The 67,314-nt window shown below is 38.4% G+C and overlaps 5 protein-coding genes across 7 annotated transcripts; 2 read left to right on the top strand and 3 right to left on the bottom strand.

Annotated features, from left to right (window-relative positions):
• The first annotated feature begins 12,241 nt into the window (after positions 1 to 12,241).
• Positions 12,242 to 19,441, top strand: LOC145496645 (uncharacterized). Its single transcript, XM_081476355.1, has 7 exons — positions 12,242 to 12,317; positions 14,787 to 15,067; positions 15,423 to 15,586; positions 16,563 to 16,660; positions 17,281 to 17,339; positions 18,495 to 18,587; positions 19,160 to 19,441. Exons 2-7 carry the CDS (start codon positions 14,812 to 14,814, stop codon positions 19,231 to 19,233), a joined length of 744 nt encoding a protein of 247 aa, XP_081332481.1. The 5' UTR covers positions 12,242 to 12,317; positions 14,787 to 14,811; the 3' UTR covers positions 19,234 to 19,441.
• Positions 19,442 to 19,997: 556 nt separating this feature from the next.
• LOC145496644 (uncharacterized) lies at positions 19,998 to 31,389 on the bottom strand. Of its 3 annotated transcripts, XM_081476354.1 has the most exons (10): positions 31,077 to 31,389; positions 29,325 to 30,615; positions 28,731 to 28,949; positions 28,144 to 28,301; positions 26,597 to 26,694; positions 24,428 to 24,492; positions 23,649 to 23,735; positions 23,042 to 23,185; positions 22,265 to 22,408; positions 19,998 to 20,899 (listed from the first exon to the last, which is right to left on the bottom strand). In XM_081476354.1, the coding sequence occupies exons 3-10, from the start codon at positions 28,945 to 28,947 to the stop codon at positions 20,823 to 20,825; spliced, it is 990 nt and encodes a 329-aa protein (XP_081332480.1). In that variant the 5' UTR covers positions 28,948 to 28,949; positions 29,325 to 30,615; positions 31,077 to 31,389; the 3' UTR covers positions 19,998 to 20,822. The 3 variants fall into 3 exon arrangements, with proteins under 3 accessions (XP_081332480.1, XP_081332479.1, XP_081332478.1); XM_081476353.1 differs by having other exon boundaries at positions 29,325 to 31,389; XM_081476352.1 differs by lacking the exon at positions 29,325 to 30,615 and having other exon boundaries at positions 31,205 to 31,389.
• A 5,642-nt stretch (positions 31,390 to 37,031) lies between these two features.
• LOC145497586 (uncharacterized) lies at positions 37,032 to 41,214 on the bottom strand. The gene is made up of 5 exons (XM_081477404.1): positions 40,862 to 41,214; positions 40,466 to 40,538; positions 40,235 to 40,296; positions 39,279 to 39,351; positions 37,032 to 37,793 (listed from the first exon to the last, which is right to left on the bottom strand). The coding sequence occupies exons 1-5, from the start codon at positions 40,916 to 40,918 to the stop codon at positions 37,411 to 37,413; spliced, it is 648 nt and encodes a 215-aa protein (XP_081333530.1). The 5' UTR covers positions 40,919 to 41,214; the 3' UTR covers positions 37,032 to 37,410.
• A 931-nt stretch (positions 41,215 to 42,145) lies between these two features.
• LOC145497016 (uncharacterized) lies at positions 42,146 to 48,357 on the top strand. Its single transcript, XM_081476792.1, has 7 exons — positions 42,146 to 43,086; positions 43,902 to 43,981; positions 44,434 to 44,528; positions 45,206 to 45,278; positions 45,730 to 45,788; positions 45,891 to 45,963; positions 46,465 to 48,357. Exons 1-7 carry the CDS (start codon positions 42,779 to 42,781, stop codon positions 46,683 to 46,685), a joined length of 909 nt encoding a protein of 302 aa, XP_081332918.1. The 5' UTR covers positions 42,146 to 42,778; the 3' UTR covers positions 46,686 to 48,357.
• A 10-nt stretch (positions 48,358 to 48,367) lies between these two features.
• On the bottom strand, positions 48,368 to 53,643 carry LOC145497017 (nucleoside diphosphate-linked moiety X motif 6-like). The gene is made up of 6 exons (XM_081476793.1): positions 53,331 to 53,643; positions 52,486 to 52,689; positions 51,909 to 51,964; positions 50,380 to 50,455; positions 49,711 to 49,758; positions 48,368 to 48,772 (listed from the first exon to the last, which is right to left on the bottom strand). Exons 1-6 carry the CDS (start codon positions 53,515 to 53,517, stop codon positions 48,447 to 48,449), a joined length of 897 nt encoding a protein of 298 aa, XP_081332919.1. The 5' UTR covers positions 53,518 to 53,643; the 3' UTR covers positions 48,368 to 48,446.
• Positions 53,644 to 67,314: the final 13,671 nt, after the last annotated feature.

Genomic DNA, 67,314 nt, shown 5'->3' with positions numbered 1-67,314 from the left:
CAACTATACACCAATTACCTTCCTGCTAAAAACAATTACTAAATGAAACCACTGAATATGTAACTAGGTATATGTAGGCAGGAACAGTAGACCTGTACATGTAGGTAAACTTTATGTAACATACTTGCCCCATCAACTAAACAATAATAAAAAAATGAAGTTGCACTATTACCAGGCAGAAAACCCTTCCATGGTTTTATTACTCAATGACTAAGAGATGTGTTCCTCCAGTGTCACTAGCACTGTTCTTCCAGACAACATAGAATTTTGGTTTTTTTTCACATTGTTGTTTTGTAAAAGACAGCAAAGAAATGTACCAAGAAATATAACGCAGGTGCACAGCCACTGTATTGCTCTTTAAACCATTTGTTCAGTGGCATTCAAGTGCCCTTTGTGGTTTTATTAAACTCTCTCTTATGTGTCCCATATGTGGTCAAAAGAAATTCAGAAAGAGCAGGGGCAGGAGCAGGTCTCAAATGCCCAGTTTTAAAGTCAACAGTTATTTCTTGAGTAACAAAGGGAGTTTAAACCAACAAGCCTTCTTAGACCAGCGGGGGGAGGTGCACATACTCTCTGAAACAGTATCTTGGCAGAGCGGACAAGAGCAGGGCTGGGGAGGAGAGGGATGTTGGGTGTGAAAGTCTTGGAAGTAAGGAGAGGAGTATGGACTCTATAATTAATCTGAGGGGGTTTGTTGTTGTCTTGTTGTTCTTGTTTGTTTGTTTGCTTGTTTTTTCTTTCTTCCCAAATTTTGTCAACTGGGCATCTGCCTGTATGCCAAAAATGTCCTTTTGAAAGGGTCCACAGATAACCTCTCAATAGGGTGGGGACAGAAGTGGAATGCAGGTTACATTATAAAATAGAACAGAAATGCACATTTCCAAGCAAGAAGGAAAAGTTACTTAATACTCTACATATCAAAACGAAATTATACTTTTTGAATCCCTAACTTATCAATTAACTGAACCTACTCATAGTTTAGAATCCATTCAACCGTCTCCACTAACCAAAACAAAACAAATTCTTACCTTGCTTTTCGCTCGGCCCTTTATAGGATCTTTCGATGCAGGCTTCGCACTTGAGTCTTTCCCGCGCTTATCTTCAAACTTTGAGGCCCCTGGTTTTGAAGGTTTCCTTTGGGACTAAAAAACAACCGAATATCCTGTTAATAAAATATAATAATCTTGTCTGCAATACACAAAACGAGCTCGTCGACCGAGAAAATAAACGATAAACGAATCATTTCGATGCGTTCTTCTGCATCAGTTTTGCAAATTTCGCGCCATCTTTGAAACGCTCGTAAAAGTAGCCAGCGGTTAATCTTTGCTTATGTTACGTATGTGAAGTGTCTCTTTGTCATTCCTATGCCCCCAGCCCTAACTCGACTAGACGTTCCCTTCCCCTCCTAGCGAGAAACTCTAAGTTACTTGGCCAAGCTTTGTAGAATTAAGTGGAGCGTACGTACGCGATTATATGATTTGCCATTTTATTTATTTATTTGTTTATTTATTTATTTTTTACTCTTATTATCTATGTCATATTTATCTGCTTCCAGATGAGTTACTACTGTATATAGGCTTCCTTGAATCAATGGCAAAGTCCTACAATTCGATTACCGATTCTCACCTTCGTGAAAGTTTTCAAGTCACCCTCAGCATCCTCTCGTTGTCACCTTTTATATAGTGTCCAGTCCTTCATCAACTTGGGAAACACTTTCCTCCGCGTCTCTCGAAAAAAAGAATATATCAAACTATGAGGGAAAAATGAAAATTATTGCGGTATTTTTATTATTTCCGCGAAACTGAGGATAAAGTGTCACAAACTTAATAGAACACGTGACGTAACGTTCAACTGAATTCAGCCTAGCTTTACACTATTAATCTCTTGACTTAGGTAGTACTCTCTCCCTCCCTCCCTCCCTTACAGCAAATTTTTGATTAAATCCTTCATGGCTAAACACCATTGATGTCGCTATCCTCCTACCATTTCTCCTTCACAGACATGGTAGGTACATTTCTTTCGCAGGCAAATGTTAACGTCTTTGAGTAATTTATTCTTAAGGTAACGTGCTTTCTCTCACGTGCAAAGGAGCGTAACAGTATATGCAACCCCTGCTTGAAAACAGCCACGATCCTCTGGGTCAGTTGAGTACAAATCATCTGCGATGAGTACTGACCCAGTCAGAATTCCTGAACCACATTATTAAGACCCTCTGGACTCATGTTTCCAAAGGATGGACGCATGGTACTCGTGCTACCTGCGTGGCGTGGTTTCCAACAAATGGTACGGAAGCACCGAGTTCATTGACCAACCTTAACCTCGGGACGTGAAAGTAAACAAGCACCAAGTGGAGCGCGCGAAACTCTCCACCCAGCTGGGGTATACATCTTCGAATGGGTTTGAATCCCATTCAAACTAAGTGGAGCGCGTGGAATTCCACCCAGCTCGGAGCTGCACCTTCCAACGGGTTTGAATCCCGTTCAATTTAAGTGGAGCCCGTAAAATTCTTCAGCCAGCTAGCGAATGCATCTTCTAATGGGTTTGATTCCCGTTCAATTTAAGTAGAGCGCGTGAAACTCTCCATCCAGCTGGGAATTGCATCTTCAAATGGGTTTGAATCCCGTACAATTTAAGTGGAGCGTGTGAAACTCTCCACTCAGCTGGCGGATGCATTTTCCAATGGGTTTGAATCCCGTTCATGTTAGGTGGAGCGCGTGAAACTCTCCACCCAGCTAAGAATTGCATATTTAAATGGGATTGAATCCCGTTCAATTTAAGTGGAGCGCGTTAAACTCTCCACTCAGCTGGCAATTGCATCTTCAAATGGGTTTGAATCCCATTGAATTTAAGTGGAGCGCGTGAAACTCTCCACTCAGCTGGGAATTGCATCTTTGAATGGGTTTGAATCCCATTCAATTTAAGTGGAGCGCGTTTAACTCTCCACTCAGCTGGCAATTGCATCTTCAAATGGGTTTGAATCCCATTGAATTTAAGTGGAGCGCGTGAAACTCTCCACTCAGCTGGGAATTGCATCTTTGAATGGGTTTGAATCGCGTTCAATTTAAGTGGAGCGTGTGTAACTCTCCAGCCAGCTGGATATTGCATCTTCAAATGGGTTTGAATCCCATTGAATTTAAGTGGAGAGCGTGAAACTCTCCTCTCAGCTGGAAATTGCATCTTTGAATGGGTTTGAATCCCGTTCAGTTTAGGTGGAGCGCGTGAAACTCTCCACGCAGCTGGGAACTGCATCTTTGAATGGGTTTGAATCCCGTTCAGTTTAAGTGGAGCACGTGAAACTCTCCACCAAGCTGGGAATTGCATCTTCAAATGGGTTTGAATCGCGTTCAATTTAAGTAGAGCGTGTAAAACTCTTCACTCAGCTGGTGAATGCATTTTTCAATGGGTTTGAATCCCGTTCATGTTAGGTGGAGCGTGTGAAACTCTCAACTCAGCTAAGAATTGCATCTTTGAATGGGTTTGAATCCCATTCAATTTAAGTGGAGAGCGTTAAACTCTCCACTCAGCTGGCAATTGCATCATCAAATAAGTTTGAGTCCCATTGAATTTAAGTGGAGCGCGTAAAACTCTCCACCAAGCTGGGAATTACATCTTCAAATGGGTTTGAATCCCGTACAATTTAAACGGAGCGTGTAAAACTCTCCACGCAGCTGGCGAATGCATTTTTCAATGGGTTTGAATCCCGTTCATGTTAGGTGGAGCGTGTGAAACTCTCCACTCAGCTGGGAATTGCATCTTTGAATGGGTTTGAATCGCGTTCAATTTAAGTGGAGCGTGTGTAACTCTCCAGCCAGCTGGATATTGCATCTTTGAATGGGTTTGAATCCCATTGAATTTAAGTGGAGAGCGTGAAACTCTCCTCTCAGCTGGGAATTGCATCTTTGAATGGGTATGAATCCCGTTCAGTTTAGGTGGAGCACGTGAAACTCTCCACGCAGCTGGGAACTGCATCTTTGAATAGGTTTGAATCCCGTTCGATTTAAGTGGAGCGCGTGAAACTCTCCACCCAGCTGGGAACTGCATCTTTGAATGGGTTTGAATCCCATTGAATTTAAGTAGAGAGCTTCAAACTCTCTACCCAGCTGGGAAGAGCATCTTCAAATTGGTTTGAATCCCGTGCAATTTAAGTGGAGCGTGTGTAACTCTCCACTCAGCTGGCGAATGCATTTTCCAATGGGTTTGAATCCCGTTCATGTTAGGTGGAGCGCGTGAAACTCTCCACTCAGCTGGGAATTGCATCTTTGAATGGGTTTGAATCCCGTTCAATTTAAGTGGAGCGCGTGAAACTCTCCACCCAGCTGAGAATTACACCTTTGAATGGGTTTGAATCCCGTTCAATTTAAGTGGAGCGCGTGAAACTCTCCACCCAGCTGGAAACTGCATCTTTGAATGGGTTTGAATCCCGTTCAATTTAAGCCGAGCGCGTGAAACTCTCCACCCAACTGGCAATTGCATCTTCAAATGGGTTTGAATCCCATTGAATTTAAGTAGAGCGCTTCAAACTCTCTACCCAGCTGGGAAGAGCATCTTCAAATTGGTTTGAATCCCGTGCAATTTAAGTGGAGCGTGTGTAACTCTCCACTCACCTGGCGAATGCATTTTCCAATGGGTTTGAATCCCGCTCATGTTAGGTGCAGCGCGTGAAACTCTCCACTCAGCTGGGAATTGCATCTTTGAATGGGTTTGAATCCCGTTCAATTTAAGTGGAGCGCGTGAAACTCTCCACCCAGCTGAGAATTACACCTTTGAATGGGTTTGAATCCCGTTCAATTTAAGTGGAGCGCGTGAAACTCTCCACCCAGCTGGAAACTGCATCTTTGAATGGGTTTGAATCCCGTTCAATTTAAGCCGAGCGCGTGAAACTCTCCACCCAGCTGGCAATTGCATCTTCAAATGGGTTTGAATCCCATTGAATTTAAGTAGAGCGCTTCAAACTCTCTACCCAGCTGGGAAAAGCATCTTCAAATAGGTTTGAATCCCGTGCAATTTAAGTGGAGCGTGTGTAACTCTCCACTCAGCTGGCGAATGCATTTTCCAATGGGTTTGAATCCCGCTCATGTTAGGTGCAGCGTGTGAAACTCTCCACTCAGCTGGGAATTGCATCTTTGAATGGGTTTGAATCCTGTTCAATTTAAGTGGAGTGCGTGAAACTCTCCACCCAGCTGGCAATTGCATCTTCAAATGGGTTTGAATCCCATTGAATTTAAGTGGAGCGCTTGAAACTCTCTACCCAGCTGGGAAGAGCATCTTCAAATGGGTTTGAATCCCGTGCAAATTAAGTGGAGCGTGTGTTACACTCCACTCAGCTGGCGAATGCATTTTCCAGTGGGTTTGAATCCCGTTCATGTTAAGTGGAGCGCGTGAAATTCTCCACCCAGCTGAGAATTGCACCTTTGAATGGGTTTGAGTCCCGTTCAATTTAAGTGGAGCGCGTGAAACTCTCCACCCAGCTGGAAATTACGTCTTCGAATGGGTTTGAATCCCGTTCGATTTAAGTGGAGCGTGTGAAACCCTTCACTCTGCTGGTGAATGCATTTTTCAACGGGTTTGAATTGAATTAGGTACATTTCTTTTCCGGGCAAATGTTAACGTCTTTGAGTAATTTATTCTTAAGGTAACGTGCTTTCTCTCACGTGCAAAGGAGCGTAACAGTATATGCAACCCCTGCTTGAAAACAGCCACGATCCTCTGGGTCAGTTGAGTACAAATCATCTGCGATGAGTACTGACCCAGTCAGAATTCCTGAACCACATTATTAAGACCCTCTGGACTCATGTTTCCAAAGGATGGACGCATGGTACTCGTGCTACCTGCGTGGCGTGGTTTCCAACAAATGGTACGGAAGCACCGAGTTCATTGACCAACCTTAACCTCGGGACGTGAAAGTAAACAAGCACCAAGTGGAGCGCGCGAAACTCTCCACCCAGCTGGGGTATACATCTTCGAATGGGTTTGAATCCCATTCAAACTAAGTGGAGCGCGTGGAATTCCACCCAGCTCGGAGCTGCACCTTCCAACGGGTTTGAATCCCGTTCAATTTAAGTGGAGCCCGTAAAATTCTTCAGCCAGCTAGCGAATGCATCTTCTAATGGGTTTGATTCCCGTTCAATTTAAGTAGAGCGCGTGAAACTCTCCATCCAGCTGGGAATTGCATCTTCAAATGGGTTTGAATCCCGTACAATTTAAGTGGAGCGTGTGAAACTCTCCACTCAGCTGGCGGATGCATTTTCCAATGGGTTTGAATCCCGTTCATGTTAGGTGGAGCGCGTGAAACTCTCCACCCAGCTAAGAATTGCATATTTAAATGGGATTGAATCCCGTTCAATTTAAGTGGAGCGCGTTAAACTCTCCACTCAGCTGGCAATTGCATCTTCAAATGGGTTTGAATCCCATTGAATTTAAGTGGAGCGCGTGAAACTCTCCACTCAGCTGGGAATTGCATCTTTGAATGGGTTTGAATCCCATTCAATTTAAGTGGAGCGCGTTTAACTCTCCACTCAGCTGGCAATTGCATCTTCAAATGGGTTTGAATCCCATTGAATTTAAGTGGAGCGCGTGAAACTCTCCACTCAGCTGGGAATTGCATCTTTGAATGGGTTTGAATCGCGTTCAATTTAAGTGGAGCGTGTGTAACTCTCCAGCCAGCTGGATATTGCATCTTCAAATGGGTTTGAATCCCATTGAATTTAAGTGGAGAGCGTGAAACTCTCCTCTCAGCTGGAAATTGCATCTTTGAATGGGTTTGAATCCCGTTCAGTTTAGGTGGAGCGCGTGAAACTCTCCACGCAGCTGGGAACTGCATCTTTGAATGGGTTTGAATCCCGTTCAGTTTAAGTGGAGCGCGTGAAACTCTCCACCCAGCTGGCAATTGCATCTTTGAATGGGTTTGAATCCCATTGAATTTAAGTGGAGAGCTTCAAACTCTCTACCCAGCTGGGAAGAGCATCTTCAAATGGGTTTGAATCCCATTGAATTTAAGTGGAGCGCGTGAAACTCTCCACTCAGCTGGGAATTGCATCTTTGAATGGGTTTGAATCCCATTCAATTTAAGTGGAGCGCGTTTAACTCTCCACTCAGCTGGCAATTGCATCTTCAAATGGGTTTGAATCCCATTGAATTTAAGTGGAGAGCGTGAAACTCTCCTCTCAGCTGGAAATTGCATCTTTGAATGGGTTTGAATCCCGTTCAGTTTAGGTGGAGCGCGTGAAACTCTCCACGCAGCTGGGAACTGCATCTTTGAATGGGTTTGAATCCCGTTCAGTTTAAGTGGAGCGCGTGAAACTCTCCACCCAGCTGGCAATTGCATCTTTGAATGGGTTTGAATCCCATTGAATTTAAGTGGAGAGCTTCAAACTCTCTACCCAGCTGGGAAGAGCATCTTCAAATGGGTTTGAATCCTGTGCAATTTAAGTGCAGTGTGTGTAACTCTCCACTCAGCTGGCGAATGCATTTTCAATGGGTTTGAATCCTGTTCATGTTAGGTGGAGCGTGTGAAGCTTTCCACTCAGCTGGGAATTGCATCTTTGAATGGGTTTGAATCCCGTTCAATTTAAGTGGAGCGCGTGAAACTCTCCACCCAGCTGGCAATTGCATCTTCAAATGGGTTTGAATCCCATTGAATTTAAGTAGAGCGCTTCAAACTCTCTACCCAGCTGGGAAGAGCATCTTCAAATGGGTTTGAATCCTGTGCAATTTAGGTGGAGCGTGTGTAACTCTCCACTCAGCTGGCGAATGCATTTTCCAGTGGGTTTGAATCCCGTTCATGTTAGGTGGAGCGCGTGAAACTCTCCACTCAGCTGGGAATTGCATCTTTGAATGGGTTTGAATCCCGTTCAATTTAAGTGGAGCGCGTGAAACTCTCCACTCAGCTGGAAATTGCATCTTTGAATGGGTTTGAATCCCGTTCATGTTAGGTGGAGCGCGTGAAACTCTCCACTCAGCTGGGAATTGCATCTTTGAATGGGTTTAAATCCCGTTCAATTTAAGTGGAGCGCGTGAAACTCTCCACCTAGCTGGAAACTGCATCTTTGAATGGGTTTGAATCCCGTTCAATTTAAGCCGAGCGCGTGAAACTCTCCACCCAGCTGGCAATTGCATCTTCAAATGGGTTTGAATCCCATTGAATTTAAGTAGAGCGCTTCAAACTCTGCACCCAGCTGGGAAAAGCATCTTGAAATGGGTTTGAATCTCGTGCAATTTAGGTGGAGCGCGTGTAACTCTCCACTCAGCTAGCGAATGCATTTTCCAATGGGTTTGAATCCCGTTCAATTTAAGTGGAGCGCGTGAAACTCTCCACTCAGCTGGGAATTGCATCTTTAAATGGGTTTGAATCCCGTTTACGTTAAGTGGAGCGCGTGAAACTCTCCACCCAGCTGAGAATTGCATCTTTGAATGGGTTTGAATCCCATTGAATTTAAGTGGAGCGCGTGAAACTCTCCCCCCAGCTGGGAATTGCATCTTTAAATGGGTTTGAATCCCATTGAATTTAAGTAGAGCGCGTGAAACTCTCCACTCAGCTGGCGAATGCATTTTCGAATGGGTTTGAATCCCGTTCATGTTAGGTGGAGCACGTGAAACTCTCCACTCAGCTGGGAATTGCATCTTTGAATGGGTTTGAGTCCCGTTCAATTTAAGTGGAGCGCGTGAAACTCTCCACCCAGCTGGGAATTACGTCTTCGAATGGGTTTGAATCCCGTTCGATTTGAGTGGAGCGTGTGAAACCCTTCACTCTGCTGGTGAATGCATTTTGCAATGGGTTTGAATCCCGTTTACGTTAAGTGGAGCGCGCGAAACCCTCCAATGACCCAGGTGGGAATTGCATCTTTGAAGGTGTTTGATTCCCATTAACAGCACTTTCAATTTCAAGATTTGAATGTCTTTTTCTGCGCGCGTCAGCTGCTTTTTATATACAGAGAATTTTTTGTTGTAATTTGTTAATTCTAAGGAATTATTAAGTTTTACAATGAAATAACCGTTTATTTTGTTTCTTGGTTTCTTGGTTTATTTCTTTTATGGTTTGTTTCTTATTTGAAGTTAAGTTATAATCCAAGAAGCCTTAATTTACGATGTGGAAAGATATCATCTTAGTTACTGGATGGCATTGTAAAATCAATGAGCCGTTATTTAAACCATGTCGAACGCTTTTTCCATAGAGCAACATCATATCTTCAGCTGGTTTTTGTTGGATTTACTAATTTCAGTAAAATGCACTCATATATATACATACATACAGAAACTTAAATTCAAGAGTAGCTATTACACAAGCTAATTTTTCCGAGAGCAAAATAACAAAAGAAATCAACATAATATACAATAACATACAAACTACAATTCTGTACAATATTTACAATTAACGGCTAAAATAAAATAAATCTAACCAATCGTTGATAGCCCCGTCGTTACTAAGGAGAAAGTCAGTAATTTTTACCTGAACAGATGCTCTGAATTGATCCAAGTTCACGGTCAGGATTAAGAAAAGATCCACTTATCTAGTCGCTGATGGCTTTGTGGAACCTCAATGATCCACGAATTAATTCTTTCCAATTATTTCTCCAGGAATTCGACGTTTGTTTGTCGGTTAAGAATACTGAGCTTTTCCAGTTTTTTTTTTTAACCAGTCTGTTTGCTGTCTGGCCTATTTCCACTCCAGTGGTGTGATATGTTGTACCAAACTGTAACCATGCCGTAGTTTTCCAGGCTAATGTAAAGATAATAATGTACACGTAAATCGTTAGCAATCAAAGTTATTATTGAAAACGTACGGAAACGTTTGGATGTTGTTTGGTAACTTTTCGGAACGATTAGTTGAGTGATAAAACATTCCTCTCGCTGGAAAAAAGAATTCAAGAGCGCAAAACTCGCTATCTGGCATCAAGTGATCGTGTGCATTAGACATTGAGACTAATAAAATTATTTATTCTACGTCTTGTCATGGTGGTACGGTTGTTCAGGATTGTTTCGGGAAATTACAGCTAGAGGAAAGTTAAAATATGGCTGTGTCATTTGTAGTTATTGCGAAGCACTTTTGTGATCGTAAAAGTACATAGTTCATAAAAATGTAGAAATAGAAATAATTACATTGTACTTTTAAAGTGTCGATAAAATCCAGTTACCTCTGTTTAAGCAGTTTCCTCCGATTGTCCTTCCTCTAGTCTCTCAAGTCTATCGCTCGGCAAGTTGATAACGGTGTGCAAAGGTTTTGTGATGAAAGTAACATCGACGAAGGAAAAATGTGTCATTTCATCGCAGTTTACCGGCTCAGTGATGGCGAAGACTGATAAAGTACAGTCACGAAATCCTGGAAATTCTGAGAATGGCAGGTCCAGCGTGTAAAAACTTTGAGATCGCGCTGTTTGAATAAACGCTGCCGTGATTACCAAGCGATGTTCAATCAACTCTCATGTCGAACTTGCTCAGAAAAGCGGAGGATCTTGCTCAGTGCCTAAGCAAATCTTGTGGTAACAGCCTCTATATATGGAGCATATTCTTAGTTCTTTTAAACCTCATCGTAGCGGTTAACAATAAACTTAAACGCGACGCAAAGCTGCCCAAACTTTGTTTAAAAGTTGTTCATTTGCTGCGGAGCAGTTCGAAACCGTTATAAAATTAAATTTGAAAACTCAAGTGTGCTGATGCGCGCATGGCGGAATAAAAAAGTGTCATCAATTTTGAATTTTAAACAATGCAAATGGCCAGTTTCGCGCGAACGTGCGTGCTCAAATTCTACTTATTTACATAACAGGAAGTGTTACAACTTCAGGTGCGGTTACATGGAGTGACTGTAATTCATTCCCCAGGCGTTATTTTAACTGTATGGTGATTTTTGGCAAACACGTGTTGTTTCTTTCACTGAAATTAAAATGGTCACAATGGTCGATAGCTGGCGATAATATGCTGTAAGAACGTGCAGTTAATTCAGATAATTAATTGAAAACAAAGAAATATTTTCGTGGCCCTTTGAAAACCTGCCTGGAGTAGAATTCGAAGACAAATAAATTTACCATATTAATAAAGCAAGTTTACAATAAAACGATGAATTGAAGTCTTGCTACCATTGTTCATTATCTACATACATATATACCTACGTTTACTGAAACTCCCCCAATAAGGGCTTTTCAGCTGCAATGTAATAGTAGTTCTGAATAAATTATATTACAAGAGTATATAAGAATCTACAAAGCCAAATTTAAAATAAAATAAATAAATACAATTGGAGGAAAAATATCTCAAAGTTCCTTGAAAATTGTTATTTTATTGACTTCGATCATTGCGTCTAAAAAGGTAGACTAGAGACGGTTTGTCTTAGAAAGGAATTTTCAGTATAGGGAAGATATTTGTTTACAAACGTTGTTTTTGTCATTTAATTGTTCAAAACGTTAAACAAAAGAATTCTTTGTTTCACCAACCAAAAGTTCTCTGGTTGGCATATTAATAACAATAGGTGACGTCACTGATATCTTTGCTATATAGTCACACGTGCAGTAAGACTACAAGATTTGCGTTTTTTTTTATAATGTGTAACTAATTTTACGTCCTTTTCGTTTTAATAATATTAGTCTATCTGAATGGCTGTCAGTCTGCCTATGCTATGGCGACATTTAGTGGTTTTATGATTGACATCTCAAGGCAACGAACTTGAAGATGGGAACAGTGGACATTTTTTAAATTCTGCTGAAGTATCTATGGACGAGTGTCACTTCACTGGAACTTCACAATTGATAATTACGTCCTTTGAATTTCTTCTGTTTTGATTCGTTTTCAGTTTGTTTTTGTTTAAGGTTGATGGTATTTATGCGCATGCTTATTCACAATTTACATTCTGCCAAAAAGAACTGCAAATGGGTCTTTGATCATTTTTTGTTTCAGTGATTGTTGTTTGTTTGTGTCCGTTTCTTTGCTCACTATTGGATTCATTCGGCCTTTCAGTCCCGATCTCTCGTAATTTCTCTAAAATTAATCTTCTCTTGGCATCATAATTATTTATGTCTCCGAAGTAACAAAAAAGAAAGATTCTTTATCCCTTTCGATAATTTTAGTGGAGCTGTTAATAGTTCGTGAGTCACTGATTGCCAGGCGTAGTCCATCGATAAAAATCGATATCGGAAATCAATCGATATCAATGACATGCAATATTTGTTGATCAATTGTCAGCATGCTGTCAGCAACAAAACGGGAACATAGATTTGCATATTTTTCACACTTCAAATCGGTATTCCAAGTCACGCACTCCAATTCTCTCCTTTGGCAGCCCGAGAGAGAGCGAACCGGAGCTACTCGAGTACTAGCAGGGATTTGCGCAGGTAAAGTAGAAGATAGTTGTGGCAGAAACATTGGTTATATTCCCATTTTCCAACAAAGAAACCACTGCAAACCTACACTCCGTTTGTAAGCCGAATAAATAACAAGTTCAAACAGCAATCGTGATACACTAAGGAAAAAGAATAAATTCGCACCCGTAGTTTATGCAGAGTTTCTATGTTTTAGATTCACTGCGTGAAAAGTTAATCGTTCAATCGTAACTCAGTATAAATGAATTGCAGTTCATATCACATTTGACAAATGGTGGAGCCCATACATTTCAAACATGAGCTGCGAGCCGAGTAACGAATTGAAATTGAATGAAGCTATTAAGTTTTGCTCTAAAACGAACTCGTAAAATAAAACTACTTCTTCCCAGTATGACTTAACACTGAACTAATCCGTGTTTCGTCACCAATTTTCTTCCTATACCCGAAATGCTGCTTATGCTCCCCTGGTAATTAAATATTCAAACTCTGTTAGGTCACGGCATAACCAATTTATGCACATTGCAATGCCCTCCTACGTCAATCAGATGGTAACGAAATTGTTTTAGTCCTTTCGAGCAATATGTATCTTCACAACCGTCTACATATTATTACAATTAGTGGAGAGAGAAAGGCAAATATTAAAGAAAAAAATCCATTTATCATTGCACCAGTTTGTTGCCATTTCATACCTTGCTCCGATGGCATAGGTTTAAACAGCTGTCACGGTGATACCCTTCCATTATGTAATAAAAGTAAACAAACAAGTTTACTTAAGGACGGACCATCACTTTTTTAGCGGCGGTAGTTTTTTTTTTTTTTTTTTTACTAATTTTAATTTTCAAAACACAATTCTACAAACATTACAATGCAGGTCTCATTACGCTACTCTACTTACAGAACATTACTTACGTTGCCTACAATACGGGTTACTTATGCTGGCAATACAATACTGAATACAGTTTCTTACAGAATATACAATTACTTGCAATACGGGCTACTTACACTGCTAACAATATTATACTCTACTTACATTACTTGCTATACATACAGTTACTTACAATACGTTATACTGTATATTGACTTTGAGGAGGGAGGTGTACTTCTCACTAACACAGTTAATTAAGACAGATTTTCAAGATTGTATTTAATGATTGACTTACTCATAAAATCCTGAATGGAGATGGCCAGGCTATTTAACTTGCTTGAATAAATTTAATGGCGCATAAATAAGGCAGTGTAGTTGAATTTCCGTACGTATTATTGCTATGTCGTGGGAGCTCGCAGTAATACCGAACAAGGTCTCCTCTGTGGTAGGAGAAATTTGACTCGCATTCACTTGGTTGAACCAGTTCAAGACCTTTTGGGTAAACAATTTGGTAAACATACATTCGATAAAAGAGTGCTCAATTGAATCTTTATCTCCGCAGTATAGACATTCACCTTCCGCCTTAATACCAAATCTGAATAATTCTTTCTTAGTTACTATCGTTCTATGGATTAATTTAAATTGAAACTCTTTGAGTTTAGTTTCCTTTCAAATGTTTTTCAGTGATTTAAAGATCTTAGTCCATACGTCCTTTTTTAAAGAGAGTTTTTCGCTCCAACGTTTAGGGCCCGTTTGATCTTCGGTGTGAATCTTGTCGTCAAGCAAATTACAGAAGTCCTTTGAGTTAGCCTTGTACAGATTAATTTGTGTCGATTCGTTGAGGGAAAAGATGCTATTATTCCCGGTAAAAAATGATTTGTTGATGATGTCGGAGCACTTGGCTAGAAACGTTAAACGTTCCGGAATAGCGCTAACAACTTGATAATACTGTAAAAAATTGGATTCACAGGAATATTTATCACGGAACTCGTGGAATGTTAAAAAACTTCCACTTTCATTCAATAGGTCATTAATCGATAGAATACCCTTTTTAAACCATTCACTTAGGAAGATGGGTTTCCCGTCCACCAATATATCTTTGTTATTAAACAATACTAGCTCCTGCTTTTGATCGTACGAGTAAAGAGTTTTTAATTCATGGAAGAAGTCTAGTATCTTCTTATAGAAGGGCGGGAGGTCTTTAAAGTAATTCGTGTCGTAGTTGCACCTTAGTAGAAAGTATAAGAGGAACCACAGGGAAAAAAATCGACCAAGTGCTTTCTATTATCCAGGTCCTGTTTTTTATGTTAAAAAAAAAAAAATTGCACGAGCTTCTTGTCCACCAAAAATACTCCGATGTACAGCCTGAAAGTGAGAAAAATTTCCTGCCCCAGCAAATTGCATTATGTATTTTCCAACCTCGTTACCAGGGTCTTTTCCCTGCCAGGGAAAAGACCCTGGGAACGAGTTTGTGTATTTTTTCCTTGAAATTACGGGGGGTGAGGGGGGGGGGGGGCTAAAGCCCACCCCGTCCCTGACCCGCATTACACACCATCGCAGGTCCAACCCTGAACCAAACTGCTGTATGTCGTTTATTACTAGCTTTTTTGTAACAGTTGCCAGGGTCATCTGAAAACCAAAATGGCGCGAGGAACATGGCGACGACTGTTGCTGCTTTCGATGTGGGCCATAGTTCTCCTACACATTCAGTACGTGAAGACAGAAAAACGACTACGTTGCGCAATGGTAAAGGATTGGTTTCCAAGTGATGTTAAACCTCAAACCTCAAAGCCTCCATATGTACTCGACGTAATTAGCCCAGATGGGAAGTCCGTACTTGACGATATGTACCGTGGTGAGCCACATTACGGACCTGAACAAGAATTAACCTACACAAGTAAGATATTTTGGATTACCTAACCTATACAAAATGTCAGATGCAAAGTCGACAGGTCACGTGGAAGAGTAGATATATAGATGTCCGGTACCTATGTTGGAATTCCCTCATGTAACTGGTTTTATCATCCTTTGTCGACAACTTTTTCATTATTGCCTGTGTGCTTGTCAAGGCCTTAGTGATCTTAGTGCCTGAGTAAGGACAAATTTGAATTCGATCTCTAGAGAAACGGTTTCTCTCAAAAAGGATTTTCACGGTATATAGATACACATGACAAGACTGTAATATTTGTGATTTCTTGATTTGTTCTGTGAATAACGTAGCAATGTTCTGTCCATTTTGTTCCCTGATTTAGTCTTCCTGAATGGCACTCACTCCGACAATGTAACAGAGATGTTTACAGGCTTTATGATTTACGTCTACAACGAATTTGAAGATGAAGAAAGTGGACATTTTGTAAAACCACTACCTGCTGGAGTATCCATGGAAGAATGTCACTTCAATCAAACATCACAATGGGTAATTACTTCCTTTGGACTATTTCAGCGTTTAATAGGTTTTTTTTGTTTTTCTTGTTTGTTTATTTGTTTTCGTTGTGGTGGTTTTGGTATTTATTTACTTGCTTAAGAAATTAGGGAGCTTAAGAAAACCACGACGGCAACGGCAACCAGAACGCCACAAAACAAAAGACTTAATGAGCAGAACAATGGTTGTGCTCGTGCGTTATAAATCTTTGCCGGTACATTTCTTTGCTGTCCTCTGCAAAACAAGAACGTGAAATGACTAAGTTCTGCGTATTTTGGAGAACGCTAACGATGGCGGCTAACTTTTCGTATTTTTATTTGGAATTGAACGCTGGCATTACATATTAAATTTTTAACTTGAACAAGTTTTGAGACCGGTAGGAACAAATCTAGACAACTGCAAAATGCGAAGGTACGTAAAATATAAATTCATTTTTTTCTAGGCGTTCTCCTTGGGGTCGCCGTCGTCATTGCTTAAGCACTCTATTCTCAAGCACTATAACCACTTCTCAATTTAACACAAAAACCCTTCTCATTTACTTTTTCCTTTAAATCACATTCTGTTTTCATTGTTCGTTTTTTTCTATCCTTTCTTTATTTTAATTTTCAATATTCATTCAGCCTTTTACTCCGATTCCTCTTTATTCGATTCCCACCATTTTCTCTTGTCTATGCTTTGTGACGAAAATATCTTATTTAAGTACGAAAAAGAAAGGTCAATTATTCATTCACGAGCATTACGTGGATCGAGCTAAAACGTGAGTCGCCGAGTAATTCTCGTACAATTAATTTTTCAGTTTTAAACTACAATCGAAGGTATGCGCAGTATAAGAAACTTATGCCGTAAATCTCTGAAATTAAAAGGAATATATTCAGCAGATGGAGTAAATGTAGAGCATAGTGCCAAGTCAGCCAGTGACATTATCTAGGAATCATCCCGTAGTACATGAATTTTTTTTTTCGTTTTTCAGATTGAATATGTGGAAAATTCTACTTCCACCAACCGGAGCAGTCTCCAAGTGAAATGGAAGTCACCCAAAAAATATCCAGCAGGAAAAATTACGATAAGGTAAATATTGTATTGTTAGTTGAGTGAATAAGACTACGAGTAGTCCCTGTTTTGCTTAGTCCGTCGATCGAGCGAGACCGTACATAAACCGCGACGAAAAATTGGCTGCGTGAACTCCTGGTGGCGAGCCTAGCCGCGATTTCGCGCGGCCATTTTTTCCCCTCGCGGTTTAATTTCTTTCGCGTCACGCACGACGGACTGAGCGAAAGAGGGACTTCTCGTAGTATTGTGTGGGATCGAAGATCAAACGCCCTTCGCACTACGAAGTCAGATGTGTCTTAGGCCGTTCCTTACGTGTTCATTTCCATAACCTTAACTATAGGGACGAGGTTAATTTGAAAAATTTTAAACCAAAGTCAAAATTAATAATGTCCTCATATGTTTATAAGTTCATGATAAATTCGAAAGCTAGCGTTTTGAGCAGTATTAGACCTTGCCAGGGAAAACATTACCAAATGTCAGTTTTATTTTAGGCAGCAACCTGATTTTCAATTAATTTTTCAGCCTCTTTGTTTTATTGTGGCATAAACTGAAGTTCAAAGAAAGATGCGAATAAATGGCACTGTTTATAATTGTCCTTCCGGACTTTTAAAACCAATCTTTCTATCTTCTTCATTTAGTGCCAGTGTTGTCAAGGAGCAAGGCGTTTACTGGGAAGGAATCACTTTGACTCTAAATCGTAAGTTTTACAAGAGTCGATTCTTGCCCCTTCCTCTCCAACTTGTGCATGTGAGGTTGAACCTCACATGCACAACCCTCTCTGTCATTCAAAGAGTATCAAAACCACGAAATGAATCTTGGCTGGGTACATATATAGTACACTCTGAGACCGATAAACAAGACACGACGACATCATATGAGATAAGAATCACGTCATGATGCCCGTCTCCAGGAGGCTACTGTGTTTATTATCCTTCAAGTATTTTGTTGCAACACGCACAGTTTTGAAAACTGGGAAATATCACTCGGATATCCCCCAGTTTTCGCTGGAGCATATTCAGTCAAGTGACACGTTTAGACCAGTCGCGCGCCAGCGAAAATATTTGATGGATTATAAGCTAGGATATTTGTCCTTGTGCTACGCTCTCGGAAAACTGTCAGCTTTGAGGAACAGATAATGTCCAAGTTTTGGAAAATGGGGTATATTATTTAGATATTTCCCAGTTTTATCTGGGGCATATTCTGATCAGACACCCTAACCCTAAGTGTTTAGACCAATCACGCGCGAGCGAAGATATTTGATTTATTATAATACAAGTCGTTAGCCAGCGGTCGGGCGGAATATAGGTCAATTGCTATGTATGTCAACTATATCCAGTATCTAACACAATTTAACAGGTACCGCGTTCCAATGCATTTAAATTTCCATCGGCGATTGAAACAGTTGGTTTGAGAGGCTACCGGCAGATGAGAACCGACCCCAATGTATAAACGTTTTGAGACCATTAACCTGAACAGTCTCACGGATGCCGTCGTTTCTCTCTTTTCTCGCCGCTAATACGCCCGATAACAGGCTTTATTATATGGCAAGCCAAGATGAACCAAATCTTGCGCTGTGATTGGCTACATATACCCGAGCGGGCAAGATGGAGCTTGCTCGCTCGGGATTACCTGCTGTGTCCCGCAAGAAAATAGTGTTCTTTTTCTATATAATCAATCCTTTATTGACCAAGCTTGTCAAAAAAATATTTGACTCCATCTCAGCTCCATAAACACGTAAAAAAAACACTTGAGAACGACGCCAATATCCAGCCATCTTGACCGAACAAGCTTGGTCAATGATCATTACCCATATGTATCTGTCAGATAATAACCTGGTTTGTTTCTTTTCCAGATTTGTGTCCCCTACCAGGTTGTGCCGATGTTGAGGATTGCCCTCATGGTCTTGCCAAGACCAAATTTGGATGTCAAACTTGTGAATGTGCAGGTTAGTGTATTGGGTTTCGGAGAAGATAAAAGGTCTAATGAGGAGAACAATGGCTGTGCACGTGCGTTATAAATCTTTGTCCATTTCCTTGTCGTCCTCTGCAAAACAAAAACGTGAAATGACCAAATTCTGCGTGGTCTGAGGAACCCGAAAGACAACGGCTGATTCTTCGTATTTTTATTTGGAACTGAGCGCTGTACCTCATTGCATATTTAGTCTGAGCACGTTTTCTGAGCCATTGGCGTAGTGAAAAGATCTAGACAATTGGGAATTTCGCTGGTAAAATATAAATTCCTCTGTGACTAGGCTTTGTCCTCGCCGTCGCCGTTGCTTAAGCTCCCTGATATTTCGGAGGGGGGGACTTTCAATCGGGATATCGATGTTTATTTATGGATTCTGGGTACTAGTTCCTTTTGCTCCGAGCTCCGAGTTTCAAAGCTACAACCCGTGCTTCGCTTTAAGAGCAAAACGAAATGGAAGGGAAATGGGCGGGATAGGAAGAACGTGTACCATCTTGTTTTCGATTCACGATTGATTCACGATTGATGCTTGTTTCTTTTTGTTGTTCACAGGTGCTGGAAGCAACACTATTGGTTTCATCAGTCTTCTGGTCATTGTGCTTGCGTTGCTCTCAAATTTGAGATAAATTGTCACCGTTTTTTCATGAGAAGAAAAGTCTTGCGATCGCAGTTTCAAGTTCCTAGTTAGTTGTAATAATTAGTCAAGCAACAGAAGCTTGTGAAGCTTGTGGGCGCCTTTGTATTCCCTATAGCGATGTCTAACACAAAGACTTAAGTGACTTATTGTCCCAAAGTTTACTGGCCGTTTTTTCGTCAGTGATTGTTTCCCTAATGTAACAGGGTCTGGTGGGCTTTGACTGACAGCTGATAATTGGTTAAAATCGTAACTATGAGCTTAGAAATAACGCAGTTTTTTCTATCAAATACATGAGATCTGCAAAATTTATTGGTAGTTGAGAAATGGACTGAAATTTGAAAAGATCGATGAGACATTGCCGAAAATATCTCTTATAACTCAGTCATTAAAACCACCATCCAGACACTCGTATGACCAAGCTTACGCGGGACCGTATTGGTCCCGTATTAGTCCCGTAATAATTTGGGATTAGTCTCGTATTAGTCTCGTATTAGTCCCGTATTGGTCCTAACACCCCGTCCCCCTCCCCCCTCACCCCCGATTCGGTCACTCGCAAAAGCGCAAATGAATGATAAGAACAGCACAAGCGTTTTTCGATTGTTTGTTGAACTCGAGGAATCACCTCAACGTAACCATGAGCACAAGCACCAGAACGATAGTCAAGTTTATTTACATTAAAACTGAATAACTAACAAACCTCACCACTATTACGTCAAATATATTGTGCCAGGTAAACACTATTAACTAGCTTCCGATCATGTTTCACTGCTCATTTGTAATGCTAACTACTCTATATTGTACAGATGCGACCCGTGTAGGCCGAATTTAAACTATTAACCAATCGATACATGATACAGAAATCATATTTCACTGCATTGCTAGAGATCGCTGAAGAAATCTCACTACTGCTACCGTTACTAACTACTCGCTCACTACTGCTACTTACTAGTCTTAGGGTTACTTCACTGAGTGTTAGAACTTCCTATGTGTATATACATTTATGTTAAGTCGCGTTCGAAACAACTTTGAAGCATTGTAAAATACACCAGCTTTTCGAAATTGTCTACGATATACCAAGTATAATACTATTCTGTGAGATTTTTGAAAAGATAACCTAAGAGTAATTTTTCACTGGCTGAGTTAAATGAAATAAGTGAAAAATGTTTTCTCACACGCCACTGGGGCCTGGGTATAGGTCATGTGACCTATGGGGTGGGCAGTTGTTTTTGTTGCGTCCGCCATTACCGACTTTCCCGCCCATCCACCCAAAGATTTTCAGTTTTTATCCAATACCAGTATAATGTACAAGCCTTGAACTTTTTTGTCATTTCCAGTCTTTAGCGTAATACTACTTGTTTTAGCCAAGGTCAGGCGGCAGCGGTCAGCTTGACATGGCTACCAGCAGTGGTGTGTGAGAAATAGGGTTTCCATTCACGGTTTCTTTGTTTGCTTCCATAAAAAATTACCAAGAAACGTTTGAATTGACCAGAAAATATATATTATAAATAAAAAAGTTTGTTAAAAGAACTCAGGTTTAGTGAACAGTTTGCTTTTTCTCCTCCAAAGCAAGTTTTCAGTTTAAAATGAAAACCACACGAACGCCAGGAAAGCCAACATGAAGGAAATACCTGGGAATCCAAGTCTGCTGGCTCCATCTGAAAGAAATAAAACAAACAAATTGTGAAGGTTGCATTTCAAAGTTCACATCCTATTATTTTTGTTACAAGCTACTAACATTCTTGAGTAAAGATAGACGAGAAAAGTCTCGGTTCAAAGATTTTGAAGTTCATAGCTATGGTTGCACTGCAAATGTCCCTCTTTAGTTATTTACTTATCAGTTAGTTTGAAAGTTGTGTTTAAACCACGTGACAAGCTGTTCAAACTCTTTACTCGCGTGCTAGAGAGGGGGAGGCTTAAGGGGGGGGGGTAGGGAGGGGGAGGAGAGATAGCAAAGTTTGTTTAAGCTTTTTTTCCCGACACAACTTCACCAGTCCTGGGTTTCTCTTCTTCGACTGTTTAACAGACATTCATCATCTCAAATTTATCAGGATAGAGGTCCAGTGACAGCTAGACAATTTTTGGACAGTTTTCTAAACCAGGAGAAACACAATGGCCAATTCTCAAGTCACAAGTTCTAACGAGTCGACGCCAATGACCAGCTATCACCATCACATACCTCTGGCCGTACAACAGGGTTACATGTTGTTCGATGAACCATTAAAGTTTCTCAACTGCCGTTAGAAGAATGTATTGTAGCCAGTAAGGAGAATTAACAACTCGATGTTATATAATGGGTCAATTATGTTAAAAGTTTAATTGATGTTAAAAAGTTAACAATATGAAGTGTGATTGTATTAGATTTTACTCACTGCACTCGCCCTTATGAGCCACTGAAACACTGTTCTTTTCCATTCAAGCTTTAGACTTCATTGAACATTCGTTACTGCACGTTTTATCATCCGTTCCACACACAGGATTGTAAACAGTCACACACACGAAGTCATATTCACCCAAATCACGGAGGGTCTCGTGTTACATTCTAAATTTCTTCAACCTCTCGCAGCCACACGCTTAAACAACGTAACCATTAGTTGTTTTCCATGCAACCTCTAGTACCTTAAGTAAGTGTTTTTTTTTTCTAACACAATCGGGACGTTTTAGGCCTGGAGTGGTTCATACTAGCGACATAACGACATAACGAAATAATCGCTTATAAATATGGGTGACCCTCTACGAATTATATGCGCATTTTAGGCTCCCTTGGAACGTTCAAAATCAAAACTTGTGCCGGGAGAACAAAAACAAAGATCAAATACGTAACAAATACAATTTCCCTGTTTTCCGAGAAACACCACACACAAAATACGCAAAATTGCGGTCAATGTAATCGGTCAATGTAACTACTTCATTAAAGGAAGAGGGAGGAATTATTATTGGAATTAATTTCAACATTTTAAAAAAGCTATGTTAAATGACATCGTCTATAAAAGAGCCACATTAGAGATTCGATCATTACTCACTATCGCATTCCCCATTAAAGGCCACTATAATTTTCTTCTTTTGCTCACAAGCTTCACGTTCCATCGAACACTTATTGCTGTATGTTTTATTATCTGTTCCACACACCGGAGCATATATCTCGGCACAGGCAAAATCACAAGAATCTGCAAACAGGCACTAAAACTTTCATGAAATGCTGCAACAGCTCCTTACATTAACCCCCAATCCCTCTATTACCCAACCCTTGCCACAACCCCACCTCCTTGGAGATCATTTTTGAACAGGAAGTCATGTAAAAAATATTAACTTACAGCATTTACAAGTCTTTAGTTAACAAAATTGATTAAGATTGCCCCTGACCAATAGTTTTCAATATTCAGTGGAAATGTCCTGCCAGTAATTTCTCAGAATGTCCATTGTTGAAAAAAATGTTTTCATCATAGAAGTGATGGTATTTTTAATGAGTTGTGTAAGCCAGGGCAGGGTTGTTCAAACCCTGATTAAGCTAACCCAGGATTAGTGAAAGGCTTTATTTCAGTTTTGTGACATTTCAGTGAGGTGTTCTGTTTATATTTTTTGTCGTTCAGTTGAGTTTGAATAATCTCAAACTACACGAAACATAAGCAGAGAAAAACACTTTATACCCAAAAAATTAATACTTCAGTTAACATTCAATCATAGGTCAGCGTTAACCGCCTTTTGAACGACCCGGTCAAGTCTGCAAGTATTAGAGCCCAGAACTTTTACTTTAAGTATGAATATCCCAGAGCCACATTAGAAATACGATCATTACTCACTACTGCATTCCCCATCAGAGGCCACTGTAATTTCCTTCTTTTGCTCACAAGCTTCACGTTCCATTGAACACTTATTGCTGTATGTTTTATCATCTGTTCCACACACCGGAGCATATATCTCGGCACAGGCAAAATCACAAGAATCTGCAAACAGGCACTAAAAATTTTCTGAAATGCTGCCACAGCTCGGCTTACATTAACCCCCCCCCCCCCCCCCTCCATCCCTCCATTACCCAACCCTTGCCCCAACCCCACCTCCTTGGAGTTGATTTTTGCACCAAGGCGGGGTTGTTCAAAGCCTGATTAAGCTAACCTAGGATTAGTGAAAGGCTTGATTTCACTGAGGTGTTCTGTTTACATTTTTTATCCTTCAGCTTTGAACTTGAATAATCTCAAACTACACAAATCATAAGCAGAAAAATTACATTAAAAAATTAATACTTAATCAGTTCACTTTTAATCCTAGGTTAGTGTTAAACGCCTTTTGAACAACCTGGTCAAGTTTATAAGTATTAGAGCCTAGAACTTTTACTTTAAGTATAAATATCCCATATTTAATTTACTGTATTCATTTTGTCTTATATTTTTATATATTCTGATACAATACCTGAGCACTGACAAGTCCTGCATCCATAACTGTCATATTTATAGAGCTGGCCTGGGCATGCAACACATTTTCTCAATGGGCATGCATCTGGAAATATTTAATGTAAATGACATTAAACTTAAGAACGTGGACAACTGATGCACTATAAGTTATAGAACACTTCACTGTTCAAGAACATACTGAACAAAATTGGCTTAAAGTCCTAACTGCAGATGCCAGAACCCTGGCTAGTTTCCATTCAAAAATTAGCCCCATGGATGGGGTGCTAATCCATCACAGGGTTACCCCCAGGATTAAATTTGCCAGTACCCAGGTATATACAGCTGGGTGGGGAGGGGCATTGTAAGGCTCATAGTAACATGTCTTGTCCAAAAGCACAACACAACAACCCAAACCAGGCCTGAACCCGCACTGCTTGATCCAAAGTCTGGGCACTAACCATTAGGCCAAAGTGCCCCGGCCTCTCCCAACAGGTACCCTGTTGAATGACAGAACACCTGGACCCTGTAAGCTACCAAGTCACCCATCAAGACTACTTCTCTAGAGGTGGAAAAAGAGTATATGTGTCTAGCCCAGGAAGATCCAATAGCCCCATTATGTGGAGGGCAGAAAACAGTCTGCTTGTGAAGTCCAAAAACAAGATTCATGTACATAGCTGGCAAACCTTGCTTGATCTAATTAAGACCACATAAAAATTGCTGTTTCTGAGATGAAAATGTTTGGGGTTATTGATAACAAAAATTAATAAAACAACAAAATAGAATCAAACATTAACTTACATCTAAGTTGAGCTTTGAATCCTTCATAATATATTGGAGGATTTGTCTGTAACAATACACTTGCACTGAAACAGATTTTCACAGCACAGTTTAGAATATATTTACTTACCATTTTGATATTGGCAGATATGTTAGTTTGTGCACTTTGCTATTTATATTATGTTTTTATTGATCTTATTTATATTATGTAAGTAATACATCTGACTGTATTTGCAAAAATGTCCCCTTGGATTTGAAGATATAATCACATCTTCAAGGTAACAAATGCATTTATTTTTTTCTCAAGCATCTGAGTGGGCCGGAATCCTAAAGCCTTGAATTTGATTGGCTAATCATATGCACGTGACCACTCCAGCTTTTAACAATACGGCCCACGGGCCAGATTTTTTTCCCGCTGCCTAAATTTTGCTCTTGAAAGTTAGCGGTAAATGTCAATCTTTCGCCTTTTTCACACATCCATCAACGATTGGTCAACGCAAGTTTATCTCTGTTCACTTTAAAATGGCAACGAAAGTCACTGTAAGTAAATTCAATTAAGTGTTTTGAAGTTGTAAGAGTTTGCTTAATTGTTTGTAGCTTGGCGCTGTAATGGCGTGTAATCCTGTGTTTCTCTCACCGTAAAATTTGAGTCAATTTCAGTCGAGTTTACCTCTCTGATCGTTGCTGTATTTAGAAGAAATTCTGTGGAATACATTTAATGAATTTCCTTGCTTTCTGCTATTCAATTTACGGTAGAAAAGAGACGAAGTGATTTTAAAAGCAATGACTGACAGAAATTTTTTTGTAGTAAAACTTGAAACTTCGCACGAAATTTCACACCGCAAAAACAATTTTGGAGAACTTAACTGAGTAGCAGTTCGAAAAAAAACTGTTTTTTAATACATCTTTCTTTGTCTACTATCTGAGTTACTCGCTCGCTGCCGAGATTTTTTGCAAATCATTAGTAGACGGTGCGCAAGCCGATTCAATGACAAGACCACGCATTACCATTCAAGACCTCGGTCACAGTTTTTCACCATATGGACCTCCCAGCCGGCAAATAACATATATGCATTACTCACAACTAACAGCCAACAAACATTTATAAATACTGTACATTAAGTAAAAAAGGCAAATAAATAGAATGAATGAATGAAAAACAAACACCTTGACTGGAGAAATCTACCATAAGTTATCAATTTATTATTACATCTTTTCATCGTCTGGGCTTTTCTGAATGGGTTATTTGAAAAACTGTAATCTTCTAAAATAACATATTAACTGTTTACATAATTATGCAGTACAAAAAGTGGCACATTAACAAATGATTGATTCATTGCATTAAGTGCATCTCCATAAGGATCTCGTACTAAGTGGATAACAGTAGTTTCTATTAATTTGTATGCACCCATTAGCCTCTTTTGCTTAGGTCATAAAATAAGTATAATATTATCCATTACCAGAACAAACATGAACCAAACTCTATTATAACATAGTGTGTGTGCTAGTCCTATCAAATTCCTATTGAGCCATCATGAACAAAATCTCTATGTATGCACAGCCATGCGTATATAAGACGAGGTGAGCAGTTTCAATTTACCTGCAAAATTTCCATCAAGTTTATGGCAAGTTCCTTTTGTTTAAGTTTTGGCAAAGTGAAGATTATTCCAAACAATCCAAACTCTACATAATTTGAGCCTTTGACTTTTCAGCAAGATAAAATGTTTACTTAAACCTGAGTATTTTGACTTTGTTTGCCTACATTTTTATCTTAATTTTAATTAATCAATTTTAAGAAGCATATTTTTTGTTGACAATTTTAGAAACCAGGTTAAGTGTTTTCATCCAACCATTGCTCAACTTATTGTAGCGTGTTAGGATCCTAATGACCTTTGTTTTCCTCCACATTGCACTGTGAGAACTTTGAAGTCAATCACAAATAAAACATGTTTTAGTGCCCAAGTTGTTGTCGCCATGTTATAAAAGAATTGGTTCATGCTTTTAGCTGTGCATACATGTATATCGAGTTATGGATGCACTTGGGAAGCTAATGGAGAACATTCAAGAAGCTAGAGTTGCTCTCGCCTATTACCTTGAGCAACTCTTAGCTTCTTTCATGCTCTCCAAACTTCCCGAGCGCGTCCATAATTTGAAATATGCATGCTAAGCATGAACCAATTCTATATTTACCTAAATGTGATATTGCCAGCATAGTAACCATCTTTTGGTGGCTTCCATATCAGTTTCAAACTTGTCCAGTTTCCATCTGATGTGGAGTTTTGCACCAACTGTGGAGACATCAAAATGATAAACACAAGCAGCTTGACAAAGTTAAATGGTGCCGACTCCCTTTGAAAAAACACCCTTGAAATTAATTACTCAATTTTGCAATTTGTTTTAATTAAAATATATCAAATTACATTTTTCAATCTGACCCAATGCTAAGTACAATTAATTTATTAAAACAGCAGATTTCAAACCCACTTAAATGTACCACACATTTGACTGCAGACACCATTATTGAATTTGAGTCTTGTAAAGTTTTATCCATCAGACTAATTACTATGCATGACTGCTGGCAACAGAGAAGTTTTTGGCATTCATCTTAAGCAAACTGGAATAGTTAACAAATTGAATGTGGTATAGCATGGTCTGTACTCTTATCAACAATGAGTACACATCATCGCAGTGGTCAAAATGTTGTGGACCCAAAAGGCACAGCTGAGTGAGTCCACAACAAATTTTTACCACTGTACATGTGATGACACGTACTTGTTATTGATAAGAGTACAGACCACGCTAAACCACACTCGATTTGTTTTTTACCACAATATCAAAGATAACGAAAGAAATCTTTGTCAAGATTTGTTGACAATTGACAACTGAAAACACCGACTCGGACTTGAAAGTGCAGACGCTGCATTATGCAAATGAGCCACTTGTACGCGTCAGACTTTCCTTTCAAAAACTTTTGCAAACTTGTTCAACATGCAGAAACAAAAAGAAAAAAATGTTTGGGAAAAGAGCAATGACGTGTACTCTTTGTCGATAAGAGTATGGACCACGCTAAACCACATTTTGATTTGTTTTCTACGACAATATCGACATCAAAGAAAATGTTTTTTTCAGAGCACGAGCTGAAAAAGGCATTGCGCGACACATTTACCCAAGCAGCGTGTTAAGGACTCTTATTGACAATGGCAAATTAGCCAATCAGATCGAGAGATTAGCAGCAATTGTGGTAAAAACTTGTTTAGCTTGGGCAGTTTGTTTTCCCATTACAGACTACATGATATTCTCTAGAGAACGGTTTTTTATCTTTCTAAGAATTATTCAATCATTAAATTATGTACACGCATCTATTTGAAAATTTGAAAGCAAGAATTCTCAAGAGTAGACATCACATGACCTGAAATGGGGCAACAAACTGCCCAAGCTAAAAAGGTCTATTATCCTCTAAGCTTATATTTGCAACAAAAGGTTGCCAGAACAGGACAGAAGCACTTAATACCTCAAAATGTTACATTCACAGTCAATGTACTAGAATTTTCACTCAAACATGTTCAATGAAGTGAAATTAAAAAGTTGTCTTGTGTAGAAGTTCAGTAAATTTTACACCAATGTATTCATTTAATAAATTGTGTCATTAAATAGCACTCAATAAACAGGACACCTCACATTTATTATTTTCCTTTGTTCACTGCACCAACTATATCAAGTACTCTGACTTAACTAACTTGAAGATTGTTGCAATCAACTCCCTCGATTCCTGCTGGAAAATCTTCTGGAACAAAGCGACCATTGGTATAACTTTTTACAGAGTTCTCAGCATATACAATAAAACCAATAAATCTTCTCATCTTTTGGTCTGCAGTCAAAGAGCCATTCAGGTAAACTGAAAAACAAATTCCAAGTCATACAGGGTTCTTCAAAGTTAACATTGATAGTAACTGTGTACTGTGAGTCAGTGCATGTATTATACTATATAACTAAACTCAGGTCACTAACAGTCAATTTGATTAGAGTCTACAGTGCCTCTCCTTAGTCCTAGTAATAAATTTTGGGTTAAGTATTAAGTGCTTGAGAGGGTTCTCAATTAAAAGCAAGGCTATAGAGAAATAACAATGAACAACATTCTCTCTGGGAGCCCTTAATATCATTTCCTCATCTATCATGTGACACAAAGACAAATTTCCCAAGTTCCAAGTCTAAATTCAAACACTGGCAGTTTAACACGATAAACTTAAAACATTTAGTGGTCAAAAGAGTTAATAGGTGAAATCATATATTAATAATTTTCATTGTTAATTATTCTCCACCTTACCTATGTGAGAACTTTGTGGAGTGTATCTAGGTATTGATTCACCGTCAGGGACATATCCAGTGACACTTAACTCATAAGGTAAATTGTCTGCAAAGGTCAGGGGAGATGTTCCTGGAAACCAAGATTTCATGCTTGCACAGGATGACACATCTGCACACTCCACCCATGCCAATAGGATTATGAAGACAAAACTGGCAAGCTGTTCTTGTGGCTTCATCACTGAAAGATAAGAAAAAGGTACAAGAACTGTAACATTTATTTAGTGTAGGACAGTATATAAAATCTGGCCAGACTACATGTATGCATAAATAAAGTGGATCTGCATGCTTTCCCCAAATGTCTTCCATTTATACTTTAATTTCTAAACTTTCCACCACAACCCACAACAGTATCACCACTATGGTTGTGTGGGCATATCAGAAGGGACTTCCTGTTTTGTGAAGGAAATCAAAAACACAATAACAGGTCTGAGGACATGAAGTTATTGCTTAATTATACAAACCTGCACAAAGATTGCAAAGCTATTAAGACTTAACATGTGTTCACTGAAAACACAGATCAAAGTCCAGGGGCAAATTAACAAAAGTGGCATACCCTGTATGCAAAATATGTTTCCACAAGGGTGCTCTCTGCTGGCTGGAAGCTAATTATCCTTTGGCTTGCTGGGATCTGTTAAAAATTATTGCCACTACTAGGTTTGCACTGCATGTGCTTGTGTTGAGTTTGTCAGTCTGTGAAGTGTGCCTTAATGGCCTTGTGAAAATACATGCAGGTGCTGTCAAGACAATGGTGTTGAAAAACTCATGAGTGTATTTTTTTAAAGATATGTTCCATGCTGTTTCAAAGCATAGGGTATCCAAAAGTCATGAAGCTTTGTGGCAGTTAACTTTCCTATAAATACAAGTTTTTAAATTTAAATGATCTAAAGCAGCAGTACCAGATGAAATTTACCGACTATTGATGATGATTTTACAACCCTTAGCTAGTGAACCTCACTGTAAAGGCTGAGACACACTAGGTGACAAGTCACTGCGACAGGTCTCTGCTACAAGTCCCTCTATGTGTACTGCTTCCAACTCAAGTCGCTGCGACAACTGGTGCTCGATTCTGCACAAGCGCCACAGTGATTTTTTTGAACTAGTTTTTTAATTCAACATGGTGGACCTACATGCAGCAAAGGCCAAAGAAAAAGAAGCTTTTAATTCTGTTAATGATGCTGTTAGATAATGAAGAATATACACAAGCTGATTGGTGCACAGATTATGCCAACACTTCTTTGAAACCAAGTGGATCAGCATCCTCTTTTGGAGTGTCTTTCTCCTGTAGTCTTTGTGACTTTTATCCCACTGGGCCGGGTTGTTCGGAAGGCGGTTAACGCTAACCCAGGATTAAAAGTTAACTGAAGTACAATTTTTTTCTTGCATACAAATGTTTTTCACTGCTTATGTTTTGTGTATTTTGAGATTATTCAAAGTCAAAACAGAAGGCCAAACAATAAAAACAGAAAATCTTACCGCAAAGTTACAAAACTCAAATCAAAATTCTCGCTTAACCTCAGTTAGCTTAATCAGGCTTTGAACAACCTGGCCCAGGAGTCTTTTGTCTTTATAGAACTGGATTACCATTTTTTTTGTGGTTACATTCCATGTTGAAGGTGATGAGTCCTCGGATTGCTCAAATTGTTGTCCATCCACATGTTCAGTCGCCATTTTGAACAGGCTAAGGAGGGATCGTGGGAAACTGAATGATGCTCTCTTATTGGTTAATTTATATTTCGTCGCAGAGACGTGTCACAGAAGTGTACACACATTGCGACAATGCTGCTTTCACTCATTTTGTCACTGCAGTAAGTTGCATGAATTCAAACCAGTTTGAATTCGTGCGACTGATTGTAGCGACAAAATTCTGTCGTAGCAACAAAGATTTTCACAAAATTTTACCATCTCACACCAGGTGAATTGTTGTGGCAACTGTCCCCGTGGCTTGTCGCGGTGACTTCATGCCCAGTGTGTCTCAGCCTCAAATGGTTTATTTAGATTGTGTGCCCCAAATACCACACCTAATTAAGATTTGAGGACAAGTAAGCAGAACTGGTACATCTATTTCTCTGCTACGAAATGGAACTTTGGATACATACGTTTTCTCCCAAGAGTACAGAACAGCAAAATCTTTCCCTGAAAATATTACTTGAAATAGTTAAAATTGTTTACAAGTTCACTTTTTGTGGATTTTGTTTAATTCCAAATCCGGCCCAATGAATAATGAAAATTTCAAGCTTTTCGGCTTCATCGAACTAAATTTAAAGACATAGCAAGCACATGAGATATAACACCTGCGAACAAGTACCTAGAGCTTCAACGCAAAGACTGAGTACACAACAAAAGTTGGTGCATTTGACAGCTCGTACAGCTGCGTACAGCCGGCCATAGGAGAGCTTAATTAATTTTAGCCAGCTGCAAGCCGGTAATTCTTACCTTGTTTTTTGATCATAAAATCTTTCACAAAAAAGCTTTATCACACTCTTGCAAACACTGATGTACTTATATGTGCAGTGAGTTAGAAGAACTTGTAATATTCCCTTTCAGCGATGCATGGTGTGCAGGGTAGAACTACAACAACTTGTTAGAGGAAACAGTCACGCAAATTAACTGAACCGCCAGGAACTGGGACTTGACTGGTTTCTACCTCATTTCTGAATGCTCGAAATGTCCCCTGACACCTTGCGTAGCGAATTTCTGTCTACAAACGCCCGAATCGGATATTGCTTCTAAAAGTACATCGGGAGGTTCAACAAATGGGGATTTAATTCACTGTAGTTTTCTGCGGAGAGCCATACTTTATAATAATTTAGAAAACAGTCTTAAGAAAATACGCGCGCTTATTGGTTAAAAATCGTGTTTCTATTAAGGTGGTATGGTACCCTCAATAATTACCCTCAATATGGACCAAAAAGTTCGTTTAAATATGGTGAAGAAAGATCAATTGTGTGCTATTGCACTCAAGAAGAGAAATTAAATTTCTAGAGTTTTACTCAAAATGGCTGTTATGGAAACCAGCCACAGCCTTTTGAAGTAGTGTTTTATAGTATTGACGCCAACATTTCCTGCTCTTTTACAAAACAAGAATTGACTGTCAAATAAGCATATCATGTAATTTTCTGCTTTGTTCTGGGATATGCACCTAAGTTTTGACAGTTAACTCTTATTTTCAGTGCTTTTTACAGCTTTATTTGGAAATAACCTTATTTTTTACCACACCCAGTGGACAAATCATCTCATGTCACATGACAGACCTTAAAGTGTTACGATTTTTCAGAAGTTTCAGAAATTCTACTTAAAAACCTTGCAAAGTAGAAATGTTGGCCCGAAGTCAGTCGGTACAAAAGTAAACTTGTGAGAAAAATGCACTTTAAGTTTCTTACACGAAGTATTAAGCCTTTAACAGCCACAAATAGTGGGAGGGGGAGGTGCAAATTGGATCTCGGGGGCCGGGGTGCAATGGTTGTTCTATTTTGTAAAAAGTTACCGCAGTTGTGGGAAATATTCCTTGTCATAAGGGAAATGAATGAGCCTGTGATGGCAATTTGAGGCAAAGCTTTTCACAAATAATTATACCAATCGAGTTGTGCATGTCTTAAAAGTTTTTTCTAAATTGTTTCGTTCATATGAGTTAAAAATAATCTATATTTTTGGTCACGTTCTTATAGTAGACAGTCGTTGCTATGGTCGTTGCCACGTGCAAAAACTTATACCACTGTGTACTTTCCTCAAATTTCACACTCATCTGGAAGGAAATTCTGCAAGATCGTTTCAAAATTTTTTTGACAAGTCCTCAAGGGTCTTACGTCTTGTATTTCCAAGAAATTGAATTTTTCATGAGCATCGACATATTTTAGGGTACCATACCCCCTTAAACAATTATATTATGAGCTCGAGATTTCTATTTAACAAAAAGATTCCATGTTGCCGTGCGTCTGTTCAGTAATAGATCACAGATGACGTCAAAATGTGGTAAGAACAAAAAAGTGGCACACGAGGCGATAGCCGAGTGTGTCACTGCAACCTCGTGGAACATGGAATGGAATCTATAAGGAAACAAACTACTACAGAAAAAGCTTTTTTATTTCAAAATCTTTCAACATAACTGGAAAGCCGGCCTTTGCCCACTTTGACGAACACAAAAGAAGCCATTTGACATAATCTATTGTCTATTAAATCTCACTGGTTTCTATGCGTAGCAAAAGAATTGTGGTTGGTCCAAGAAAATCACGCCACTGTCAACTTGCATCGAGCGTCGCTACTCGCAGAATAAAAACTTACAGCGAAAGCAGAATTGAACTGTGAAATCTACAAATCTTAAAGAAAATGCTGGAAAGTAATATCATTTTCTGTCATTAGAGCAGCCCTGTGAGCCGAATAGCTTGGACGCTTGCCTTGAATATTGTAGGAGTTGAAAAATACGCTCCGAAAACTTGCGGTTGCGGTCAACACTGGAGGCCATTCGATTCGAGTTTGGAATGAAAGAAGCGTTATTGACGGTGGAAATTTGTGTCCTCCATGGTTGGTGATTTGATATAGTGTCGGAGACACCTTATAGTTGCGATACAGTTGGCCGTGAGCTGTTGTGAGCTATACTTTGCTTGCTGCTGTGCTCTGAAACGGACTGGAACGTTCGCATCGGAAAGCAAGGTTATGTGATTATTTTAACTGATTTTAAGAAGTGATGTTTCATTCCTGACATCAATCAGAGTGTCAACAGTTATTTTGAGACTGAGAAAAAATGAATCTTTTCAATAAATTAATCTCATAAACATTTTGTTTATCGGGTTTGTTAAATTCGAGATAAAGCAATCGTTCTCTCTTTACTCTTTACTCTTCACTCCTCACTCCTCACTCCTCACTCCTCACTCCTCCCTCCTCCCTCCTCCCTCCTCGCTCCTCCCTCCTCGCTCCTCGCTCCTCGCTCCTCGCTCCTCGCCTCTCGCCCCTCACCCCTCACCCCTCACCCCTCACCCCTCACCCCTCACCCCTCACCCCTCACCCCTCACCCGTCACCTCTCATCCCTCACCCTTCACCCCTCACCCCTCACCCCAAATAATGTTGCAAATCTGCAACATCTTCCCTAAGAGAACAAATCACCGGGATACAGAATTTTCTAGCTTCCTGGATATTCCGCAGTCCATAACCTTATTGCAAGACGACGGCAACGCTATCCACTCAAGGAAGCCACGAGGAAAGCACAAAAGGCGAGATATACATTGCTCCATAAAGAATATTTTCGTTAATATGAGTTAGTTTCGTTTCTCTCCTTTTTTGACTCAAAAGCACTTGACTTGTTATTCAGGTAGCGCCTTCACTTGTTTGAATTATTGCTGTTTAGGTAAACAGTTAATAGCCTCCAAATCACAGTTGTGAAGTTTTAGAGTTGGTGGAGTTTTATGGACAAACTCGTTACGACTGTCATTTTTGTCGATTTGAACGTTATCGGTGGTCTTAAGTTGTTTGTTTACTTGTCGTTTTATCTTTTCTTAGACCAAATAATACTTTGCATAATTATGCTACTATACTTTTGTGAAGGTGCAATTTTGAATAATCATTTTATACGGTATGTGCTATGCCGTAATTATGGTGATTGTATTCGAGGTGTAAGTTTTTCTTTTTCGACAAAAACACCCTGCAATGTGATAACGAACTTTGAACTGGATTCGTTATTGAAAAGTTTGGAATTTTGCGGTCCTCCGGCCTGCTTACTGTTACAGTTCTGATAAGAAAACGCAGTGGTTTCGAATTATCTCTCTCTCTATAAATAAAGCATTAACTATAAGACCAAACAAATTAGTTACCAATTAGACTACTCAACCAATTTCAAACTGTAGTAAAACCAAAACCAAAACCAAAGTAATTGCCTGATTACTTTCCACAACCGGTCTACCGGCTATGAACGCCAACCATATGATACTGAACAATACCACGTCAGTTAATTATTCCTCTCTACAGTACTTCTTTTATATAAGTTCCATAGCTGACTTATATTTAATATAAAATAAGCTTTTCCTCGCCACCCCTAACCTCAAAAAACCTTGGAAAGAAATAAAATACTCAATAAAACCGTCGTGACTTGGTAGAATTTTTAACACTATGCTGTGTTGGCGTCTTTCACCAGCTACGCGGAAATGACCGAAGGTATTGGGAACGGCGAATCCATGAGGCACAGGAACTCAGTTGCAGAAGAAGCCATGCCCATGATGTGAGTGGCAACCTCCTCAGATCATTCGGCTGCTGCTGCGGCAGTTTTCCGACATCTTGGTGCGTATTATTCCAGTTATTCACTACGTAATAAAATAAACAGTTTCCGATTCGCTAGCAATTATTCATTTGGGTCCGGCAAGCGTGCCATTTTAGGTAAAGCTTCTTGAAAACTGAACCGAATCTAGATGATTCTTCGTTTCTACATTAACCAGTCATAAAATTGAAATTACGCATTAATTTAATCTTTTAGAAAACATCGAAACTGTTGTTCGATCATTTGTTCGTCAGAAGGATAACTACAAAGTCGATCAACAGTGGTGGATTTAGGGGAGGGGCCTAGGGGGCCGTCCCCCTTATTTGAGTGAAAAAATATCGCAGAAAGAAGAAAAGCCGGCAGGGCAAGCACCCCCCTCCCCTTTAGCACACGGTCTGGATCCGCCACTAATCAATTATATTGACTAGATTGCATCGCAGTTAAAAGTTGTTCACTAAATGTAATCTCCTCTTCACCCTTGTCCGTATTTTTACAACGCCAAAATGAAGGCATTGAATAATCTAACTTGATTAGATAAACAAAAGCTAAAGAAACTTACAAGAATATAAAGCCGTCTTTTCGGTCAAAAAAGAAGTTATTGTGATGAAATAGTCCACTGGCTGTTGTTAAGTTTTTGTCAGTTCCAGCTTTTGGACATCTCATTATTTTCCCCGAACAGATCGCAGATGAGAATCCAACTGCAGTTGAACCTCTATTAAGCGGCCCCATGTTAAACCAAACCTTATAAAATTCTTCCTTTCTCTAAACGGTAAAACTAGCCAAAAAACAAAACAAAACCATCACTAGCCGTATGTTCGATGCTAACAACATTTCGATAAGAATTTATGTGCGTCATATCAGGCTTAACAAGTGTACGCTATAATCGAAGGATATTCACAAGAATATATTTACGTTAGCCTTAAATCGGCAGAAATATAATATTCAACCTGGACCGGAAAAACAATATTCTTATAAATAATAGAATGTATTATTACTTCTTTGATGTAAGAATTTTATTTTACCGCGGACATCTAGCATTTAGAGAGTTTTCCCCATTTTGAAAGTTTCTTTTTGTGCATGTTAAAGGGGCTAGCTCACGGTGTTTTAGGTAATTGTGTTTCTATTCGTTAGTTATGAGCACTAAACTTCAAATTGACAGAGTCGCCGCGTTATACAGGTAAAATCATGGCCACATAAAAAGCAAAGACACTTTCGAGCATTTTCAAGCAAAATCAATCAATCAATCATAGAAATCGAGAGCGAATAGTCTAATTGTTTTCGTATAAACCTTCTAGTCTTTCAAAACTTTATCTGAATGTTGTTCACAGACACGTCGAAAAAGCAACGAAGCGGCTGCCATCTTGTTAACAAGGGCACACTGCTACGCTACTCACTATCTATTACAGAATAGATAGTGAGTAGCGTAGCCAATCAGCGAACGGCATTCGTGATAGAACGCTAAAAAATTTATACTAAAACTCGATAGAAACACGGTACACGTTTTCTATTTCTTACAAAACAGTCTAAAAATTAGAGACACCACTAACATTACAAGGAATTTATAATGTCCCCACACAATTCTGCACATAAAGGGATCTTAATATTGTTCAAGTTTGATGGAGTTTGACTCACTTTAAACATTCTTGTTCTTTGGCCATTTCAATTTAAGGAATATAAAAAGTACTGACCCATGTTGTGGCATACCAAAACGTCAAGTTAAGTTCAAACGTTCTTCAAGCCATGCGCAGTCCATGTCTCATGTTTGTTACAGCAGTGTTCTTTACACCCGGGAGGAGACTCTCATATAAAAACTGAGGACGGGTCGGCTCATCGTACTTTAGTGGTTAAAAGCGCGGTTTTGGTGCCTCTTAGGGTGCTCAGCCTTTAAAGATCCACAGCGGAAGCTTTCGCGATATATATAAAATATATGACAGGAGACATTTGAAGATCAACTTTACGAGTAGAAGGTATTTAAAGCAATCGTCTTTATCATTATTAAAAATACCGAAGGTGTCAGTTACTCTGTTGTTTTAGAATTGGTACCTCTTAGGAGTCAGAAAATATTCAACCCACGCCCACGAAACAGGACCTTGGTAGCTCTTAGAGGTTCTTTTCAAAATTTCTGACGTGCACCCTCGTCCTTTTGACATGGAAGTCCTTCCCCCCGGGGCTTTATATTGATTTATTTTGACGGTGTCAAACTGATTTCACTGATTACACTGGTTGTGTACTCTCAAAAATGTAGAGCCAAGCAAAGACAACAGGTTTAGGATAGTAGTAGTAGATTAGGAATAAGGTATATTTTTAGCTGAATTCGAACACGCCGCATAAAAAAAAAAGAAAGAAAAAAAAAAAACCCACAACAAATTAACTAGTTTATTGAGCGTTTTTCAACATTTAATGAATGATCCATTCCGGATGAATAACAAACTCCCGCTGACCACGTAAACACACGTGCTTAGACAGCCTTGGTAACCTCCCCTTGGTCAGAGCGTAACGAGTGATCTGGGTCATAGGAACCACGCTACGCATAGGGGTTCGCCAATCGGGGGCAATATCAAACTCCGTCCTCATCTGTGCCACGCAAATGAGGTCCCCGTGTTTACGACCTCTGGTGACCGCGGGAAAACGCGAGTGTCCGTCATCCCATTTGACTTCTTTAGCTTTCACGGCAGCAGAATTCATTGCTGGGACAGCTGGCGTCATCCGCGTTGTGGATATTTTCTCTGGTGTAGGTTGGCTGGCTATGGTCCGGAATAATTTCATGATGGCTTTTTTCTCTAAGAGAGAAACATTGAAATAACGTAGCTGTAAACTTAGATGACTAAATAATCAGGGGCAGATGCAGGATTTTTCAAAGGGGGTGGCTAGTACCTTGGGGTTGTAGAACCAATGGGGCATGCCCCCAAAATGTTGCAATTTGAAAATTGGATCCAAATTGAAACTGCTACACCAGAAGTATCAGCAAAACCACAAAATAGAAATTACAATGAGGTGCCTGTCCAGAGTGTTTGCCTCTATTTCTGTCATAATTTTCACAGTCTTTTGTGAAAAATTTGTTTCAGTTTCCTCTGCAAAAGGGGTGTGGCTAGCCACCCAATCCACCCTTCCCCACCCCCCATCCATCCTCTAAATCTGACCCTGAACAATTTATGTTCTATAATAGAGTGAGATCATGCCGGTTAAATTTTACTTAAAATTTTTGATTTTATGACGCTTCGATTGATTTTTCAAGTAGTTTTGCCGTAGATGTTATAAAATAACGTGGCGAATCATCGCATTCTGTTGGTTTCAATTGATCCGAGAAATAAAGAGAAAATTAATAGAAAAAATCGTGCCTGTAATTTACATAGCCAGAGGTAACGATAAAAAAAATGTTCAGAAGAATGTGAAAGTACCTATGAATACAAAAATTACATTAATTAAGAGAGATTGAAGGGTAGAAAGAGATTGAAGGGTAATTATCTCGAAAAAATCCGTGGCTATCCCAATTTTTCTTTGTGGATTCCAGTAGCTCTTGTAAAGATTTACTTTTTCCGCCTGGTCCTACCCTGGCGCAAAAACCTTAGTATTTAGTAGGCACCGTCCTTAAGTAAAGTACGTTGAAAAATCATCGTATAATCCCTTCGAAACGTTGCGTCACTGGCCACTGAGTTAATAATATTATTTTAATTAAGTATTTTAAGCCGTCCCCTTTCCAACGGCTTTGGCGCACGCTTTAGTAACAAGAAACCTTAATTAACATGAGAAACACTTGCAGAACATTTCTGAAAATACACTTAAGGTTACAAACCTTCATCATCGATTAGCGGACGAAAAGATGGTAGATAAGAGGCGTTTAGCCGAAGTTTGAAGGGTGAAGGGAGCAACTTCTCCTTACGAGTTTTGTACATTGTGTACTTTTGAGCTCCTTATGTAGGCGGCATTTCATAGTTGCGCTAAGACGTGATAATTGTTCATCGTCACTTAATTTCGCACGAGCGCGAACGCTAACTTAATGACGTAATAAACAAGTACCATTTCTTCGTTAATTAACAATGCACCTGAGACGTTTTTTTTTATTTTCTTATGCATAATCAGAAAGAAAATAGGCCCTCCTAAGGTTACTTTGCGAAAGCCGCTCAGTAAACATTCACTCCGCAAATGACAAAGGAAATTTCAGGAATATTTGTGAACACGAAGCAGACGAAGCGCCATTCAACTTTTTTTTTACTACAGAGAAAAACAAACCTAAATAAACAACACTATATATAATAGCCATCAACCTTCCTCTCCGGCTTCGTTAAGCCACGTCCGAACTCTCGGCGCTGCTTGAGGATGAAAGCTTTCCTTCAGAACCTACAATAGCACGAAAGAATGTATATTCACTTTATTAAAGCAATGCTCCCCATAGAGTCTCCAGTAGCTCCGTGGTTAGAGCGTCCGGCTAGATCACGGAGGGTCGTGGGTTGAAATCCCATCTGGAACTCGGATTTTTTTTCCGACTTTTCAGTTGATGCTATTTCTATTTTTTCACAGCTACAAGGTATATGAATTCATAGTTCCCAGAATGAAGTCATGGGCAGTCTGGCGGCTGCAGTCGACTATATAATTCTTATGAAAGAAAGCATTTCCATAAGCTTTTGCTGGTTCCATCTTGCTTAGTCCCAGAAACCGAAGGAAGGTGTAGACCCAAGACCCGAACTATCCATCTTTTTTAATTGTTATATTAATTATTTTTTTGCCGAGAATCTTGTAGCTTAGCCGGCACGCATGCCACTCGCGCTATTCCTTTAAATCACTACTCCTTTCAATCTGTATGTATTTTATACTCTTACACTTTCGCGTTTGTATTTTTTTAGTTTATAAGTTATTTATTGTAGTACGGCCACATCAGCCCTTTGGCTGCCTCCGTTTCAAACCCATACTTTACCAAAATTAATAAAGTATGTATTTATGTACAGTTCACTCAACCCCCTATATTAAACTGCCACCCTCGCGGATAGTGGATAATGGATAGTGGCGGCTTAAAAGGGGCTGGTCGCTTAATAGAGGTAAAAACAATAGAAAAAACATCATCGGGACTTTCATTACTGGCCGCCTAATAGGAGTGGCCGCTTAATAGGTGGCCGCTTAATAGGGGTTCGACTGCACATAAACCACATTCAACTTAACGCGAAATGCTTATCATTTTTTTTTATATTTATCGCCGATAAATTTCCAATCCCTGCCCTAATTTCACCTTGTCTGTTGCTCGTCTCTCTTCTTCTTTAATCCAAAATTGTTTAAGAACAGCCAGTTTCTCTGCCAGAAAAGAATGATATTGAAAATTATAAATTTTCGTTAACAATATGCCGCAAACTTCAAAGGAAAAAACTGGATCCGGTTTCAGGTTGTAAGGAGAATCCCAGAGCAGGTTGTAAGCAGAATCCCAGAGCTCGGTACAGTTCAGGTTTGAATTCTCTTTACATACCGTCATATTGCCCAGATCTAAGCCAACCATAGATTCGACGAGCCTTGTTAGGAGTAAATAGACGAGGCAATATCTGAGAAAAAATAAAAGCAGGAAACTACTGAAATGCCGTCAATTTTTTGACCCGGCAAGGAATGGGCCTATCATAATAATCATGTACCAACCCCCTTGATAGAACCCTACCCCCCCCCCCCCACGCTAGATACTCCCCCTAGATAGAATGCTTATTCGTAACAAGATGTCGTTTTGCCCTAAAGCACACGCTAATGATGTCGATCAACGCCTGTCTGAATCCAGACGGCTCCGTAGGTCTGCGCGCTAACCATGAGGCCACAGCGCCTCCTGGCCACAAACAAGTAACATAACTGATGCCTCGTATACCATAATTGTTCATACCTGTTCCTCAGCCGTTCTTTCTCTGTAGTTATACGAAGGTTTGCTGCAGTAGTTCATTACGAAGAGCAGTCAAGATTGGCTTGTGAAATAAAAGTGCAGTTCAGGTTTGTTTCAGTTACTTCTACTGGCAACATAAAATGCTAGTATGTATGTGCGACATTTTGACCGTACTAAACAACACAAAAGGGTGATTTATACTCATATATAGGATTGCTGAAACTCATTCTTCAACCTCAGAATAAATGTTATTTTATTGAAAACACGATTTGTTCTCGAAAATCAAGCAAATAATTCAGAATTTGATTTGAATTCAGAAGTTAATTATCAGTACAAAAACGCGAAACTTCAGCTTCGTCCGCCCCAGTTAAGTTGCCTAGAGACGGCATACGTAGTTTCACCAAACAAAAGAGTCTCGGTTAAAGTTAGAGTCATAATTTTGCCTGTTTGAAGCGTTCTCGGCTCAGTTTTAGTCGGCAGTTTCGAATTATATAACTAATCATCTGAACGCTTTTAAAATAAACCTAGAAAACGAACTCTTATTAAAACTCTATAATCAGCAGCCTTCTCCCGATTGTAGTTACTATAGACATGTTTAATTTTAGTACTGATTCTGAGAAATGATTCTGAATAGAAACGATCCATAAGATATTTAGTAAAGATGATCAAAAACTCACGTTTTCTTCGAAGTTTTGAAGAGGTCCTGACTACCCCATTAATTCGCCTCCAATTCCACCGGTTTTCTGGAGCTGTGCCGGGTAATAGCTGGTATTAAATCAATTCTATTCGCTTAAGTGAATCAATAGGACATTTTGTTTAATTTTTCGAGCCCCATATGTTGAATCTATGGTTTTGTGAATAGCCATTGAGATAACAAACCTTTTGTTGCCTTGCTTGCGGGATCGCTTTCGTTCACTTCAGATAATTAAGGGAAGATTTCACTTGATCAATTATTAAATAAAAGCAAATCTGTAATAACAGAACACTTTAAATTGACTTGTGCCAAAAATGGAACGGACTTGGCTTAACTGTAAATGAATTAATGAGAATTGCCCCAGCGAAAATTTTTTTCTTGGTTTCAGTCTTGTTTATATCCCAACTACAAGGACGTCCAAGAACCACGCGGGTTTTTAAAGGTTTAATTTGTTGCGATAGCGATCAAATTTGATACACTTCGATGACGCCACTCGCAGAATTTTTAAAGCTCCGAAGAACGAAAAAATTGTTGTGGTGCTTAATTCGCGTTTTTTAAACGGATCATTTTTTTTCTTTTCTTTTTAGCCAGTGTGCTTGTATGGAAACGGAGATTCGGCCAAAACTGCCCGCGTTGCTCGTAATCAGTACTAGCCATTGAAACTCTGAAAGGTTTTTGCCTTTCTTAGTGCTTGCTGGAAGAAGTACTTCAAACCATGTTTGCCTTTCAATTTATTAAACCCAGTTTATCCCGATTTCTTTGTCTTCTACAAACAACGGGTTTTGGAAGCTAACAGCCGTTGAGAATACGGTTTTCCTTTCCTTTCAATAATTAATCAATTTAGTCTATGGCTTACCATAATTAGCCATTGTTAAAACTTGCGGTATATTGGATGAAATGACATGTCAAGGGAAGTCAATTAGCAAACGGTATGGTTATTCATTAACCCGGCGCTGCATAAATTAAAGTTACTAAGCAATCTCATTGTTGTCGGTTTAACCACGGTGCGGCAGAAAACAGTTTATTTCTTGACTCTTTGTCAAATTTGGCAACTAAACGAGGTTGGAGCGACCTGCAGATCAACTCTGGCGTAGCCCAGGGCAATATCTTACGAATAACACGCGATCTCCACTGGCAAAAGCGAAATCATCGTATCGCGACCAGAATATTGCGGGGAACATCGATTGAAAGCTAGAGAACGGCTTTGATGTTATTGGTGTGTCATAATGACTCACATTTTAACAAATCCAGGCTATCCAAATGAGCTTCGCTTTCGCTCCAAGTCTGCCGAAGTGTTTAGAGAACATGAAAGACGAAAACAAGGTATTTCACAATCGGATTTCGACAAGATTCGCAGCCTTTCTCGCCAGTCATGGAAGCATACTTGGGAAAACCCTGGCGAGCCTTTGCCTTCTGTAAAATGTAACCACTTTGTTACTACTTACTCGACAACACATAACTACAGAGCTCTTCAAGAACCCACTCCGTGTCGCCCGACTTCGCCAACAAGACGAAATAATCCTCACCCTACAAGGTTTGTATTTCTTTTGTTTTTTGAAGTGGTTGTAGTAAAACACCCAAGCGGTTTAATTTAGCGTTTAACTTTGACGAAGATGAGTGGGAACATACGGTGTAAGTGGTAACGTTTATTTCTCACTTTGAAAAGCGCGATAAGACTGAGTTCTTGTGAGTAATGAAGAGTAGTAAAGAAGGTGCCTTTATACCGTGTAAAGTTACTATCGCTGCAGTTCATTGTTGAATTTAAATGTTTCAAATACTAATGACAAAATTTATTTTAAGCTTCAGTATTGATCGGCTAAACTCCAGAATACCCGGCCACTTATTAGCATCTCATTGAATAAGAATAGCAACTATTGTTATATACTTCGTTCTTCAAAGCCCACCGGCACAGGTAAATAAAGTGGCCGGGTATTCTGAAGTTGCTCCCACACAGTTGTTGCGCCCTTTGCCATATTGCGGCTTTAATTAATAGCTTCCCTTATAATGTTCCCTACAATAGAAGTTATGGAAACTGCTTCTGACTTTTTTATCTCAGAAGTAATTGGACCTCATGTCATACAATTCAGAGAGTATAAATATTATTGTGCCCGTAATTTCAAATTAGCCTTGTGCTGTGCACTCATCCGATTTTGAAATTACTTGTTTGAATTTTAACTCCCTGAATTGTGTTCCACTCAGTCGAAATACCATTACTAATATCAAGTAATTTTTAGCCTTGGGTTCTTTAATGTCATGACTCCACAACAAATTGTAGTGGGTATTTGACAAAGAAGTAATTTTATTCTGGTGTTGACTGTATGTAACTGATGCCCTCTCATTTCTCCCCAGATCATTTTTGCGACTCAGGTTGAGGGAGGCTAAGGGGTTTCCCAAGCCGAAAGAAAAACCAGGACAGGACCCTTATGATGGTGAGACAATAAAAATAGACAATAATAATAATCATTAATATTTAATGATGCAACAGACCTTGCCTTATCATGATGGTAACTACATTATATTCTCAAAAGTAACACAAAAATGAAAATTATTTAAAATGTATGTCAGTATTTTTTATTAAGGACAATTCTTTAAAAAATTAAGCATCTGACACTCCTAAAGGGTTTCTTGTACCAGTATAGTTGTACCTCTTGTGTAATAGAACGAACACCCTTATGACCATGGAAGGTGTCCAGTTCTGAGATGTTAAAAATGAACATAATGTAGTGTTTGTTCAAGTCACATTGGGCCACAACTTTTTATCTGTCTATAATGGTACATTGCTTGCACAAATTAGTGATTATGTTAGCCACTCAATTTATCAGTGGTTTCTAATATTTAAATCTGGTTTATATATTTCAAAATTAACTCTTCTCTTATATAGTTGGTTATAAGCCTGATGAACCAAGTGACAACCAGCAAACAATGTACTACACATTATGGGAGATGAAAGATATGGAAAAGAGAGGAACAGATGAGGTAATTAATTAATATAAAGTGACTAAAAATAGTGCACACTATTTATTTTAACCAGTTTTGTTTAAAGTAAAACTTGGAACAAATCAGAAAGGTTACTAATGCTCAGGACTTTGGCATTTTTAGAATGATTTCCAAGGAATAGGTGATGGAATATAATCTTATGTGAAATGGGCTATTTCTGGGCTGATTTTATGCAGTACTGCTTACATTGATCAACAAAGGCAGTAGAAGCTAAGAAGGAATAAAAATGGTGGAAATTAAAGTATATGTGAAACACTTTTGTCAAGTATACAATGTAGATTATGGGGGAGGGGGGGGGGGGGGGGGGCACTGGGTGGCATATAGGCAACTTCCAGAAAATAAATGTTATTAATTTTGAACAGTGCCATAAATTATAGTGGTGAGGGTAACCCCAAAGTTTTTATAATTTTGGTAAGTATTTGCAATGTACTGATCTACTTCGTTTGCCTCTCAGTTCCTTTCTCATTAACCTTCAAAACAGTGTTTTACTAAACGGTGCAGGCACCTCCAATTCCTGCTAAGTTTCCTTTGAAATGTTGTTATGTGGACATTGACCTTTCCTACACAGTTTGTCAGATCAGTGTACCAAGTTTATTTGTAATAGCACTGACTGAGTGACAATAAACAGTTCTTCTATCTGTTATGCATGTTTCCAGGTATTAAAAGCTGTCATGAATCCAAAAGCCATACCAGCAACACAAGCTTGGGTGAGAAATGCTACCATGAAAGGTAATGGAACAAAAGTTGTAACAAACAACTAAGTCTGCGAGGTGGAGAGGTGTATTCCATGGATGGGTCATATTCACGTTGTGTAGACAACTGATTCTAAAACTCATTGATAATATTCATGACCATGACAGTGTTTTGGATATCTCATCTTAATTAGCATACATTAGATTTTTACGATTTATTTCTCTGTTTTCTCCTTTTCTCTCTATATTACATGAAAGATGTGAAAAAAAAAATTGTCCAAAATGAATCAAAATTTATATATTGGCAGGTAAAAATAGTCTATAATTACAAGATGTATACACCATTCCACCATGTGTGGGTTCTTGTCTTTTAAAAGATGTTTTGTAGTTGCAAATGCATGCTCCCGTACATGTAGGCTACGTTGCACACACTGTGTTAATATTTGCTATACTTAATATATGTATTTGCATGTTTTTCTTTTCAACAGACAAGAAGACAGTCACAAACATGATGAATGCAGCACAAGACACAGTACAAATGGAAGAGGTAAATGGTTAAAGATGTGATTATAGCTAACCTTCAGGTTCAAACAATTACCAGTATTATCAATAACTGGGTGCTATGTTTTCCTTTTCACAATTGAATTAGACTGTCAGTTCCACATTCAGGCCTGATGTTGTACCAGCTGTAAATCGATGGTTAAAGAAAGCTGGAAATGAAGGTATACTACATGCTGACTAATGTAAATATACATGTAATATATTACTAGAATAAATAAAATTACTATGTAATATTTATCTATTCAACAGTTATAGTATTTTACATGTATTTTACTGTGTGAAAAACTGTGTATCACAAGTAACATGACTTTGACTATTTGTAATCAGGGAAATTTATGTGATCAAAAGAAGATTGCAAGAATGTTGTTGTACTTCCTGAAAGCAATTTGACAAATATGCACACTTCTCGCACTTAGCAGACGTTCATAATGGCTGTTAAGCCTACGAAGTGTGCAAAAGCAATTCATGGTCTGTTGTAAATTGATCTTCTAAGCTTTCTGTTATGAGGGGACATTCTCTTACAACAGATCTGGAACACTAATTTGAACAAAGCAAAATTCATTTGATTTTTACTTTTTATTGAAATCCCATCTTTTTTATCCTCCAGTTATTCATATTTCTGGACTCTTAACTTAACTTGGCACTCTCTTTTCTTTTTCCAGAACAGCAAGCTGTAATGAGATTAATTAGAACACTGGCATCTGATCCAATCCGTGATGGCACAATAGATCCACGCTACACAGGACAACAGCATCCAGACAGATACATCTTAGGAAAATACAAAGTGCGGCAAACACTGCCAGCAGAAATGCGCATTAATGTGAAGAATCACTTTCCAAAAAAGTCTCATTTCAAAGCACATCCTGCATGGCTGCAGTCTTGATGCCAGATGAAAGACTTTTTTGTAGCTTTATGTAGTACTGTTGTGTTGGTATTGTCAGTCCCACTCTTGTTTGCAAAACTTGACCTGCTGTTGCTCATAATAGAGTGCATCAAATCTCGCATGCAAATGTCAATCATTACTATTTGGAAAATCACATAAAGTTTGGGCATAAATACAACGACAAGGCTATTGAAAGAAAGTACCTGTAAGACAGAATTTGAAAATTGAATGTATTTTCACGTGTAAACAGAATTTTATTTTATTTTAAAAGGCATATGTCACTCATAAAATTTATCAGAGTTTACAGTGCCATTCAGTATTTTATTTCTGAATCAGTATTTTAAAAGAGTGTTTTAAATTGTACAGAGCTATATAACATTTTAATATGTTACTTGATGTATAGCTAATTTTGCTTGTGCAGGTCTGTACAATGGAAATTCCGTATTTGGCAAGGAGTAAGCTTACTCCTTGAAACTTAATTAAAATGAAAATCCATGGACATTTCTGTCAATCTGTTTCACTAAGGTTTAATCACTTGCGAATGATTATTTATTATCATTAACCACTGTTGTTTGTACATGGTCTCATTGAAAAAAAAGTTTAATGAAGTACTGCAATTTAACATTAAATAAAAATAATTTGCACTGCATAATTTGTACAGTTATATGTGTTTCAGTTTAGTATTAATTATGTAGAACCAGGCCTGTACTTCAGCTACAAATCACTTAGCATCATGTTTAACATATCTAGCATAAGAGGCAGCTTGATATTGCCTAATAAATATGCCTAATCATGGTTTTTGACGCCATCGTGCCATGTCTACAGGCAAAGCGGTCAGAAATTACAGTGTTTGTATGGGCATCCGATGGGAAATAACATTTTTTAAATATTGAATTTTGCACTACTTGTAAACCGCAACTTTACCATCTAGGTAGCACTGATTGTATTCACCAAATTTGAAGGATGTAGCTGGGCTAGAAGACGTTCAGTTAATTTTTAATTTCCCATACATTTGTCTATAATTTTTTCCCATGAATCGCGTCCACCCAGCCAAATTTGCAGGAAAATGTATGGAAAATTAGAAAATACACTGAGCATCTTCAAGCCAAGCTGCATCCTTCAAACTTGGTGAATACAATGTTCTAGTATTTTGACCTGATAATTACGCCTATTGAATTCCACTGTCTTTGGTGAGCAATAATTATTACTAGAATACAGTGGAATCCCAATTTTATCAACCCAAGATTTCTGGAACCTGATTATTCAATTAAGCTATCTTTCACTTGCTTGCAAAAAAGTTAGGGGCATTAGTGGCCTCAATTTTTGAAACCTCCCAATGTTTTGAACCGGTCTCTGTTCCCTCACGTAGTTTGAAAAATCCAGACTCCAGAGTACATTGGATAACTGAAATTGAGGGCGCTGCCCATTATGCCAGACCAACCGGTCAGAGACCAGTGGGATTACCCGAGGACAAATGGAACGACATTTTTCAATCAAACCGGGCCAACCAACAAGAATGGCTCTTACCATTTTTTTATTCCTTTCCCAAATTCCTTACATAAGTGAAAGCTACTGAAGAGAAGTAGGGCAATGAACCAGTTTGTGAAAATGGAACGGCAAATTTCGGTCTGACCAGTCAAAGTAGACCACCTCCAAGACCATTCTGGTCTGAAGGAACCAAAATGGACCTTTCCATTTGACTTCCGGCTGAAATTTCTAGAATCTTTGGCATAATGGAAAGTACTCTAAAAGTCACTATTGCTAGCTTGGTAGATATTTGTGGAAGAGAGTGAATGTCTGGTTGGGATTCACCCAAGATTGCACTCTGTTTCCCACAATGTCAACACTTTCAAATCCATTCTTCAGTCCATGCAATGTTAACCTGGCTGCTAACTTGGTCAACGGAGTGGTGTCCGTGTGAGTAATGAGAGTTGATAATTTCATCCACTCACACTTGGCAATCTCGTCTTCGCAGTGGCTTATTCCAAAACTTGATGGTTCCATTCTACACACAATGTAGATGTCAGACTTGTCAAAGGCATTCCTCATTTGATGCTGTTGTCTAAATAGTAAGACAGACTTGAATTCTGCAAAGTAAAAGTCAATGAGAAGAAATCAAGATTTATTACGTCTTTCAATAACATGTGGACTCTAAAATCGAAAGCTCAACCGACAAAATGCATTTTTTGCTACCATCAATCGAATGTTTGGCGGCTCCTCCCAGCTTCTGACTATTGCTGAGCACTGTTTCGTTGTCTGAACTGTGCTCAACAATTTGATTAGCACACACTTAGCAGTTGTCGCAAACTGGGAAGAGCCACCGAACATTTGATTGAGGGTAGTGAAAAACCCATTTGCCAGTTGAGCTGTCAATTTTAGAGTCTACAGTTACGTTATTGAAAGGGGCAGTAATGAGACAAACCACAAGCGTCCAGCTGGTTCAAAAGCCTGACAATGACTAGTCTTCAATCAGGGAAGGCCATATTACCTTAGATTTGTTTAAATGTTATCAATAATGGCCAAATAGGCGATGGTGGTATTTGTAGGGTCATTAGCATTATTTTACCTAATTTCTCTTATTCAGCCTCAAACAAGCTAGCTGTGGAGCTTGTGAAGATTAAAATCAGTTTCAGGGCTTTCTTAAGGCCTGTAACCCCAACACCTGCATGTATTAAATTTCATGATCGTGTGACAAGTGAATCTTTCCTACCAGTTTGTTTGCAAGCTTGTCAAATGAGTTTTGCACTTTCTAGCAAGATACAATGCAAGATATATGTTACAGAGAAGAGTTCGACAAATGCAAAATCCATCGCATGGATTTGCCTCGAAACGGACACTTTTGAGGAATTTACAACAGCTGTGCTGCAAACTGTAGCCAAGAGATGTTTGTCATCATGTGATCAATTTGCCTTTAATCTGCAGCTGAAACCAATGTTGGGTGCAATAGGCTGAAAAAAAATCCATTTCAACAGACATCTGGCTAGGATCAATAGTATTCAAGTCACGTAATCTTCAACACAGTTACCTGCTCTGACTCCAGTCTCTTCCCAGACTTCACGAGTGGCTGTTTCTTCTGGACAGTCATGCAGAGAAATAGCACAGAACAAACCAAAAAATTGAGGCCAAAAATAAAAATAAATAAATACATGCCACTTTTATTATCTACTTTTGCCAAGTAAACTCAGGCGACAATCATTGATTGGCTGAAATCTGTACAATTCGGTGACGTTAAAACAACTGCACTGAAATCAGGCTGGATTTATTTTATTATTTCTGTTTCCCATGTAATTCAGCTGTATCATTACGGTAGTGACTTGTTAAACCAGGCTAAACATGGATGTAGGGTCATTTTTCTATATTTTAACCAGACAAACAGACCAGGCACAGGGCCGTAGTCAGAAAAACGTTTTCAACACTGAAGCAATGCCCGTGGTTAAATTCTCTTGATGGGTATTTAGCAGTGTTTTACATGTACATTCCCCCTCCAAAGAAAGAGTAAAAACAAAAATGACTGACTGAGGCAAGTGTCTTGGTTTATTTGCCTCATACTGGCTACATCCAGAGCCTAACCACAAAAGGTGGTCATTTGAAGCACAAAACAATTCATAGAAATGGCTTGAATAAAATCAAGTTACAAAGTTTTTGCTAGTTGGAGGAAAACTAAGCATTCCAAATGAATTACACTATAACCCACCAAGACTTTCTCCTTCATCTGAAAGTCCTCCAGGAAATTTCCATACTGCCTTTCTTATGTGTGGGCCAATTTTTAACTACAATGTAAACGTTAAACACACATTAATAATGAGTCATCAACAAACATCAGACAAATTACTAAATTATACAGCTTAATTAACTTAACTTCAACAGTTGTTATTAAATTAACATATTGACTACATGTAACAGTTTTGAAGCAGTTTGAAAGACTCTTTGCTTTGAAACCTTTCAATATGAAAAAGAATGTTTAACATCCCTTATTCTATAATAATTCCCATGGGGGAATGTGTGGTATGTTTGGGCCCAAAGGGTATGGTTTTTTAGCTGTTTTGATCATAGATAGAGTATCAATTTTGGCTAATTTGGTCTTAATAAGGGTAATTATGGCTTTTGCACACAAGCCTTGAATTTGGTATGTTTTTTTAGAAGAAACTACTTTTTCATCATAATAAATTTTATCAACAAGACTTTCAACCAAAGCTCTTCACAATACCCTTGACATTGGTCTGAACTGGGTAACAAATTGAAGGGTTTCGTGCAAAAAGGGCGTATGTAGCATTTGGGCCGATTTTTATTTTTTGCAGGATCGAGCAAATTTTTGGCAGACTGACTTGTTTTGACATGAAAAGCATCGTTGCGTAATTGTTTTTGTTGATTTGCGCTTCGTTTTCGAGAAATAACGTTTGCAAAAAATGCAGTTTTCCATGGGTATCTTTTGGAGATCTTTTGTTGAGTGAAAAACAAATGAAACCTTTGTTTTGCTAAACGATGAAGTCACGGAAGTGTGGTATTTGGCGCTAGTTTTATTATTCAATCATATAATTACGCAATTCTCTTACTGTTGCTTCATTAGCGCAAGCGAATAAGGCGCTGAACGGGCTGGATTCAAGTTTGTTTTGTCGTGACACCAGTTTGATACGAGGTCAGTCAATATTTTTTTCTGGCCTATTTCTCTACTTCTTTCAAAAATCAAAACATATATTTAAGAGAAACCGTGCTGTTGAAGCTGCTAAAAGTAACCGTTTGCGCTGCGTCAAAATCCACCTTGGAAGGATTCGCTCTAAAAGATGCCACTCAAAAAACTGAATTTTTTTGCATATGTTATTTCTTGAAAACGGAGCATAAGTCAACAAAACCAATTATGCAACGATGCTTTTCATGTCAAAACAAGTCAGTTTGCCAAAAATTAGCTCAATCCTGCAAAAAAAATAAAAATGGGCCCAAAATGCTACATACGCCCTTTTTGCATGAAACCTTCAATTATAAGACAGGTCTGAAACATGGTCTGGTCTCAAATAGGGTTAGGGTTTTGGGAAGGGGGCTGCACACCACCACCCGATTGTTCTGGAAGTGCCCCAACACACCCCCCCTGCCCCCTGTCCCCCCCCTCCCCCCACCAGCTGATAATAATTACATTGTTTCACCATCAAACATGAAATAAATATAGTGTATTTGAAGCAGATTCTTTAAAAAAACAATCAACAAACATTACATTTTGTGAATACATACCAAATTCTTTTCTTGAACAACCAACACTTCACTTTTTTCTTTGTTAAGAACAAGACCTGAAAATAATTACAGCAATCTTGGGTTATGAGCAAAGGTTTTGTAATGCCCACAAGCAAGTAAAAATTAATGATAAAAGCAAACAACATTTTCAGAGTCATCCTGACGCCATTCTCAAGTTTAACAAGATAAGAAATAAATGAGTGTCTTTCGTTACAAGGTTGGCTTCTTTCCTTTTTTGGATTTGCCATGACACTGTATGGTTGTTGTTTTGTATTTGGATCCTTTCAGATGTTGAGCTCTTAAAGTATATAATTTAGGGAGCGAGGGCACAGGTGATAATGAAAAGGTCACAGATGACATAGAAGAGAGGACTAAAAAGATTAATCCAAAGAAGTCCACAGTCAGACATTTAATTTTCTTGTGCCTGCTTCCAGGCCATTCTCGCGCTCTATGCTCACTCTTGCACACTCACGCACCCAAAAGAAAAATAACTTACACAAAAAAAAATGTGAATGGACAGACTACTTGCTAAACCCATAATGCTGTCAATGAAAAATGCAATATTGATTACAGTTACCTGAAACTCCAACTTGGTGTGTAGCATAAGGAGGTACTTTACTTTGCCTCCCTGGAAGCCATTTTAACAGCATGGCATAGTCACCAACAGCATGATGGTAACTGAAGCCATGATTAAATGCCACGGGTATCAGGTAACTCTGAGCAATTGGTACTTTCATCCACACTGATTTCTTTCTGACCCTTTTCCAATGCAGAATACTATCTGAATGACATGCAGTATGCAATATTCAAGTTAACACTGCCACTATAAAATAACATTGAAAAATAAACACCTAATTCTGCATTTCTTCATGTCACTCATCTCCTATCCTGCCAGGCCATCCCACTTTTGTATAGACCAGCAGGTGTAGTAGACTTGAAATCAATGGCCGTGTATCTTCAGAGCGTCTTCAGAGCTAGTTTACAAACCAGTGAATTTGATAGTTATATAATTGATAGTTACACATGAGGAAGGTGACATCACTCAGTGGTTAGGGTGCCCAATTTGTTACTTGGAGGTCCCAGGTTGAAATCCGCCCCTCCCCCCGCCAGGCTCTCTGGGTGGATTTTCTCCACATCCTGTCAATAGCACACTGGTCAGCCTCCAACCAGCATGGTTTTTAAAAAAGTTTTTGCACAGCGTTATTTACAAAATTTCTTTCTTCATTTATAGTATCTCCAATTAGCAGAGCAGTGCTAAATACCGTGACACCTAAAAAAATTCATTTATTTTTAATTTGTTATGTGACAAAGAATTAGAGCAGCATGAGATTAAAGAGGATGGCTGGCACAACATGGCTCTACGGAATGCCGTGTATCTTAAATTTTTTACAAGCCTTGTTTTTTTACAGAACGTGAACTTACCTTTTAATCTGGTAGAAAACTCATCAAGGTTAGGGTTGTCTTCAAGCTGGCTCAAATTCACTTCCACTCCGTTGAACTGTGTTTCCTCCCATTTCAGTGATGATCTTACCGGAGAACTGTGCTCATATCGACAGAAGCTAAGTGCTCTGCCAGTCTTGTCAACATATCTTCTAAATATGCGTAGCATGAAGTTACTTTTATACCAAAAACCTCTAAATATTATTGTGCAATTTCCACTCAGTACTCGTCCGCCATTTTGAATTTTCAAGATTGACCGCTGGACAGTGGTACCGGACAATTTTAATGCTGCGAGGGCACGGTAATCATGGCGGATGGCAAAAAATGGGATGACAAAATGCGGATAGAAAAATGAGGATGGAAAAAGGTGCATGGAAAAATGAGGACGGAATAATGCGCATGGAAAAATGAAGATGGAAAAAATTGCGGATGGAAAATTGCTAATGGCAAATATGCGGATGGTACTGGTAAGGGGAATTATCTTACGATGTTTTCTTACAGACCTAAGTTCCATTTTTTACTAAATTATATTTAATCACAAAACAGATTGAAACATTTTTACGCCAAACCCAGAAAAAGGAAAAGACTCAATCGAATAATCACAAACTAGACTTTTCTTTTATTGTCAGATTCCTTGTTCTTTTACTTTATCGAAGAACTTTCGCCTCGCTACCCTTGTTTAAAGTCGATCGAACTTCGACCTTACCTTTACCTCTGGCAATCTTTGTTAACCTTTCCTTTGTGTGCTTTTGTAGTGAAAAAGCTGGTCCACCGCGTCAAATGGACAAGATAAGGCCTTCAGATATGGAAGGTACAGAGCGTTTCTTTAAAAGCGCTTTTACAGCTTACTCTGATGTAGATTTCATGTAGTTAAAATAACGAAAGATAAAAATCGAATACAAGGAACAAACGTCTATAGACCGCCGCAGGAGGTTCTTTTTGCAGACAGAGCAGTTCTGTAACACTACTGCAAGGCAATTTCCGTAAAAACAAATCACGAGAAGTTATGAAAACTAAAGAAAATGTTAAAAAGAAACCGAATAAATGGCAAGATTTAAATTCTGCAAAGAAACTGAATTCTTATAAATTAAAATTCCGTAGTACCACACGTTCTTTCCAGCGAACTTCGTCCGCAGGAATTTTTACGGTCAAAATTAAAAATGTTGGTTGTATCAACGGTTAGATCTTCATGCGATTGCGTAAGCTTATTCATTGTCAGAGAAAAGTTTTTTTTTCCCAAGATATTTTCCAAAGACGTGAAAAAGAGGTAAGAAAACTGAGTATGCGTCATAATTTGCGCGCGCATAAATTTCGTCATGATTAAAGTTGAATTATAACGCAACTAGAATTACTTAGCTGGACGAAAAGTGCGTTTTACGACGCTTCACCGCGGTATTCTTGTCTGTGAGATTTTCGACAGTTAGAGGCTTCTATTTATTAAATGTCTTACTAATTGGCTCCGAGGGTTAGGGGAATAAAACAAAAGAAACCGCATCGGGTATAACGGATGAATAATTAACTTCTTTTTTTATTTCCTTACGCCTCGGAGCCAAGTTGGAATTTTAATATATCGAAATTGGCCTATATAACTAAAAACATAGCATGTTCGGATCAAAATTCCTTTCAGGGGCGTGTTTTTTTCCCAGGTTGCTCATTTTTCACAATTCAAAGCACACAATCTTAACGTGGGATACATTTCTTTTGTTCAAAGCATATTTCTCGTGGCTGTAATGAATTTTAATGTGGGTATATATAAAGAAGTGTAGAATGACACACCCATTTTAGCGTCGGTCGCCGTTACATTGAAGGCAAGGGCGAAGACATCTTGGTCGCCGTGCTTCCTTCAGGCAAGTCCATATTTTCTTTATTTATCTCCGTTGAATTGAAGGCAAGGCGAAGACATCTTAGTCGATGCGCTTCCTTCAGGTAAGTCCACATTTTCTCTACTAGTTACTTGTCCCAGCTGTTTCCCTCGTCTTTCAATTTGATCATTTAGTGGCATGGTATAATAAAACTTTCCTCAGTGCTCTGAAAGCTTCGAGGTGCATGTATTTTTCGGTGACACCGAAGACTGTATATAGGCGAAGTTGATATACCGAATAGTAAACATTTCTCTTGTGAGTAACTGAATGGTTATTTTTAATAAAATGTTTGTTTACAGCTTGATAATCTGCTTGGTTTGCCGTTTGACCTTGTCATTCGCAATTTGTTTCGTCACCTCGGAGCGCTACCATGTACACTCTTTCTAACTGTTATAAAAACAGAAAATTCCCACCGTCTTTGCCTTTGCTCTGATATGAAGAGAACAGTTATGTAGTTTATATCGAAACCTATAACTAATGTCCATTCCTTTCCCACTGCAGTGCACCAATTTGTTGGTGGCCGTTCAAAAGTGTTATTCCACATTTTGAAGGAGTTTTGTTAAGCGCAAGGCCGATAGACGTCCGTTAACTGATACCGGCTAATACTCAATCAAGTCAGTTTTGCTTGAGTTAACCTTCGATAAACTTAACCATGGCTTTCCTGTTTTTTCACAAGAGTTGACCAGAAGCAGCAACTGTATCCAAAGGAATTGAATTGGGGTGACAGGCGTCAATCGCCAATTCAAATGAAGTGTAGCACGACCAGCAATGGACTCCTGGCAAATTTCATGTTGGCAACAATTCCGTTGAAGTTCAGATAAGTGGACAACTGTTATCCCTGTGAATTGATTGAACAAAATTTATGATCTTCGTTTCTTTGAAGATCTGCAGATAAATCCAGTTTAGGGGCATTGAGACGTAACATTAAAACCGGTTTGCAATTTAATAAAGAATGTAACCGATTTCAAAATGAGTGAATGTCGTTGGCATTTTTGCATGCCTTGGTGCTGAATGCATGTTTCGTAATTTTGATGGCGAGTCTCCACCATAGACTTCGTGTTTGGACGTATTTTTGTTTAAAATTAACCCACAAACAAAAGTAGCACGTATAATTTCGTACTTTTAAGTTAGAACTTTTTTCATTTTTCTTACAAAGACAGGAAATCGAATACTGAGTCAAAGATCTTACGATTTGGTGGTACAAAAGTTTTACTGTTTTGTTTTGTTTTGTTTTTTTTTACATGATTGATTGCTTCAGTATATCGTCCCGTGATTGTGTTTTTCTGTTTAAAAGAACTTTTTTGAAATCCATAGCAAGAATCTGAGAACTTCTTATTTATTGACTTCATCGGCAATCTCGTTTATTAATTCTAAAAAAATCAAAACAAAAATCTTAGCTTGAGCAACTGACGGGCGCTTAGCTGTGTATAATGTTTAATATGGGCATAGTTCAATTAGAAAAAATGAGCAAAAAATTGAAAAGAATCTCGGCGCAGGAAAAGATTTGCAAGCTCGTTAGGCTTGCTGTATTGTTATTTGTTCGCCAACAAGAGATCAATTGGCTTTTGAAACGAATAGTTCTTTGGTTAGAAAAATTAAATTAAAAACAATTGACATCAATGTCTGCAAGCAGTGAATATTGTTCTTTATCTCGGATCCTTTGACAGAAAAACGTATCGCCGGCGCTAGAATGTTGTCATGGAAATCAAACGCAGATGAGGCCGATGGATTGACCACACACTTCCCAAGGTTGCTTAGAGATGGACACCAACTGACAAGAGCAAACCTGGTTGGCCAAAAACCACCTGGCGCCTGTCATGAGCTCAATGAGGAACAACATATCGTGCAAAAACGAGATAAATGTGAGAGGGATTGTGGCTGCCTTGTGTCCCACAGAGAACGAAGACGATTAAGTAAGTAAGTAAATCTTGTTATCAACCTTACAAGTCTGTTATCTTAAATGGCGGCTGTCCTTCATTATCAACTCATTCGCTTACGCTACCAAGTGGAATAGAAATACATGAAAGATTAAGAGTTGTTCCAAATTGATAGTTTAATTTGTGACGGCCAGAACATTGGTTATAATGATTCAACTCTCTGACTACGAAGAAGTTTTCGGAGTGAGCAAGTTATCTGTCCATCAAATAATCATAAGTAAACCTAGGTGATTAAATATCTTAAGTTGCTGCTGTCTCCTCTGCTCCAGGATGACCAAAGATGTGTTGAAGGACAGTTCAGGAGTTTCTGGATGCATTCATCCGTCAACCTTAATTAATTGAATTTCATCAACTTTAACTGAATTTTGGATGGCAGTGTGCAGAGCTTCACTTCTGGCATACGATGACCATTGGAAAAACATCCCAGCTCAGATAAGTAGATAATGGTTTTCCTATCTTTACAGTTCAAGAGTGTTAAAAATCATTATTCTGATTGCAAAATTGATAGATTTTCAAGTTTCGTACTATTGCTGTATACAAGGGTACGGTTGTCTTGTCCACAAAATGCCATAATTTAGATCAATACAATACATGTGCACTGTATTATTTTCGAGAATAATTATTATAATGAGACTACCGTTTGTTTGAAAGGACTTTGAGCTACTTTGGGTCGAACTTTTGTTGGCTTAGATCATTTTCGCGTGGGAGGGAGAGGGGGTGGAGTTATTATGTGAAAGGACATCTTTCACTTTTCATTTTACGTTCTTAGCTGTTCTTGGAATTTAGTGTCTGAAAACGTTTCGGTGAAGAGGAGAATACCACGACATAAAAGGTCATAAAAAGATTCATTAATAATCATTAAATCCAATTTTAACAGCTAGCTCATACTATTAACTAAGTTACAAAGCATTATCCGTAATTCTTAGAAGCGCGAACAATACAACCCATATTGGATTCCATGGGAATTCTAACTGTTTCATTTTTGAAGAAAATGCCAAAATTAGAAACCGGATCAAAACACTACTGTTTTCTGAGAATTTACATAGTTATCAACTGTATCTAACACGACTGTAAATTTATTAGTTGACAAGGTAGTGTTGATTAAATATTCTTTTTGTCTCTCTCCCTCTCTCGCTCCAGACGGCTGATGTATCACTGTTGACAGAGAGGGCAGCCATCTTAAATCGCAGTGCACTGTTGGAATCTGGCACAAGTTGACTATTGAAGACATCAGATCTCAGATAAGTACATTATTTCTACTCTCGTTAACTTTTAACGGTTTCAGTAATTTACAAAACAGACTAACTAGAGTTATTGTCTTGATGAAGAACCAAATTCTCAGAATTAATATTAACAACAATATGAGAAAATCAGTAACGAGAATACACATTTTGAGTATGGGACGTACTTAAGAGTTACCACTTTGAAAAACTAAATTCTCAGAGTTGACATTTAAAACAATATGAGAAAACCAGTAATGAGAATATCCATTTTGAGCATGGGATGTGTTAAAAGTTAACACTCACTTCGTTATGCTGAAGGTCAACCTGAAACTCTCGAATATCATTTCTTGTAATTCATATTTTTTTCAAGGTGTTGATGAAGACCAAAACCAAACGTTGCGGAAATGTAGATAAGAGAAAAAAGTCTTTTGCTTCATTGAAAACAATGGTGGTTTCTTTTCGAGAAAAATTTAAAGGAAGAGGAAGGGGTAGTAATTAAGACATGACCGCGGCTTGTCAGTAAAATCAACTCGTGAATGCTCGCTAGTTTTCCCATTAAGCCTGAGATGAATGATACATCGAATGGTTGTTTTGCATGCATAAATCCTTTACATTTGAGCAGTATTCTCGAGAATATAAAGTGAAGTATCTTAATTGAAAGGTTTTAATCTTCCAGTTCGTCACTTTTCATACATCGCAAACTACTTGCAAGAGTGCTGTTTGAGTACAACCGTATTAAAATTACTTTTAAAATTTAAGGTAAGATCGCTCTAAAAAGGGCTTCTTCTGTTTTGTTTGTGTTTCTGTCGAGTAAAGAAGGATTTTGAATCTTTAAAAAATTTTGGAAAAGCTGTTTTGTTTTGTTTTTGTCGAATAAAGAAGGTTTTGTGTCTTGAAAAAATCATGGACACAGCATGTCAGATATCCGGACTACAATAGATCGTTTTTACTGTCATGCCACAGAAAAAGAAAAACAAACAAACAAGAAAATGCTATCTTATAGAAGATAAATAAAGAAGGCACCTGCAGGTTTTAGGTCTATGCGCTATGCCAAACTTCAGATATTCGCCTAAATGTTTTGCACAAATTTACAGAGCCCAGTATGGTGCCGCCATATTGGTTTACCTACGTGGTACACCAATAAGCGAATCTCTGTTTCCAATATTTGCTCCATAAGTGATACAGTTTCTGATGGATTTACCAAAATACTAGTTCTGAATATTGAAAGGGCATAGCACGATCAACTGTGTCAAGGAATTTAAACTCGATGTATTGCATACTTTTTGAGCGACGCGGGTTTAAAAGCTCAAAATTTTACGAAGAATGTATAAGCTCATTAGCGCTTCTGCCACCGAGAAATTTTGCAGTTTTTGAAAGCCAATTTCTCCTCGAATATTACACCCAAAGAGCCAAAAGCTTCACCAGTTGCTAAGTTTCACAAGCTCTTTAAATTGTTGTAGTCAATTGGTGTCTATCGTGATACCTTCTCCGTGCAAAGTGGTATGTTAATGAGGAAAGATGTCAGCAAATTAGTCGGCAAAGATTCGCCAATATGGCGGCCGGAAAATAGTTTGATAATCTGGAGCCTACTTGATTATCTAGGCCACTGTTTGCCTGCACTGCACAAACCTATAAATTAACACTTTAATACTACTTTTTTCATTTCACAAAGGGGTAACAATCATCAGATAAGTATATCGACAAACGCGATCGTAGCTTTATGTCCCGCACTGCCATAACTCTAAACTTCAAAATGCAGTTGTTTCCAAACGAAGGACGTTATTCCGCTGAAATGTTGTGAAGATATATACTTTTCGCACCTCTTATGCCTGGTGAGGATAGGAACTCTGGTGGCTCTTTAGGTTTGGATTTTAAAACTTGATGACGTCACGTGAAAACGTTCCATTGAATTGAGCATGGAATAAAGTCTCTTTATTCAGATCTAATCATTAATTAGTTCTACAATAACAATTAAGACAAAATCCGAGAGGAAATCGACCAATTTCAGTTTTTATTGGACAAAAACCTTATTCCAGAATGTTTGTAAGCATATTACAGTCCTTTTTGCATTTTCTAAAAGCTTGAGATATAAATAGTTGCCTGAAATAACACCGAAAACAATTTCCCATGGATACGTGAGAAAATAAATTTCAAAGTTCAGAGAAGTTGTGCAAACAAAGGTAACATGTCGTCATCAGTTTCATTTCACCAGTAATTTCTAGTGTTTCATATGAACTTCAAAATCTGTTTTAGACATTTGGTGTTGTTAAAAATAATTTCCTTTGAGAAGATATTTGAAACAGTCGCACAGAAGTTTGCTATACGATGTGAATTATCTCGGTTCAAAGTTTTTTTCCATCACTTGTTACTGGAACGCCTTGTGGATTCCTTCTTAATTACTTGGACGGAGATTATTGAATGAACTTGGTGAGCAATTGTAAGAGGAGACCATGAAACAACTTTTATACCGTCACTGGAATTTTTTAACACGGGATTTGGCAATATGACTTACACCAATACCACAGTATACAAGCTTATTGAAGTGCCTTTGAAATTAGCTAATTAGTTTTTACTTGCATAATGTTTACATCTATGGAGCCCTGAGTAAATTTTTTTTCCGTAACGTCATGCTTATGAAAGCACGTAAGGATGCTGTTTTTGATACTGCAACGGACCCTCCACCGCCAACCCACCCCCAATAAAGAATGAAAAACAGCCAAAACAGTGACCGTCGATAAGGGATTTCAGAATATATTTGGACATTGGCCCTTCAAAATCTGTACAATGCCTTTGGAGGATTAAATCTTTCACAGATTCGTAGATAGATCAGAAAGACCGAAAAGTTTCAAAAAACATAGCTATGACTTAATTTAGGTCTACAGGTTAAATTTCGCGGAGAAAACGTTTTTTCGCAATTTGCGGCGATGAGTTCTCTTTCTAAGAATAAAGTTTCTCTCATCAAATTTCCGTGATACAATGTTAGCCGAAAACGTACCGAAGTTAAATTAACAACAAAACAAAATTGTACTTACTTGGGAAAAAACGTTTTGAATGACATCCAATGTGCTAAAATATTCAGAAAATATTAGTTTTACAGAATGCATCATGAATTATTATAGCTGATCACAGACCGAAAATTAAAACTGTGTTAACACATCGATATTAAAGACATGATAAAAGGTCAGTTAGAAGTGGAACTGGAAATCCTTGAAAAAAACAACGCAGTTTATATAATTAATAAATGGAATTTCTGTCGTTTACTGAAATCGACTTAAAAGATCATAATTCTTGACTGGTTTTAAACTCATTACTTTGTTTTCAATTTCATTAGAAACTGCATGCGAAAACCTCTGTTTTTCATACATGAAAGAATGAATTTTGAGTTGCAGATAAGAAATGAGACAGTTAGCTTAAACGACGATGGCTATGCCAGGGACGACTCCTGGAAAGAAAAATGATATTTCTAATCTCGTAACAATCTGTATATCTGCTCCGTACGCCAATCAGTACTTAAAACTTGCTCAAACTAAATATGTAATGCCAACGATCAATTCCAAAACGAAATACAAAAAATTTGCCATCCCGACCTACGCTCTTCAAAATGCACAGGACCTGTTCATTTCACGTCACGGCTACAAAATGCACAAAGATTTAAAACGCACGTGCACAGCCATTCTTCTACTCAATAAATCTTTTGTTTGGTGACATTTTCGTTGCCGTTTTATGTTTTTTTTTCTTTATTTGGGATTTTTTTTAATTCCCACAATTACATCAATTGCAATTCTTTTTTTCAACAATTAAGTTACAGAAGAACGAATAAAGTTTGGTTTACAGAAGTTAACAATCACACCATATTGAATTAATTAGGAAAAAAAATTTTGTCAATTCTTATATCTTGATACTTATTTAGCTTAACGATTTTCCTTAATAATAGCGTTGTCTACTTTAATTATTAGTCAAAATTGTTTCCTCAAAGATCTTCTATTATTCTTTAAACAAATTCGTTTTATTCGATTTGAAATATATGTGTTTTTCAGTTTCATATTTAATTGCCTAAATTCTTATGAAGTGGCTCAAGGAAGGTAACGTTTCTCTACATCGACAAGTCCACAAGAAAGATTTTCCTAAAATTACTACATAATTAAATAGATCTTTCTCCTTCTCAAAAGACCCAACGGTAACGTCGCAATATGTAAGCGAGAGGCTTCTGCAACTCTTGATTTTACTCAAAAATGTTTCATTAACCTCATGCCAAAGAGAATATAAAAAAACAACCGAATTAAAATGGGATATTGTTTCCGTTAGCTGATGACAGGTGCAGTTGGGATTAGAAACGTAACCTATTTTACACAGGCGGTCATTAGTATACAGAACAGAATTCAACACTTTGTACCGAAAGGATCGTAGATACGGTTCATTAGCAGCCCTCACTGGCAGAAGAAATGCCTCTGAAACTTGCTTGTCATCAAGGCTAAATTCTTTCTTTAGCTTGACCCATTTATTTGGCTTTTCCAATTTTTCTTTTATAGGAAAACAATAGTCAAAGTCACATTAGCGCTTGCCTTTACTGTGCTACGCAATGTAAGAAGATTGGAAAAAAAAATAGGCAATCATTATTAACAAAATATTTAGATTAATAAATTTCTACGTGACTGAGACTGCCCTTCCGTCCAAACCTTTTCGTTGCCGTTGCCGTCGTGGTTTGCTTGAGCTCCCTAATGTTCTGAAAGTTAGAACACACGGATAACTGGGAGCGTAGGGCGGTGTTTCGTAAGACATTTCCGTAAATTCAAATTTATAATCATATTACCTTTGTGGGATAACTGCTTGCAAATGATTTGTTTCTCCGCCTCTTTTAGCGAAATTCCGAAAGTAGTTAACGCAATTTTCCTGTTATTACTTTTTTTTCTTTGGTGATATCAGACAATAAGTGTTCCTGATTTTCGTGAGTGGATAATTTCCAGCTAGAACTGATACGAAAAGGGTCTGAAGACAGATGTCAGCGAGACATCAATTCTAAACCAAATCCGGTTGTTCACTGCATCACATGACTAAAAAATAAATGTATTATGGTTATGTTTCACAAAGGAAAAATTGCGACAGGCGAGAGAGTTTACAAAACTGTTTGGCTGCCTATATACCAGCCCAAAGGGAAATAAATAGACGGCTTTCTTGCCAATTTCGAGTTAAAAACGGACTCTTCGTACATCACTTGCACAAAAAAGTGACTTGACTCAGCTTGAAAGCTCATTTCAAGGGCGCCGCTTTAAAAATTGCAAATGAGCCAAGGGATAGTAAAGTTATAAAATTGACAGTGGATCAGCAATTAAATCTCTTGACTGAATTAAGACATTGCCAAAGAGTCAGGTGATGAGAATAAATAATACATCAACTATGAGATATTGCCATAATATCAAAATTTACAATATTTATTGCCAAATTTTCATCATTCGCATATAAAAATATACGAGAAAGAATGTAGCAGCTAAGTATTGAATGGTTCGTTCTTTTAAGTGGAAAAAATATCAAACGTAAGATTTATTTTGTCAAATCGCTCGCATTGTGGGCTGAAATAGCGCCACAAAACACCAGCAGCAGATTGTTTTCAGTCGTGGGTCGTGACGAAAGCTGACTCTATGCATTGTTAAAGAGGAGGCTAGGTAGACGAAATGTATAATTTACAAGCTCTTTGCGGCGTTCTTATTGGAAAATGTCAGAAAAAAGAATTGGATTTATGTGTTTGAAAACTTTGTTTAAGTTCAATCTTGACACCAAAATTGCAGTACATGTTCAAGAAGGGAAATCAATGCTCCCAAAATAACCATTGCGTTTGATTGAGGAATTCTGGATTTATAAATTACCCACAGACGGGTTGTAAGAACTGTTCTTGCGCATATTGTGTAGATTTCATCTCAATACAGTCGTTTTTTTAGATCATTAAATCAAGCGGCTGCAATTTTTGGCAGCTCGACTTAGCATGTTTTTTTAAAAAAACGAAATGACGACTAAGATGGTCAACGACAAAATAGGAAAAAATTCCAAAGTAATACTAGGAGTGCGAATTTAATTCCTTGCATGGTACAGTCACATGAAAAATGATAAGGAAAAACAGTACTTTTGCTTTAAGCGTCCTGTACAAAAAAAGTTAAGGTTGTGAAGTTTTTAACTGGTGATTTGTAGAAGAAAAAGTGAGAAACTGTTGAGCTGTAATTCAGATGTGGATTGTTTACAAATTCAAGAGAAAGACATCTTTGCGATTTCGGTGCTAACGAAGATGTGACTTTCCAGCGTTCGCTCCGCTCCAGTTTTCACGTATTGTTCCTAGAAAGCGATAACAAATTCAAGTTTAAAAGTCGTTCATCACTGAAACGTGTTATGTCGATTATAGAAATGAACTTTATTATTTCCAAGAAATAGTGATCGACAGCTCATTTCTCCTTTCTGCAGATGATGAGAATTTCAATTAATTTCAGTTAATTATAACATTAATTTCAACCAGATGATGAGAAAAAAGGAAGTTGTCAACTTTGGATCATTGTCTTGATGGAGCAGTGAATAGGCCATTTCCGAGTTTACCTTGTCCTTCTGTTTGAAAACGAGTTCTCGTGCAAAACCACTTTTGCTATGTATGGAAGGCAAATTTCACTCTCGACCTCTGAGTTTTTTCAAATTTCTTTGTGTACGATGACAATTAAAAAGTAAGATATTCAATACGCAGACACGTGAGTTAAGTTAATTATTCATTTCCAACGTTCAATGGTGCTGCCCACTTTGTTGCAAAAGTAAACGAGAAGTAAAGTTATATTATTCCATAATGATTAGTTTTCGATTTTCCATTATTTTATTGTAACCAGAAATAATTTGGCAACACTCTGTTAGAAATGCTGCGGGATAGCTTAAGGCATTTTGAAATTATTCACTACCTTTAAGATTCCTGGAAGGAATATAGCCTAGAATAATAAAATATTTCTGTTTGTCGTGAACGGATATTAAATTTTCCAGTTAGTACCGATAAAAAGTGGTAACTCCATGCATGTTTGGAGCGTTTCTAGCTACGGTCTTGAGAGAGGTGTCGGCGAGGCATCAAATTCCTCAACAAACCCGTTCTCTGTATAAAATGACTTACTATACACGACAAGTTCAGTGAGAAAATAAACGCACACTGTTTAATATGTATGACAGTGGGAAACTGACAAGCGAGATAGTTTACAAATCTGATTTACCACCAGTCTCCAAAATTAAACGAAATAGAGCTTTTTCTACCAATTTGGAGTTTAATTAAAATATGTTTCTTCACACTTCAGTAACACAAATAAACAGTAATTTGAGGTTATTGATTTAGCTCGAAAGATCATTTCATGGGCACATTATAAAATAGTAAATAAGTCAAGTTAAATGCTTTGTCTTATGAATAATTAAGGTTTAAAATTGACAGTGGAAGGGCAATGTGTTCGTCACGTAGAAAATAGCGGTAAGGTAGACCTGAATAAACTTTTCAATTCTCAAGAACTAGAAATCAACATACAATTTCTCCTAGCTATCTTAAAACAGTCTCAAAAAGTCAACTGATGAGAATAAAGAAATAAAGCAACTGTATAGGATCTTGTCTTGATATCAAATCCGACAACATTGCCGAATTTTCTAGTATAAGTTTAGTCAGTGTATCCATGGATACCATGTGTGTTCCTTGCTGTTTTTAAGGTAGCTGAAGTAGATCTACAGTTCTTGTTCATTTTAGCATAAGACGTTGTTAACCTGACTTTCTATAGAATGATAATAGAATCCTGGTTAACGGATTTTGTGATAAAGTAGCACCCAAATATTGATGGCAACCTATCAAACCCAAAAGATACGAATAGCTTGTCTATATGAAAAGAAATTAAAGAGAGAAAAAACTTGACATAGAGATTTGAAATTTTTGCGCTCATTCTTGTTAAACCAGTACGGTTGGTAAATTAGCATATAGTGTCTCAGTGCACGTATTTCAATTGTCTAGATAACACTTACACCTGCCTTCTAACTGATCAATAATGATAATTCTTGTCAACAGGTTCACAGAGATTAGAGGGATCCGTTAAGAAAATGGGCTGCAGCACTTATCAATATTAAATTCAACTACCTTAAAATAAAGTGTTAAAAAAAGGAGGTGAGCAAGACTTCGAAAAGAGTTAAGTGACGTTTTGGAAAAACATTACTGAATTTTTCAAAGCTATTTAATCAATAAACGAGACTTGCAAAGTAGCTTTCATCAGCATTTTCTTCTCTGAAACAATGTGAATCAACGTACAATACCTAAGTGAATTTTCGTAAAGCCTCTCCTGGTGTTAAGAAGGTGTAAGGGCTAATTAAAGGACTCGCAACTAAGAGCTCTTGAAACCTTCTACAACTTAAGATCATTAAATAACGAAAAAAGATATATAAACAAGCCGCAAACTAAGTTTGCGGCCAAATCTTGTGTCCTTGTCCATTACTTAAAAAATTAAACAAAGTATCGTAATCAATAAAGATCTAAACCCCCCTAATGATCGCAACATGTCAACCCAACATATCCCAACATTGCTGTCCGTAACATGTTGCGCGCGCTTCGCCACCCTGTTGATACGTGTTCCGACATATTACGTGCGGGTGGCTCATACTAGACTAAAACACCAAACACGTCGCAACAGGGTGGCGACACGCACACAACATGTTGGGAGGAGGAGGTAGTAGGGAGCAAGATGACTCCTTTTCCCTCCTTCCTCCTCCCCAGCGGAGGAAGTAGGGAGCAAGATGACTCCTTTTCCCTCCTTCCTCCTCGCCAGCGGAGGAAGTAGGGAGCAAGATGACTCCTTTTCCCTCCTTCCTCCTCCCCAGCGGAGGAAGTAGGGAGCAAGATGACTCCTTTTCCCTCCTTCCTCCTCCCCAGCGGAGGTAGTAGGGAGCAAGATGACTCCTTTTCCCTCCT

The sequence above is a fragment of the Orbicella franksi genome, chromosome 9 (assembly GCF_964199315.1).
Source record: "Orbicella franksi chromosome 9, jaOrbFran1.1, whole genome shotgun sequence".
In the NCBI taxonomy this organism is placed as follows: Eukaryota; Metazoa; Cnidaria; class Anthozoa; order Scleractinia; family Merulinidae; genus Orbicella; species Orbicella franksi.
This window is presented reverse-complemented; position numbering and strand designations above follow the sequence as displayed.

Coding starts and splice junctions, on each gene's coding strand:
- LOC145497016 (XM_081476792.1), top strand. CDS start 42,779: ATGACTCACATTTTAACAAATCCAGGCTATCCAAATGAGCTTCGCTTT. Junction 43,982..44,433: donor AGGACAGGACCCTTATGATG/GTGAGACAATAA, acceptor TCTCTTATATAG/TTGGTTATAAGCCTGATGAA. Junction 44,529..45,205: donor AAAAGAGAGGAACAGATGAG/GTAATTAATTAA, acceptor GCATGTTTCCAG/GTATTAAAAGCTGTCATGAA.
- LOC145496645 (XM_081476355.1), top strand. CDS start 14,812: ATGGCGCGAGGAACATGGCGACGACTGTTGCTGCTTTCGATGTGGGCC. Junction 15,587..16,562: donor TCAATCAAACATCACAATGG/GTAATTACTTCC, acceptor TTCGTTTTTCAG/ATTGAATATGTGGAAAATTC. Junction 18,588..19,159: donor TCAAACTTGTGAATGTGCAG/GTTAGTGTATTG, acceptor TGTTGTTCACAG/GTGCTGGAAGCAACACTATT.
- LOC145497586 (XM_081477404.1), bottom strand. CDS start 40,918: ATGAACTACTGCAGCAAACCTTCGTATAACTACAGAGAAAGAACGGCT. Junction 40,539..40,861: donor AAAGAACGGCTGAGGAACAG/GTATGAACAATT, acceptor ATTTTTTCTCAG/ATATTGCCTCGTCTATTTAC. Junction 39,352..40,234: donor AGAGACGAGCAACAGACAAG/GTGAAATTAGGG, acceptor GTGCTATTGTAG/GTTCTGAAGGAAAGCTTTCA.
- LOC145497017 (XM_081476793.1), bottom strand. CDS start 53,517: ATGCTACGCATATTTAGAAGATATGTTGACAAGACTGGCAGAGCACTT. Junction 51,965..52,485: donor ACACCAAGTTGGAGTTTCAG/GTAACTGTAATC, acceptor AATTATTTTCAG/GTCTTGTTCTTAACAAAGAA. Junction 49,759..50,379: donor AGATGAAGGAGAAAGTCTTG/GTGGGTTATAGT, acceptor ATGACTGTCCAG/AAGAAACAGCCACTCGTGAA.
- LOC145496644 (XM_081476352.1), bottom strand. Junction 28,302..28,730: donor TCCACAAAGTTCTCACATAG/GTAAGGTGGAGA, acceptor TTTGTTTTTCAG/TTTACCTGAATGGCTCTTTG. Junction 23,736..24,427: donor ATTCAAAGCTCAACTTAGAT/GTAAGTTAATGT, acceptor AAATATTTCCAG/ATGCATGCCCATTGAGAAAA.